Genomic DNA, 61,069 nt, shown 5'->3' on the forward strand with positions numbered 1-61,069 from the left:
GCCATTTCATGATGGTCTGTGTGCTGCCTCAGAGATCACCTGACCAGAAATACTGCAGCTCTAACTGTAACAGGAAGAAGTGTTGACTCAAAAGACAGAACTCAGTCTGTTAATTGGTTCATGTGACCTAACATGTATGGTTTTTTGTGTGCACCGTGAATCCTAGGATCCCAGGGGGATTTTATAAAATGGCAATTTTCTATTTATGATTACCCAATGGCACATACTACTAAAAAAGTATATTATTATGACAATGGTTTATTTACATGAAGCAGGGTTTTACATACAAGCTGTTTTATTCAATATATTTTTATAGAGACCTACATTGTTCGGGGGGGGGGGGAGTTTTCCATTAAAGGCAACAAGGAGCCTCATAATAACCAAATCACATGACTCCCTAGCACCACTAAATGTAAAACTCCATATTGTCGGTCAGGGACACTGCTGGTACCCACCTACGTCTGTCCACTGGCAGCAAAGACTGAAACTTGCTCATAATGTGGATAATTAACCAGAATGCAAAGAGGCCGCATTCAGAACCACTAGTAATGCCTGGTGATAGAGTCAAATCAACATGCTGACAGCTGATATAGACAATCTCTGGGCAGGAAAGGCAGTATCACCATCAGCATAGAAATGGGTTCTTAACCTGACTGCCCTTACAGTAATGGGATTTTCTACCAAGAGATGGTGAATGATTTATTGGTGGGGAGGAAAGGAGATTTCCCCATCAGCATAGGAAGGGTTTCTGTACTGTAAGGACAGTCAGGTTATGGGATCCCCAAAATCAAGAGAGGGTGAATGAGTTATTTATTGGTGGGGAGGAAAGGAGACTTCACCATCAGCATAGGAAGGGTTTCTTTACTGTAAGGACAGTCAGGTTATGGGATCCCCTATTAAGAGAGGGGTTCCTTAGTATAAGGGAGGTCAGGTTGAGGGGTGCTGGGCAGGTTGGAGAAGGAGAAGCTGAAGACATGGGGGACACAAAAATTATACTTGGATTTCAGCAACACAGAACAAAGACACAAACACATAGGACCCATTTTCATGCCTCAGTGTCTCCCCCCACAGTTCATAATCATAATAGAAAAGTCCAATGACACCGAGGGGACGGGAGGCATTTATTGCCATGGGGATGATGCATGTCTCTATTAGTGCACACGGGTAGGTAGCACAAACCATGCACAGACAAAAAAGTGCCAAGGAAAGTTCCGGCATGGACTCTGCACAACATGCAGCACTGGACTGGGATCCACAAGAAGGTAAATCCAATGAGGCAGATCCTGTTGAATTAGCAGGGGTCAACTGCATAGTAACATGATATTAAATCCAGTACCCCCCTCTCTATGGTGCACCTCCAGTTCAGCTGATATCTGGTTCCCCAGTACCATGTGACCCACATTCTGTAACTGACTGTGTGGTTTTCTTTTTTTTCATTCCGGTATCCAATGAGAAGCTCCGGCCAATCAGATTAAAAGCAAGCTGGCCAATTTCAGATTTTTTTTAAAAAAAGGGCAAAAAAGGGAGTATTAGCAATTTTTAGGGCAGAAGAGAGAATCCAGGGTCATGCAGGAACATCTATAGTCTGTCTGAAGGTGCTGGAAGCTTTTAATGAACCAGACATTTTGGGAGATGTAGTTTACAATGATAAGGGACCAGGGTGTGGGAGGGCCTGAAGTCATAGGCATAAAACCAAAGTCACACCTCAGGCCAAAGTAAGTACTGGTGGCCCGACAGGACTTCATGAGAATTTTGGACTGAGCGAGTCACTGGATCAGCACAGGATAGAGGTAAGTCGCACAGGAGCAGGTAAGTAACACGAAGGCTGGAGAAACTCTTGCAGTCCAGAATTGCTGCTGTGCCTGTGTCTCCCAGTGCGGGCCCCCTGGGGCCCTACTACCTATCTTCTGTCAGGCTGGAGGACATGCACGGATGATGCGCCTGAATGAACTGCAGGACAACGTCTTTGGAGAGTTTGTCCGAGTCGGGGTCTTGTTTCTGGGAGTCGTGAATCTGCACCCCTTCCCCCCACTCCCAGAATAGGCGCCCGAAGTAGCAGGTGCTGTAAAGGAAGGAAAAGTGGGGCAAAAAAAGCAGTTGGGTTGCCAGAATCTAAGGGGTTGTAACCTTATGCTCCAAATAATGATCATATTGTGGGATCACTGGGTCAGTGATAAGCTGCTGAAGGAATTCTGGGAGTCATAGTTCTGCAGCAACATCTAGTCAGTTGCACCTTTATAACAGCTAAGCAATACCTTTAAATGGATTGTTCACCTTTAAATTAACTTTTAGTATAAGGTGAAGAGTGATATTTTGAGCCCATTTGCAATGGGTTTTCGTTTTTTTATTTGCGGTTTTTGAGTTATTTAGGTTTTTATTCAGCAGCTCTCCAGTTAGCAATTTCAGCAAACTGGTTGCTAGGGTCTGAATTACCCTACCAAACCATGCATTGATTAGAATAAGAGACTGAATATGAATAGGCGAGTGACTGAATATAAACATGAGTAATAAAAAGTAACAATATCATTACATTTGTAGCCTTACAGGGCATTTGTTTTTAGATGAGGTCAGTGGTCATTTAAAAGCTGGAAAGAGTCAGAAGAAAAAGGCAAATAATTCAAAAACTATATAGAAATAAAAATGAAAGCCAATTGAAAAGATGCTTAGAATTAGCCATTCTATAACATACTAAAAGTTAGCTTAAAGGTAAACTACCCCTTAAACTGACACCTACCTGCCCAGTCAGTAACTAAATTTGCAAGCAGAGACCTAAACACTGAGGTATTAACCCTGCTGCCCCCTGTTCTGCCAAATGACCTTTAAAGAAATAGAATGAAATATTTACTCACTGAAATGGAGCAATGGACTCCACTGGGACTTCAAATTGCGAGCTCTTTGTCTTAGAGTTGTAGAAATATTTGCGTTTCTGACTTTTGCTGAAGGCCATAGTCCAGGGATCTGTGAGATGATAAATACCATGAGAGTCTGCTGTGTAACAAGCAGCACATATTGTTAATCACAATGGCAGCTCCTGGCACAGGAAATAAAACCCCTCTCACCATTTATAGTTTTAACAATATAGAGGCCACATGGCACAAAGTGACGGTCATCTCTGCCGGTGTAGGAAAGGCGCAGGTATCCCCCAGAACTCTTAACGTGCTTCATATCTAACCTGTGAGCACAAACACATGTGTAAGTAATACAGCAACTGTATGTTCTCTACAAACTGCACGTTACCCTCTTGTGTTACCCTCAGACTATCATCAAACTACATGAAATTTCAGAAACTCCCAGGTTGACAGGTGCATTCAGGTTTCTGATTAGGGACCTGGGTGCATAGCAGCTGAGCGCTGGTGTCTGGGTGCTTAGCAGCTGAGCACTGGCATATGGGTGCTTCTAGCAGCTGAGTGGTGGCATATGGGTGGTTTTAGCATCTGAGCACCGGTGTATGAGTGCTTCTAGCAGCTGAGTGATGGTGTATGGGTGCTTAGCAGCTGAGTGCCGGTGTATGGGTGCTTTTAGCAGCTGAGTGGTGGCATATGGGTGCTTTTAGCAGCTGAGCACCGGTGTATGAGTGCTTCTAGCAGCTGAGTGCTGGAGTATGGGTGCTTCTAGCAGCTGAGTGCTGGTGTATGGGTGCTTCTAGCAGCTGAGTGCTGGTGTATGGGTGCTTCTAGCAGCTGAGTGCTGGTGTATGAGTGCTTTTATCAGTTGGAAAACCCTGAGGTTAGAGAGAGAGCAAGTCATTTCTTTCACTTGCTTTATGTACAAACTGTAGGAACAGACTCACCGTAAAAAGATCTTTTCTATCTCTTCAAGCCGATACACTTCCTTCACTCTTAAAGAAAAGAAGACTGAGTCAGCACAAATCTACCCAGTGGGTAAATGGGCAATACTAAATTATGTTCACCTAATTCTGCAAAAATACCCTGCTATGTTTGCTCATAATTTGTATAAAAAGATACCATAAATCTATAGCATAGGTATTCCCCTGCACTACGTACAATTCAGCAGGATCAGCCCCTAAGTTTGCTCATAGCCTGTACAGATAGATCCCATAAAACTGTCAGCATAGGTATCCCCTGTAATAAGCACAATTCAGCAGAAACAGTCCCATAAGTTTGCTCATAGCCTGTTCAGAGAGATACCATAAAACTATAACAGCATAAGTATTCCCCTGTACTAAGCACAATTCAGCAGGAACAGCCCCTAAGATTGCTGATAGACTGAACAGAGGGATACTATATTAAAATGCCAGGATGGGAATTCTCTTGTAGTATGCTGCCACAGAGCTCATACTGAAATACAATACACTATTTTTGGGTCCCAAGGAGGAAGCTTCTGCTAGGGGCTAGGGGGGTTCCAGTCAGGAAGTACAGCAGTAGAATATGTAACTTTTCTGATGTTCTAGAAATTTTCCAACCCCCACCTCCTAACCAAAAGGTGGGAAATTCCTCCTACAAGCCTTAGCATGATTCTTTTGGATGAAGCCAATAAAATTCTTTCTGATTAAAAGTCAGATAAAGCTCCAAGCACCTACCTGATTGGATTCATGTCAGGCCGGCTTGGCTTGGAAACTGCCCTGACAAATTTCTCTGCCAGCTGGATTCTAGAGGGGAAAAGAAAAAATAGAATCACTGGGGAAATGTCTTGTATTGGAGTCTCATCTATTGCAGAGTCAGTTATTATTGCTCTTCAATACAGGGGTGCTCTGAGTGACACATGCCCAGAGCCCCTTCCAAGTGGGTTTCAAGGACCCTTGAAACCAAGGACCCTTCTAATTGGCCAAATACACTTGGTGCCAGCAAAGACTACCAGAGATATTTCTGCTTTAAAGGAATTGTTCAGTATAACAATAAAAACTAGGTAAATAGATAGGCTGTGCAAAATAAAAAAACATTTTCAATATAGTTAGCCAAAAATGTAATGTCTAAAGGCTGGAGTGACTGGATGTGTAACATAATAGCCAGAACACTACTTCCTGCTTTTTAGCTCTCTTGGTTTCACTGATTGGTTACCAGGCAGTACCAAATCAGTGACTTGAGGGGGGGGCTACATGGGTCATAATTGTTGCTTTTGAATCTGAGCTGAATGCTGAGGATCAATTCCAAACTCACTGAACAGTTATGTCACATGTGGCCCCCTTAAAGTCGCTGACTAAATAAGAGTTAGAGAGCCAAAAGCAGGAAGTTGTGTTCTGTTATGTTAGACATCCTCTCACTGATTGGTTACTGCCTGGTAACTAATCATTGGAAACCAAGAGAGCTGCAAAGCAGGACGTTGGGTTCTAGCTATTATGTTAGACATCCAGTCACTCCAGCCTTTATACATTACATTTTTGTCTAACTAACTATATTAGAAACAAATTTTATTTTGCACAGCCTATTTACCCAGTTTTTATTTTTACACTGAACTATTTCTTTAACGCTGGTTTAAAGATAGATGATAAAAACTAAGGCAAAGAAAGGAAAAGAGCAATAGTTAAAAGGAATAAAAACATACCCAGGGCAGAGTTACAGTATAATTAGGAAGAAAAAGAAAGTGACAAAGAGCAGCAGAAAGAGAAACAAATCACTGGTGAAGCTTGTAAACATGATAGACAGATGGAGCTGCCGAAATGATGGGCAGAACAAAAGAATAAGGGAAAGGGGCATTACCTCTGAGTGAAATGGTGCGTCCGTACATCCATCCCATTGAGAAATAGAACGTCAAGTACATGGATAGCACTAATCTTCCTCTGCGCTTTCCCCTGCAAACAAGCAAGCAGCTTTCATATCCTTTAACCCTTTTATATTTTTCCATATTCCTGAAATTGTACCCAGGGTAAACTGTAACAGAAAGGTGACTATTCTCTGGAGCCAGTCATTGTAACAAGAAGGGCACTGTCTGTTATATTCAAGTGACTACTGGGCAGTGAAGGGGTTACATAAGTGCAGTGCATTTATCTAGGCTACAGAGCTAGTTATGGAAAGGCAGACAATCACCAAGCCACATGTCCAGCCATTGATCCATTACCTCTCCTTTTAGTTCATGAACAATCTCCACAGAAAGCAGGGTGTCACGTGGCAGCTCCGTTTTCAGGTCAAGTTTAGTCCAGCGTTCGTTGGAACGACCCCCCCAAGTGTATATCTGAGATCGCTGTATTCATGGAGAGACATAAATAAGCCTTTAGCAGGGTTACACAACAAGGCTTATTCATTAGTCTGATGTCTGTGTCACTGAATAAAGAGAATAAGTCTTACCCCCAAGCCCAGGAGGAACTTTGGTTCGCTCCCACACACCATACATCTGTAGTCAAAGACATGGATCAGCTTTTCCAAGGTCTTTGCAGTGAGTGGCGTCGGCTTGTAACTAAAGACATCAATGTTCTGGCTCTGAAAATGAAAAAAAATGAAAGTGAACTCTCAACATCACAGAATTGGTAGGAGCCTTTAGGTCCATGCATCATAAAGCAACTCAATGACTGCTAATGTTTGTAAGCTGTAAAGCTGCAGGGGTCAGTTTCTATTCCTAACAGCAGCTCTAAAGGGGAACCCATGGGGCTGTTAAAAGAACAGTTCAGTATAACAATATAAACTGGGTAAATAGATAGGCTGTGCAAAATAAAAAATGTTTCTAATATAGTGTTAGCCAAAAATGTAATCTATAAAGACTGAAGTGAGCAGATGTCTAACATAATATCCAGAACTCGACTTCCTGCTTTTCAGCTCTTTAACTCTGAGTTAGTCAGTGACTGTAATGGGGCGCACATGGGACATAACTGTTCAGTGAGTTTGCAATTGATCCTTAGCACGCAGATCAGATTCAAAAGCAAATAACATGACCCATGACCCCTCAAGTCACAGATTGGCTGTTCCCTGGTAACCAATCAGTGGAAACCAAGAGAGCTGCAAAGCTTCTGGCTATTATGTTACATTACATTTTTGGCTAACTATATTAGAAACATTTTTTATTTTGCACAACTGATCTATTTACCCAGTTTTTATTTTTATACTGAACAATTCCTTTAATGCAGCACCAAACAATTGCTGGTTCTGCTTCACAATGGAGCAAAATACAAAAAGGGCGGTTTCAGGAATGTAGTACCTGCTGAATCAAGGGCACGGGACTGTTACTGTTCAGTACACTATGGCTACAGCTTGCCATGCAGATTGTGTAAGGAATCGAGCTGACTGACAGAAGAGCACAGTTCTGAATATACTGTGTGGACGCCAACACGATGACTGATGGTTCTCATTTGTACCTGAATCAGTTGGAAAAACTTGGTCTTGGCATCAGTATTAGTTGGTGCCACTCGCGCCTGGTCTGGAATCTGAAGGAGCAAATTACACAAATTACACAAATGCCTTCATGGCATAATACTGTGCCAATTCCATTTTTAACCCCCAGAACACATGGCAGGATAAATTCAGGGCCAATTCCATTTATAATACCCCAGAACACATGGCTTAATAAATACAGTGCTAGTTTAGTCTATAATAACTGTTACAAACAAATAGTAGAATAAGTGCAGGGTCCGTTCTATGTAGAACAACCCAGAATGTGAAGTAGTATAAATACAGTGTCAACTCGGTGTATAATACCTCTAGGAACACAAAGCAGAAATACAGTGCCAGCCCCATGTATAATGTCCTTTAATGTTGGCTTGGGGAAGTTTAGTCTTTATTAAAACCAATTATGACAAATAAGTGAAACAGATAAACAGTTGCAGCCTTTGCTATTGGTGATAGGTCCAAAGATGCAATAAACAACTGCATAAATTCTGCAAAAGGTTTTGCTTAGCTCTGAACAGAACTATCCAAGCACCGCTTCCTTGCTACCAGTCATGCCCGGACTTACCCCCCACAGCTTCAGGCACTCCTTGCGTATATCTGCCTGGCGCAGCTCACTCTGAGTCCTAAAAAGAAAATCAACCTTTGTTATTGGGGGGTACACATAATGAACAATGGGCAAGATGAATAAAAAGTGGCAATGCAGGAGATTACTATGGGAATGCAGGAGATTATTGTTCCCAATCTCCCCTAGGTCTGCATCCAATGCAACCCGCATAAACACTAAAACTGGACACTTTCCCTATGGGTCTGTAGTAGTGATGGGCGAACCTGCCCAGTTTCGATTTGTCAAAAAATTTGCGAAACAAGAAAAATTAGCTGAAATGCATTTTTTTGACGAGTGACAATTTTTTTTCCACCCATTGGAGTCTACGGGCGTCATTTTCACAGCATTTCCACTGCTAGTCAGTACCTGTGGGTACGAGTTCTTGAAACAATGAACTCTTGCAGTAAGGAATGCACACAAATACAGGCAAGTAGAGGCCTGTGTGCAGGAGCCCTGCAGTACAAAGCATGGTATGAAAGGACCAGTACTTACGAATCTTGGACAAAAGCGTGGATTTTGGCCAGGGCCTTGATCTGCACTTCACAGTGGCTGGAAAAAATAGAAATAGATCAGTGGATTTATACACCTGATGTCAGAGCTGAAGCTGCAGCAGAACAGAGACCATAACCGCATCCCCCCATAGCAGACATATTTCTTACCTCTCGTTAGAACGGACCATGTAGTCATAGAACTGCCTGTCCCCCTTAAGCACCACCAGGGGAACCACCAAACTGACATCCTGATCTGAATTGCGCAGATGATTGAGACGGCAATTTACAGTGAACATGTAATTACGTACGTCATCAATGCCCTCTTTCAGTCCACGACAAACCACATATCTAACAGAGACAGGGTTATCATAAATACCAATGCACATGCAGTATAAAGTACAGCCTCCGAAGTAAAGATAATGGGTGCATAGAGGGTTGGTCCTGTCCCAAACATCTTATTGGAGAAAACATTGTGACTAGATTAAAGAATTAAGATTCCAGTAAAGGACTGGCATCAGCTTATTGAGAATGGCAACATCCCATCCTACCCCCAAACTGAGAAAGAAGGGTGGTATCATGGCACCTTGTGTGAGGGATGAAAAAATGTAAAATCACCTCTCAGAGTTAGCTGGCCGGCTGGTCAGAGGCTTGAAAAGGCAAACTCGCTCAAAGCAGCAATACAACAAATAAATGAGGCCGATGCTGAATGGAGTGAACAGGTCAAACGTTTTGCAGATGAAATGTCCTCCTGCAAGAGACTCAATTATTATAACAAGCCTTGCTTATCTATAACACTGCCAGTCTGTGTTTCCAACTTCAGGATTCAGATGATCTGCCCCATTTTAAACATGTGGCAGTAACAGTAGGGGTGGAAAATATGTCAGAAATATACCAAGGTTGCTATGTGACTTATTGTAATATGATCTGTTGCCTTTCTTTTCTGTTCCTTTTAGAGCTACAGTGACCTGTATTTTTCTTTATTATCCAGCAATCATTTCTGAGTAGTGATATGGGTTTTAATAAGCACTGGCCAAGCTACCTGCAGTCAGCTAAACAAAGACAGTCCATGAAGGGGGCGGGGGAGATACATCATTTTAAATGATTTTCTGACTAAAGCAAAAAAACAAATGATAAGAGTCAGCTTATAGGGACTGGTGGGCAGATCTGTAAAAGAGCAGAATTACCAGTACACATGGCTGACACCCCGTGGATATTTATGCATTTAGGGGTGGGGGGTATGTTACAAATAAGTTACCTGTTCGGACAACAGAGAGTCCCACCAGGAACTGGCACAGAAGGAGTTGCTTGCTGAGAATCTCCTGAATGTTCTCCTGCCCTTCCACAGAGAAGCCCTGCAAACAGCAAGAGTCAAGCTTATGTACTGGGGCCTTTCCATCAGATCAAGCTCTGAACTAACTTAGTTTCTCAAACATGGCGGTGATATCATATAAACCTGCACAACCAGTACTAATGCAGGGAAAGCAGGAATAATTTATAGGTAGGGTTTATTCATGTACATGCTGTACTTTCTAAGGAAAACAATATGGCACCTCTCATCCATACACACACACAAATATACAGATAACAGATGGTCTGTGTGCTCCATAAGCTGTAAAATTCCAGTGCCTGCAATGTGGGTCTATCTCCTGTTCTGAGCAGAGTATAAATCTGGAAACTTACACCATCTGCCATCATAAAGTGGACCCCCTTGTGATCCGTGTTGTCAAGGATAAAATTTCGGAAGGCTGTGATGTTCTCGGGTCGAGTAACATCTCCGTCGCCATCCACTCCTCCTTCCCCTGGGAGAAGACAGCAAGCTTAATGAGATGCGGCAGACTGGCCAATCACCTCTCACATTGCAGGTTAGTAATTGTTTCCTTGGGCCTAAATGCAATATATATACACATCCTCCTACTACTATTTTGTGTATTTTGTTACATGTAGGTGCCTCGGTGGCAGGTGTTTTACATTGGAAGTCTTCCTGCCTAAGGACGCGCAGCATTATAGTGTCTGGGGACACATGAACAGATAAAAATCCAGACAAGGGTATGGGTCAGCTCCTTACACAGGTGTGGGTTCCTGTCTAACCATAGGAAATAGAACAACCTAGAATCAGGAATTGCAGAGACAAAGGGCTCTATATCTGGTTAAGTAGTAAGGGAGAAATGATTTGCGTATCCTTCCAGACCATAGGAAAGAAAGCTGCCCAGGAGCAGGAAGTACAAAGATTAAGAGGAGTTGTCATATTAAAAACTCTTAAGGCTTAGTAGCCCTTTAATTTTCTACAACATCATGTTTAATTACAGCTCTGTAGGGACCGTGGTTATGGTTTGTGGAGTTATGCTGTTATGCTAGTGCTGACCTGTAGGTGGCACCAATACTGTTCATAAACGTTACACAGGTATGACACTGACAAGCAAGGAATGAAGAACGTGTAAGGCGGGTATGGCTGGCACACTGGTGCAGGTACACTTTTCCTAGCTTCAACTTACCATAATAAGGTTCAAAGAGCTCACTAGGAGCAGCGTAAAAGTCCTCCAGCTTGAAGTCATTGGGTCCCTTTAGGGTCATGCCAAAGCCCTTAGCATGCCACTTCTTTCTCCACAGTACATACTCTGAAAAACCCCCGGGTCCAGCACAGACATCAGCAAAATACAACAGCTCTGATTCCTTCTCCTTCAACTTTGGCTTCTGAAAGAGAGTCAGTGGGACTGGGATAAGCACCCGCTAATATGCATGCAGTAACCATACACGTCTAGTACACATGAGACAATGCGTCCCTCCAATCCAAATTCTGATTGGTAACCCCAAGGCTTGTAGTAACGACATATAAGCACATATTATCATCACTTGTGTGTCTGGGCACCTACTGTAACCTACAGAACAGTCTCATTCTGCTTCCAATTTCCCTTTTATCACTGGATAGTATCACAAATGCACCTCAGTAGGTATGTACTAATGCACATAACATTGGGTAGCCTTGAATTTGGTGCAGGGTGCTCTGAGCCACCAATGAGCAAGGAGGGGGCCACATTGGGACTGTCACTGGGCAGATGTACTAGTAAGAGTTATTACGATGATTGCTGGCTCCTGATTAGACAGAAAGTTCAAGGTGTTCTAAACTAGCCAATTGACATAATGTGCCAAGGAGAGCAAACATTATCTCACCCCTTGCGAGTCTTTAGGGTTGGTAAACATGTACTCAAATACATGGTCAATGTTGGCCATTTTCATTGCTGCTCTGTAGAGAGAGAAAGAAACCGTGTCAATGAAGGTAGCACACAACATGCACATACAATTCCCCAAAAAGAGACACCGAGCAATTAAAAGATTTTGGAATGTAACATCGTGTAAGGAATTTTTTGCCATATTGAACAATCCCACAATATTCCAGCTTGCTTGGGGTTTTGTTTTACCTTGGCAGAGAAAGCACAAAAAGGTAGCTACTAAATGGAATAAAAGAATCCTACCACCTACCATGCCAGGGTATCCCACTGCAAGTGTTGGTATGTTAATGAACACCCAGGCTACAACCGCCCCTTTTTATAGAATGTATGGAGAAATTCAGACCCACCGATTAAGGAAGAAGACTCCTCGGATCATCTCATATGGGTTAGATCGGGTCCTGGCACGTCTCATCTCCTCCCCTTCCAGCTCATCAAATGCACTCTGCAAGCACAGTAATAGTCACATCTTATTCAGCATGGAACCCCATGTTCCCCCAGTACAATTCAACCATCTCAGCTACAAGGAATATGGCATTGTGGTCTATGGCAGCGCTCACCTTGCACTGCAGCAGGCTAGTCAGGAGATTTTCCCGACAGAACTCAGACTCATCGTCTATGATCAACTTTCTCTGCAGCACAACAAGATGAAGAATTAGCTGTGATGCACTATTATATTATAATTCTAAAGTTTCATTTTAATTACAGATACAATTAACAATAACTTCCCATCATTACAGTTACATAATTGCAATGCTGTGTAGACAGGCAGATCACGAGTAGTCAGACACAGACAGGAATAGAGAAGACAGAGAAGAGACAGAGAAGAGGGATAGGCAGGGCCCTAGGCATCAAAGTGATATTGTAATATACAGAGCTATATCACACTGCCCCCGGTGTACAAAACATGCCCTGCACTACCTTCCCCACAGTCATCCAGTCCGACAACTCGTCAGCATCTGGGATCTCGGTGGTGCATTCTGGGAACCAGTCCACTTCTTCATAAGCAGTAGCCTAAAATATAAAGAGAGCTCTGATACAGAGAACAAGTCATATATTAACTGCCTGTGATACCAGCCTGGTCCTGTGCCCTGTCTTATAGAACTTAACTTTTAGAACTTAGTACCTGCACCCTATGAAATAGAACCAGACTGGTAGCAATGAGGAACCACATGAGTAATGACACAAGCACCCTCTGTGCAGAGTTGCAGCCATGCGATTGTAAATCATAATCAGTGATACACATGCTCCAAATAACCCATCAATTATCTTTAAAATTTCAGTAAGAGTATAATTAATAACCTGTCATTTGGGATGTACCACTTACCTCTGGCTCAGTCCGCCAGTTTATATTCAATTCTTTCTCAAATCCTTTTAAGACCATGCCCAGACCCCTTCGGCCTTTTTGATTGGAAGATTCAATGATTTCTTTTCTGCCTTGGCCAAATTTCCCCAAACCTTCACCCTCACGGAAGCCCATCTTGGCCTGGGAGAAAAAAACAAGTCAGTCAGGTTAGTTAGAATGTATAAGAACATGACCTGTCCTGAATGCAAATAAAATGCTAAACGTTATTCCACAGGGTGCAGAATTTTTCTTGACCCACAAGCCCCCATCCTAATCAGAGACTTCAGTGCCCATTGCCGCCTTTGCAAGTGCCACCTGGAGAGATATACCATGAGCTTCTGCGAGACACTGTTGTACATGGCATAACGGGAGGAAGTGCCTTCTGCAAGAGGTTCAGACAGGGTCTCATTTCTGCCAGAGCCAAATACAGGCCTCTTCTCTTCGCTGTCACTGTCAGAGCCTGTGCTGCTTGTGGAAGACTCTGAAATAGAAGGAATAATCAGATATAGATTACGTTACATATGGCAAATTAAATCCCATGCAATCATCCAATATATCCAAGCTGCCAGGGAAACGGCACAGCACTAAAATATCACTAAGACTTTAGAGAAGTTTCTAAAACCAATGTGTGAAAACTAAACAACTACTGGGGTGTGGGGACATGTTTTTTCTAACTATTGTATTTCCTCTTTAATATTGATTTAATGTGTTGTGTTTACAAAAAAAGGGTTCTGTACTCATCTCAATAACCATGATTACCACAGTGTGCAAGTGTAAGGAGAAGCTCCTCTCACCCCGAGTACCATGGAGTGAGTGAGAACCTCCACTCACCCTGAGTACCATGGTTGCTGTAGGGTGTGAGTGCCATAGTAAGTGTTCCCCACAGTGAGTGTGTAATAAGGAGCTACACTCACCCCCCAAGTATTATGGTTGCTGTACTGTGTGTGCCATCATGAGTGTTTCCCACAGTTAGTGCATAAAGATATGCTCCACTCACCCTGAGTACCATGGTTGCTGTATTGTGTATCATCGTCAGAGGTGGAGCTCAGATTCAGACCTAACTCTTCAATCCGCTTTTTCTTACGGCTCTGAACGCTGTTGGGCTGCTGCTCGGAGTCAGATCTCCTCTTCATTTTCCCTGCGTAATGGCTAAAAAGGGGCAAAATAACCAAAAAAACTAATCACAAATACAGACACAATACACACCAGAGAGAAAGGACAGATGAGGCTGAAGATCAATCAGATCTTTGAGCAACACCAGGACACAATATGTAGGGAGTAACTATGGCAACAATGAACTAAACTAAAGCCTAACAAAGAAATTGTTGCACATTATGTTTTAGGTTTCTGTACCGGCCCAGGGACAACACAGCCCTTTAGCCAGGAACATCCGTGCCTCTGAAAATGCTTCCAGTAGCCTCATCTTCTTTTTTGTTGCTTTCCAGCACTTGCTCTGGGCTACTGTCACTTACCCGAGCTTAGGTCCCACTCAAAAGCAGCCCAGAGCCCACAGACGATGCCACTGACACACAAAATGAGGCCTAACAAGATCCAAGAAGGGGATCTGCTGGGGACAATTGTTCTCATATTCTTTTTAAAGCTTTAATTCTCCTTTAAGGGCTTCATTGTAAATAACCATATAACAGCTCAATGTAATATTATAAAGTAGTTATTGTGAGGGTGGGGATTTTTTGGAGGCCACAGGCAGGAACAGTTGGTCTGGAACCACAGAGAGTACAGGCAGCATGAGACAAACAAGTAGGGTGATGTGGACAGAGCACATAAAACATACATCTAACATACAATAATCACTTACACAGCACATGCAAAGTTACTGAAGAAGTCAAGAATGCCACGTTAGAGCATAAGCGGGTCCCCTCAGAACATCACCAGCATAATATTGGGCATGTAGAAAAAGCCTCCTCACAGCCTCAGACACCTGAAAAGGGAAGGATAGCTTGAGTTTCGCTCCGACTTCCCCCACTAGAGAAATCTTCCTATGAGACCCTATAATCACCCTGGAACTTTTTTAGCACATTCAGTTGGTATCTCACTGAATAAATGCTTGTCACACACTTGCCTTGCCAATATCAATGCTGGACACTGGAGTCATGGGAAGGCAAAGACCTAAAGTGGGGGAGGCATTCCCAAATAATATCTGGTCTTTCTGTGTTATAGATGGACCTCCAACAACTTCGCCACCCCAAAATCTACCTAATGAGAAACCAAAAGGGATGTGACCAATGGACAAAGTCTTGTACAGGGGTGTTTATATTATTATTAACACTTTAACAGGTGGGATGTTCCTCTGTAAGTTTTGTTTTAAATCCACCGCACTCATGCAATTAACTAACAATGCAATAGTGGTGCTAGTCATCCGTTGACCCGGCTTGGTCCCACAGCAACAGCAATCTATATTCATGGATCCGCACACACACAATTTTTCTGCAGTCAGGTAAGTGCCTTTCTTCATTTTATGACATCACCAGTATCAACGTTTCGGGGGGAGGGGGTACACCCACACCTGATGAAGGGAGGGTGGTGTACCCTCCCCCCCCAAAACGTTGATACTGGTGGTGTCATAAAAAAAAAGGGGCACTTCCCCGACTGCAGAAAATTTGTATGTGCGGATCAATGAATATAGATTGCTATTCCTCAGTAACACAATAATACCCCAGGCAGAATAATAATAGTGACAGTAATATTCTGACTGGCCATGGGGTGAGATACTGGTCAGTAATATAGAGTCAGTAATACAGAGTAACAAAGTGGGGCCCCAGGGCAGTACCTCGCTGTAAAATAATAGTGACTGAACTGGTGGGAGGATACTCAGCAGTAATATAGAGTAACAGAGTGGGGCCCCAGGGCAGTACCTGGCTGTAAAATAATAGTGACTGAACTGGTGGGGGGATACTCAGCAGTAATAAAGAGTAACAGAGTGAGGTCCAGGGCAGTACCTGGCTCTATGATAATAAGGACAGTAATACCATGGTGGGCATGGGAGGGTGAGTTACTCAACAGTAATTTATAGTAACAGATTGGGGCCACAGGATACTACCTGGCTTTATAATAATAGCGGCTGTAATACCCTGCAGGCCTGGGGGGGGGAGGATACTCAGCACTAATAAAGAGTAATAGAGTGAGCTCCAGGGCAGTACCTGGCTCTATGATAATAGTCACAGTAATACCATGGTGGGCATGGGTGAGTGAGTTACTCAACAGTAATATAGAGTAACAAAGCAAGGCCACAGGACATTACCTACCTAGCTGTATTATTATAAGTCACAGTAATAACCTGACTGGCCTGTGGGGTGAGATACTCATCAATAATATAAGTGGGGTCCCAGGGCAATAGCTGGCTGTATAATAATAGTGACAGTAATAGCGTGTTTGCCTGGGGTGGGGGTGAGATATTCATCACTAATATAGAGTAACAAATTGGGCCCAAGGCATTAGTTGACTGTATAATAATAATAATAGTGACAGTAATACCCTGGCAGGCCTGGGAGAGCTGAGATCCTCAGCAAAAACACAGAGCAACAGAGTTCGGGTGGGGGAGGCACCAGGGCACTGCCTGGCTGTATAATAAGACTAATAGTGAGTGACAGTGCTCGGATGCGGGCTAGATACTCGCTACAGCTATACAGCAGCACTCACAGTGGAATCACACGCAGTTACTGCCAATCGACCCCAGTTTCGTTTCTTGTCGCTCCTGATTAGCCCGGGGTCCTACTCTCGCCGCGCGCAGATGACGTCACGAAGCTGCCCGTTAGAGCGCCTGAATCATATTCACGTCCCTCTATCGACCTTAGATATGGACGGAATGGGCAAATCTCATGGGCATATGCCCATATATTATATTTATAGTGTGTATAACTGTAGGGAGAGCTTATAGTGCGTGTTCTATTACAGACTGACACTCTCAACACTGGCAGCAGTGCTGCATACCTCCCAACATTTTGGAAGTAAAAAGAGGGACAAAAAATTTTTTTCCGCAAGTAGCGCAGCAATTTTTTTGACCACACCCCTTTCTGTGGCCACACCCCCTAATTACAATGTTTGTTTTACAAAATTTGGCGGGTTATGAATGTTTAAAAATATTTCTCCTTATCTAAACTGTGTTTTTGTGTCTCAAAATTGTTATAAAGTATCTTATTTGCACCTGTTAGCTGTTCTGGGCTCTCTGCTAAAAGCCAATTAAGTGAGAAACTTTGTTTCTTTTTCTGGCTGTTCAGTGCAGAGAAAAGAGGGACTTTCCAGTACAAATGAGGGACTGCCGGTTGAGCTGTCAAAAGAGGGACTGTCCCTCCGAAAAAGGGACAGTTGGGAGGTATGGGCCACTGCTGTATGAGCTTTTTTGGTAAATGATTCAGTCAAGTATTGTGAGAAATATTGACTTTGTATCCCAGAGTCGCTGCTATAAGAGCTGCCAGTTGTGTGTTTAGTGGCAGTCACCATCCAGGAGTCCAGGACACACCTTTACATTAGGCCTGACAACCAGCAAAATAATGCTTGTCAATGTTATTAGGGGTAAAAATGTAAAGGAAAGAAATATATAGTGAATAATGTAGCCCCTCTTGTAAAATATAAGGCTATTGAAGTTACGGAGGAGTTCCATGAACATATAAAAACATGAGGCCGAGTGCTTTTATACAGGTCATGGAACTCCGATATTACTTCTAATCAGTGGCGGAACTACCGGGGGAGCAGGGGGTGCGAGCAGTCAGGGCCCACACCCCCTCAGTGCCCCCCGGCCCAAAATCACGTATGGAGGGGGCGTCCCGCACCAGGGCCCCCCCCCTCTAGTTACGTTACTGCTTCTAATCCTCATATTTTGCAACAGGAGGTACTTTATTTATTATAATACACAAGTTTCAGTGAGTCATGTGACAGAAATGACATCACTAAGCTCTGATTATAACCGGTTGCCACCTATTTGGTTTTGACCCGAACGGTTCGGTTTTTGTGAGGCCTGTTCGGGTTTGAACTTTCTGTTCGGTTTTCAGCCTTATGAAACCCAGACAATAATCTGGCCAATACATGAAAAACATTTAAATACTAAGATTCTCACCTAAACATGGCTTAGTTACTGTCAAGTGCAGTTAATTTCTTATTATTACAGATACAAAAAAAACCCCATATCAATCCTAAATTAGCATTGCTGTATTTCAGAGCTTTCTGGATAACTGATTTTTGGATAATAGATCTCATACCTGTGATTAAAGGATTGGGCTTACTCATCAAGCAGAATATAGCTAGACATAGGGTTGCCACCTGTGTGGTTTTGAACTGGGCATCAATATTTTAAAACATTGTGAAAACTTGATGGAAATCCAGCCAGTTGCATGTAAGTGATGCATTAGCCTCGCCCCAGTGTCACTCCACCAACATCATTGTGCCCACCTCTGATGTCATCATGCCTGTTCCTACATCACTTCCCCACCCCCAATGTTACCCCGTGTTCGGGTTTAGCCATCAGCAAAGGTGGCAACCCTATAACCAATGACATCAATAAACCATTTATAAGGATACAATTTACAGGATATTCATGGCTCTTGTGTATTATATATACCCAGCTTGGTCAGGTCTGGATTTGTGGGAAGGCAGCAAAAGCCCAGTCCTAGCGTGGCAAGCTTATAGGGGAGGCATGGCGTTGTTTTCCAAAGCATTGGGAACATGCAGGAGATTTGACAGTCAAATCTACAGTGCTCTGGTGGAAACTTGCAGCATACCTCCCAACTGTCCCATTTTTAGCGGGACAGTCCAGATTTTGACAGCTCAGCCCACAGTCTCCTGCACTGAACAGCCAAAAGTTGCATCTCAGCAGCCGAATGCTGGAAAAGTTTCGCTAGCGTTAATTCTGCCTAGTGAAACCTAATGCCCACCCCTTAAATGGTTGGGGAAAAAAACCGCCAGCGTTTATTACAACTTTTATGAGTTTTTGACATACAGCATATGATGTCACTAACAAGATTGAAGAGGATGTGGCTTCAACTTATCAGTTTGCCTGATCCAAGGTGGCAAAGTAAAGAGGTAATGTTCTGTAAAATTCCCGCTTTGGCGAATTTGAGGAGTAACGGTCGTTTACCTAATCGAAAATTGGCCTGGCGATAGGGCGCGAAACTATGCTAGCTACGGGCACTTTGCCTTTTAGTAAATCTGCCCCTAAAATGTAATGCATTTGCGCTGTAACTTTACAGATATGCGATTGTTACATGTAATGTTTGTGAGTAGCCATTTTTAAAGAATTTGTAATTTTTAGCATAATAAAAGTGTAGCAGTGTGTTAACATTGGTGTAAGTACCCAACCAAAGGGGGGAGTTAATCTGGCGTTTGCATGCAGTGAAATAAAACACCGTCATAAATTTTCCATGTATTTGATACCACTTTTTCTACCATTTTTTCACCGAATTTCATTTTACCCAGCATAATAAATAAGCCCCTTAACCTCCACTGGGTCATGAATTTTTAGCAATACCCATAATTACTTTTGGGTCCTAACATAGCTGTAAACATTATTGCACTATTTGGGTTTTATGCACCTCCTCTTATAATTTACCGTTATATTTTATAGGGTTCATTAATTTTCAAATAATTGCCCTGCAGTCTTTATTAATAAAAGTGTAACAGGTAGGTAAGGTCAGCGCTGAAGGAAATTATAGAATCTTATGCGCAATAGCAAGTAACCAGGATAACTACATTTACCCCCTATAGATTCAGAGGTTGATAACAGCTAACTAGATGGCCCCAGAACATAATTTTCCCAGCATTTCCAGCACAAAAGCTTCGTTATGGGAATATTAGACTTGTTATGTGACAGCAGTGTCGGACTGGGACACCAGGGGGCCCACCAAAAGACCTTAGATCAGGGGCCCACTCTCAGTACTATTATTCTTCCTCTCCTCACACAACCTCTGTTCTGCTAGTCTCTTTTCTTTACATACTATAATCTATTATTCCATCTATTTAGTCTCTTTGTTCTCATACAAATAAGGAATGGCCATGAAATAAGCCAAATGTTTTGAAGAAGGAGGGCCCCCTGACACCGGGGCCCACCGGGAATTTTCCTGGTATCCCTGTGGGCCAGTCCGACAGTGTGTGACTGAGTTTTTCAACTATAATTATTCATTACTCTGTATGAAAGTAGCTGCCATATGCATGTGATTATTTCCCTGCTGGAGAGCATTCTTCTGCCTTCCTATAAATACTATATGTATGTAGGCAGTTTTGTAAGAAATCCCCCTGCCATGTTTTGCTTGGTATAATGGACATTAGGGATCATGCTTTTCATTCCTGATTTTATGAGCCTCCATGTTTATTGACATACAGTGAAACTGTCTCCATCAGGAAGACCCTTGTTCATTTTTATTTTTGCTAAAAATGATAACTGTTCCCTGTTCACTGCCCCTGCCCCAGTTAAAGCTTTCAGAGGTTCCATTTCCATTGATGATGGTTCTTACCTGCCACCACATGGCTCATAGAGAAACTGTAGAGAAGCCAATCTTTCTTATCTATGGCCAACATTTGCAAGGTTGAACCAGGAAACTCTGTCATGAAATAGTCAAGCCGTAAATCATATAAGACATAAAGAGCCCAGAAGGGGAACAACTTCATCCACATGCTGTTACCCAGCACTAAGGACATACTCATAGTACTCCTTAAACTTGCTACAATGACCTTAATATATGCCAACTGGGTACAGACAAGACATGCCAACTAAGCATACAAGGAACAGACTCATGGGATGAGCAACAGAAAAAGAAATTGTAGGCTCACCCATCAAGGAGACTTTCACCCTTCAGCATGTTATTGGGCACCTTTAAGGGACTTGGTTCAGTTCAGTCATTATGATACTATACTTTTGCACTACTTTTCACATTAATCATTATTTACAATTACCAGTCACTATTTTTTTATGGAGTGTGGGGGTGCTGTCAGCTCCTTATGTTCCATATTACCTTTATGTTCCTAAGGTAAGTTCTTGTAGCACTTATACTTCTAGATGTTGCACATTCAATGGCCAGCTCTCCCAAAACTACCATTCACCAATCAGATTTCATAATCATGTAAATTCCCTACTCCCAGCACCCAAATTTACCCATCTTAAGTGCTAACAGACTAATTTCCATTGGTGACATTATAGATGTCACCAATGGAAAATGGACATGTACAATTACAGGGTGAGACCTGGGGTAAGTGCCTATTTGTAAAAGCTGTGAAGAGCCGCGCTCGGCCTAATGATCACGTCTTTATGCATGCATCAATCCTGATGTACCATCCAGAGATATCCACTCTCAAGTTCTCAAGTTGAGAAACGGCACCACTTGCCTGAAACATGTCGTGTAAAGCAGCATAAATAATAAATAATCACAAGCAGTTAATCTGTGTTTGAGTGCTCTCCTCTCTTTCATTGAAATAAGTGCCTATTTGTGACTTCTGCCTCTGTAACTTCCAGCATATCCTGAGAGGGGCCATATGAGAGATTGGTGTTCTGGGGTATACAAGTGGCCATGGGCATTTTTGATTTGGGGCAAGAAATTTGCCTAAGGGGGCATTTTAATGTAGAAATCCTTTCCTCCTCCACCTGGTCCGAATTTACTTTCCCTTTAAATGCATTTGCCCACTTTGTACCATAGGTTCTCTGCAGTGGCAGTTTGTATTGCTCAGTAGCCAAGTCTCCTGTTGAGTCAGTGTATTGGGTGGTATAATAGGGGTTAATATGTAGAGCTGCATGCAACACTGAACGGCAACATACAGTCCATGCAAGTGTAACTGTCATTTCTATAACACTCTAAAAAGGTTTGTTAGGCCCTGACACTACCTGTGTGATTGTTCCCTTAATTAGACATAGAGTCACCCTCACTGAGTTACCCTTTAACCCTATATCTGTTCCCTCCCGGTGCTTCACTTACATAAACCATTTTGAGAAAGAACGTAAGAAAGACAAGTCAGAGATTACATTTCAGTAAAGTTTTATTTTAAAAAATCTTGTTTTGCTCCAACATTTTAAGAGCTTGTAGGAATCACTATGGGAATTCTGTGCAGGAACAATCTGGAGAAGTTTTTGTCCTCCCTCCCATCCACGTCTCTCTTCTCCTCAGAAATCTCCTTCCAAGCATTGGCAGATGAACTGCTGGAAAAGCTGCTTTAATTCCTTCTCCTCTTCTGCGTTCATTGTTGCATTGTTATTTGGTCTCTGTGAGCCTTGGTGTTCATGAGCCTCAGAGTGGTGCAGCTTTTTCTTCTTCTTAGCGCTTCTAGGCTCCTCCTTCTTTTTGCTTCCACTCCTACTAAGTTCTGCTTCTTCCTCCATGTTATAATGGGTTTGAGCAGGATGTTGTGGCCCTTCCCTCTCTTTTTCAGCAGGGGCCTCATCTCTGTCCTTTTCTGCCTTCTTTCTGCTGGACCTGCAGAATTCCAGTAGATAGACAAAGACTTGTGGTAGCAAGACGCCCTACATGAAAAGAGAGAAAAAAAGAGTTATTTCACAAACTTGGTACCTAGAGAATATAACTTTATTCCCTTTATAATATTCATATTTTCTATTGAGAGAACAACTCACTAGCAGTTAAAGGAGAAGGAAAGGTTAAAACTAAGTAAGCCTTATCAGAAAGGTCCATCTAAATATACCAGTAAACCCCCAAAGTAGTGCTGCTCTGAGTCCCCTGTCAAAAGAAACACAGCATTTCTTTCCTTCTATTGTGTACACATGGGCTTCTGTATCAGACTTTCTGCCTTCATCTTAAACCTCATTGCCCTGGGCAAGAGCATGCTCAGTTTGCTCCTCTTCCCCCACCCCCTCCCTTCTCTGCTGTAATCTGAGCCCAGAGCAGGGAGAGAATCAGGCAGGAAGTGATGTCACACCATGTTAATACTGCAGCTCCTATCCTAAACAAACAGAGAGTTTCTAGAGCTTTTTACTCGGGTATGGTAAAACATTCTACAGAACAAATATAGCATTCTTGCTTGCACTATTGCAGCTAATCTATTGGCAATAAAATGCCTCCGTAGCTTTCCTTCTCCTTTAATGGGATAGAGTAGGAAAGTCTGATTCCAGAGTAACTCACTGATTCCCAGTCTGACTTAGATAATGAATTGTTTTATAATGAGCTCATTATTCTTATGACTTACCAAAATGATTCCTTTCACACTAGTGCCATTCTCAGTATCTCTGATGAGGGTCTCAATATAAGGTACAATTAGCTGGAACTCCTACAACAGAAGAACATCAGTTAGTCAGACAGTTGGACCCTCAATCACTAACATATCAGTACATTAGGGAGGCAGCAAGTGCCAACTGGCACTCACATATAACCTTCTCTGTATTGACAGTTAGGGCCTGAATTATAGGCCAATTGATTCCAGCTTACCTGAATGATGGCACTACTCAGCTCTGGCTCTCGGTTAGTGAGCTGACACTCTATAGGAGGAATTGGACAACGCAAGCCCTGAAATAGGAGAGGATCAGTTAGTCACACAGCGGAACAATAGATACAATATCAGTACATCCCATAATAACATGTTCCCTTCCTACTCCCTGTATAGAGCATTGGTAACACATAAATCAATACTGACTTACATCACATCTTATGTCTGTAGGAATCAGCAGAGGGACTGGTCTGATCTCTTCCTGTACAAACAGGGTATTGCCGCACTCTACATCCTCTACATAACCGGCCTTTTCAACAGACACTGGGCAAACTGGCAAACTGAGCTTGATGTAGTTGAATCCTTCAGTCACATAATCCGATGTCTTAATATGTTCTTTGATATCTCTTTCCTGTAAGAGAAAAGTACATGGATCAGATGTTTGGGACATGGTACTGTACATTGTATAGAAACCGCTCAGCAAACCCATAAGTCACTGGTACATTAACAGATAACGCTAATAACAGGAACCCAAAATGACTCCAAAACAGTTCCCATACATGACCCCATAAACATGAACAGAACTTACTCGTAAAAATCCAGTGAAAATCAATAGGGTGATGATTAGTGACCTCATGGTGGCATTCAGTCACTAATCTGACAATCCCAACTGTAAACAGCCCTTATACCAGCTTGTGTCAGGGGCACCACTGTGATGTCATCCCTAATGATCATGGCAACCATTGTGATGTCGCCACTAACAATCATGTGACATCAACTGCCACAGACCAAGTCAGCTTTCTGTCAGGATAAATATAGAATGACTGTTAGGGAGACTAAAACTTTAAATCATAAAATTGGATATCATAAATTCATATTGTCTTGTTGAAAATCATAATTTATGTATATTACTTACAATCACTAGTCTTGAATTGACTCAATCTAAGCTCCTTATAACCTTTGACACTGAAAGGGGCAATTACCTCTGTGCTCAACATGAAATTAATTACTATAGGGTTTGGGTTGTACAAAGTTACATATCTAACTCTAACTCAAGTTCAACCTCTCCAATTTATCCCCAGCAAATAGACTATACAGATCAAAAGATCATAATAACTTACTCATAAAAACTTTATGCGCCTTGTTTCTCCGTGAAAATGACGCCCATAGACTTTAATGGCAGTCTGCGACATTTCGCTGGTGGCGAATATTTTCCGAAACAAAACGGGTCAAATTCGCCCATCCCTACTCATTGTAGCAAGTTTCAGGTGTTCCTTAAGTAACTGGGTAACAAAAGGTGAATCAAGTTGTTCTTCAGCTAGTCTCTTTAGGTCTGCCATTATTTGTCCTCTGTACTAACCTCACTATTGTAGGATATGGGTAAGAATTTTTGGGTCCTTGATTCTCTTTTAGTCATGTGAGAGGCATGTAGGTTCTCTTTGGGATTGAGTTCCCGGCTTTTGAGCTGGATGATATGGAAAATAGAAAGACCTTACTTACCATTATTAGGCTATCATCCAAGGAATGGGAACATTTTACTTTTTTTATTTTTTTTAAACAAACCCTAGCAAGGGGATCGAGACAATCACAGAACATGGGGGTCTGTCTCCTCTATAGTTAGTACCCTCCATTCTTTGGCTAATTATTCCACTGGGATAAATTAATTCTCAAAAGCATAGCTCTCCACCTGCTGCTCTTTAGGGCAATGTCCAGGTTGGGCCACATTTTGTGAGCCTTTTCTAAGAGCTGTTGTGGTCACCTCCTTAGCAGTTTGGCCGCTGTTTCCCAGGGTTTCATGTCATTCTTTGATTGGACAACAGTTGCAAGTTTAGGATTGCAGCCCCTACTGAGAGGTGGGGGCCAGACAGTTACCTGTTACCAACCACTGAATACGAAAGGGCAAATGTAGGTACCTTCTACCACCCATACATTATCTATGATGCTCTGATCTGCTGCCTAGGATACAAGTGCCCTGTGCAGGTTCTATCATTTCCTTTCACACTGTCCTTACCTACCTGTTACTCTCATATTCATACAGTTATTGCATGACATATTGGATCAGACTCAAGGTGCCATTTAAGGTGAGGAGCAAAGTGCGGTTAATTCCCCCCCCAAGAGTCAGAAAATATAGTTACTTATACTGAAAAGGGAGCAATTGTAATAACCCATTTACACTCAAATTCTTCAGTCTGAACCTAGGTAGGATACACAAGACAGGTTTATAGAAGAGTAAAAACTTGGGCAAACACAGATAAAGCCCATTCTTTTATTTGATTTTGTGTACATTACCATATTTATTGTCATGGAACAGGTGCTTCTCAGTACCACAGTAATATATATATATATATATATATATATATATATATATATATATATATATATATATATATATATATATATTCACAATAAAGAGAGCATCCTGGCACAATTATTATAGCAAAGATAATCCTAGCATGAACTCAGTAGATTGGTTAGGAACCGAGCATATATACAATAAAGTGCCAATGATGTTCAAAATGATATGTGGTGAGTGTTAATGATGACCAGTACAGTGGCAATGAATCATAGCTTTATGTAAATGGTTACATATATTTCATAGTACAGTGATAACACACCTATGGGCTGGCTATAAGGTGCTTTAGGAGCACAGCAATCCTTCTCTACTAGTAACAAGCCTAACCAAATAGTATGAGATCTCTGATGCAAAAACACATAGGGACACATTGAGGATTGCTACATTAGGTCTGTTCTTTACTTATGCCAAATAGTGTGCTCAGCATACAAGCAATGGAAGCCACCATATTGTAACAGAGGTCAGCACTAGAAAATAAGCTTGAGTGAGGAGAGAGAAAGGAGTCAGAAAGAGATGAGAGACTTGGTAGGAGATTTAGTGGGATGAGAAAAAAAAAAGGCAAAAGTACCAAACGTAAGAAGTGCTGGAAAATGTAACAGGGAAGTGATCAGGAACTGAATCAAAAAGAACATGGACGGGAAGAAGAGAAGGTGAGAGCCAGGATCCATGGGAGGAATCCAGGACAATGCATTTATAAAAACAAGGCCAAGAGAACACACCACAGCTTAGGATGTACCAATCTAGACTTCGCAAGCAAGTTCACCATAATTCAATAATGCTCACGATCAGTAACACAAGGTCTAAAAATTTGTACCACGGTGGATGGGAAATAGAAAAATACCTCTTTATAAAAATCAATTGACAATAGTAAAATTCCCTCATTATAATAAAACGAAAATAATATCTGCCAAGAGACAGGAAGAAAACAAGGCACTTAAAGAATAAAGTCATAATTGGGCATCTGTATGGCGAGTTCCAGTATGAACGTAAATTCCCTCATTAGAGGCTCAGCTTGAGGTCTTTACTCTTATTGATGAACCTTTTCTTTCCGGCTTGTGGGTGGTACTTCAGATAAATCTTATTGGCTATCTCAAGGGTGTCTCCAGTAGGGCTTTCCTTGTACTCCTTGCCATTGTAAACAAAGTCTTCTTCTAGAACAAAGACAGCCTTGTTGAATTTATCTTGATTAAAATGCTCCCCCTTGTTGAGGCTTTGAACGAGAAACCAGACAAAGAGACCCCACCGCTCGGAGTAATAATCCTGCACCAGTCCACCATATTGTTTATTGGCATAGTCCAGGATGTTGCCTGTTGGGCCCCATAAGGTGATCTGGTTGCGTGCGTTCATGTCATACAAGGCAGCTTCCTCTGGAGTTGACGCCATTGATTTAGCTGCTTTTAGCCATGAGCCCAGCAGGAACCCAGGTTGGCTGGAAAGAAGACTATCAAGCTCAGGCAGAAGATCATAAACCAAGACCCCTCCTGCAGTCATCAGTTGCTGAAGATCCCTTTTCTGATAAGCTTCCTTGATTTCCAAGTAATACTCTGAGACTAATTGCTGCACAGCCTCCCTAGTGATATCCACTAAGTCGTACAGGAAAGTGCTGCTCTTTCCAAGAGAGGAGGATGCATTGTGCATGAACATCCATGCCTTATAAATATCCGCCTTGTTGTAGCAAATATCTGTGTTCATATTTAGAGATGGCCTACGGACCAGCGGGCTGTGGTTATGGTTGTGCAGAATCTGAGTGCAGTTGTAGACGCTCCTGAGGAGTAGTTGCCATGCCATCCTGGCATCTGTATTTTTCTGCCCATAGCGTCTGTCAGAATAGTTGGAAATCCAGTCGGTCAGGACGATGGGTTTGGAACTCCAACCAATTTCATTCATAAACTCATATATCATGTCATTCTGCTCAATGCCTTCAGGGGTTAACCCTGTGCCCACCATCGTAGAGTTAGGAAACTTGGCAGCATCAAAGGGTCCCCTATTAACGCCTTCAATGTTACCAAACAAACCATGGTTCCCTCCGAAGTTATTAAGCATGCACCAGATGAAGGGCTGGCCATAGAAAGACTCGGTTTTCAGGTAAACAGGTACAGTCTCTGCAAACAGGTCCAGGACAAGGATTCTGCCAATCGGTGCACCGTGCAACAAGGCCTTAGTCTGAGCAGGCTGCCAAAATGATGGGTTGTTTATAAACAGCCAACCTTGCATCAACCATATGGCTTCAGGATCCACTGCAAAGACAGGGACATTGCAAGTTATGGAATGCATACGTTTAGGCATGCTGGGAGGTTTACATAAAGGATTCTGTGCATTTATTGGAGAAACCTCTTGGACATCCTAGCCTCGCAATCCCTGGGTTCTTCTCTAATGTCCTACAGAGGAAGGCTGAAAGCCTCTACACACCCATTCACATATTATGTAATTAGCCACATGAAAATGATGTACTCAAATAAAATGAACTAAGTAAGGGCTGTCCAACTGGATTCCATGGTCTCCATAATCCCCTATGGGGATCATGATGACCAATTATTAGTTCTTGACCCACAGGTTATAAATCCCTGTCCCTGAAGCATTTTGAGTGCAATCCAGTCTCACTTATTGCATTTACCTTTCGTCATGGATTTAAATATAGCACCGCTGACTGCCGACAAGTAGCCTGGGTCAGATGATGTGGGGGACATCTCATTGAATGTGTCTGCACTGTAGATATGGTCAGTGCCAAAGGACTCGACCATCTGGCTCAGGAAGAGTTCCCCAATCCACTGAAACAGAGGATCTTCCGGGTCCAGGAGGTAACTGCAGGAATATGTGCAGTTAAAATTGCTCCATCCACCGAGTCTGCTCACAGTAACTTTGGGAAAGACCCTATGAGACAAAACAGGAGACCCCACAAATATTAGCAATCGTAATGTGCCTGATCCCATGAATTCTTTTACTCTGGATCCAAAAGAAAGGAATTATACTCAGTGTTCTATGGTTTTAAAGAAGAAGGAAAGGTTTGGTGCACTTGGGGTGCCAAATGTTAGGCACACCCAAGTGATTGTATTGCCTTACCTGAAACCCCAGGCCAGTGCTCCTATCAGCAGAAAACTGCACCGGCCCGGGGTTATACCACTGAGCACCAAGGAGCGATCCTCTTCCGGCTTCTTCTTTCTCCAAATTTCCCGGGGCAAACGTATGCAAAGTTGAATGAAATAGCAGACTTTTTAGTTAAAAGTTCGGATTTTCATTCAACTGCGCATGAGCAGTCGCGCGAAGATGGAAGAATAACATTCCGTGGTGCTCACTGGTATAACCCAAGGCCGGTGCAGTTTTCTGTGGATAGGAGCACCGGCCCAGGGTTTCCGGTAAGTCAATACAATCACTTTGGGTTGCCTAACATTTGGCACCCCCAAGTGCACCAAGCCTTTCCTTCTTCTTTAATCATATGTGGAAATGTGATTGCTATTGAAAGCAATTTAGTGGTTTGTATTCTCTGCACTGATGGAAGCAATTTAGTGGTTTATATTCTCTGCACTGATGGTTCTGACTCCTAAAACACTGTAGCAGAATCCAGCTGGTTAGGATAACTGGAAGAAAACCGACACCTTAACATTGTCTCAAGATCAGACTCAGAGAAAAAGAAAAGGAACAGACAAACACAATGACAGTTACACACTATAAACCCATGAGAATGAGGAATGGATGAATATTGGCAAGTTGCTTAGAATTATATTTTCTTTCACCGAGTTAATTTTTTTTTTTTGGAGCACATCCCCTTTTATAAGAAGGCACTGATTGGCAATTGTGCAAGTGCCCATATGCCTGTGCATGCCTCCCTAGGTGTACAAACATGTAGTAATGTTGGTAGCAGTACACTCGTTCCTTAAAGAGGTGGTTTGTCTTCAAGTTAACTTCTAGTATGTTATAGAACGGCCAATTCTAAGCAACTTTTCATTTGGCCTTCATTATTTATTTTCTATAGTTTTTAATATTTGCCTTCTTCGTCTGACTCTAAGGCTACAAATGTATTGTTATTGCTACTTTTCATTTCTCTTCTTTCTGTTTAGGTCCTCTTCTATTTATATTCCAGTCTCTATTCAAAATCAATGCATGGTTCTAGGGAAATCTGGACCCTAGCAAACCGATTGCTAAAACTGCAAACTATAGAGATGCTGAATAAAATAATTACTCTCTACATCATACTAAAAGTTAACTCAAAGGTGAACAACCGCTTTAATATGTGGCCTGAGTTCTGCATTCAGCTACTAGTTCCTCTTTGTACTGACTCTAGATCTGCCTTGGGAGTGAAATCAGGGCCTGTAAGTAAGGCCTGAGCAGGCTGCCAAAATGATGGGTTGTTTATAAACAGCCAACCTTGCATCAACCATATGGCTTCAGGATCAACTGCAAAGACAGGGACATTGCAAGTTATGGAATGCATACGTTTAGGCATGCTGGGAGGTTTACATAAAGGATTCTGTGCATTTATTGGAGAAACCTCTTGGACATCCTAGCCTCGCAATCCCTGGGTTCTTCTCTAATGTCCTACAGAGGAAGGCTGAAAGCCTCTACACACCCATTCACATATTATGTAATTAGCCACATGAAAATGATGTACTCAAATAAAATGAACTAAGTAAGGGCTGTCCAACTGGATTCCATGGTCTCCATAGTCCCCTATGGGGATCAGGATGACCAATTATTAGTTCTTGACCCACAGGTTATAGATCCCTGTCCCTGAAGCATTTTGAGTGCAATCCAGTCTCACTTATTGCATTTACCTTTCGTCATGGATTTAAATATAGCACCGCTGACTGCCGACAAGTAGCCTGGGTCAGATGATGTGGGGGACATCTCATTGAATGTGTCTGCACTGTAGATATGGTCAGTGCCAAAGGACTCCGACCATCTGGCTCAGGATGAGTTCCCCAATCCACTGAAACAGAGGATCTTCTGAAGGCACTGATTGGCAATTGTGCAAGTGCCCATATGCCTGTGCATGCCTCCCTAGGTGTACAAACATGTAGTATATGTTGGTAGCAGTACACTTGTTCCTTAAAGAGGTGGTTTGTCTTCAAGTTAACTTCTAGTATGTTATAGAACGGCCAATTCTAAGCAACTTTTCATTTGGCCTTCATTATTTATTTTCTATAGTTTTTAATTATTTGCCTTCTTCGTCTGACTCTAAGGCTACAAATGTATTGTTATTGCTACTTTTCATTTCTCTTCTTTCTGTTTAGGTCCTCTTCTATTCATATTCCAGTCTCTATTCAAAATCAATGCATGGTTCTAGGGAAATTTGGACCCTAGCAAACCGAGTTCTGCATTCAGCTACTAGTTCCTCTTTGTACTGACTCTAGATCTGCCTTGGGAGTGAAATCAGGACCTGTAAGTGTTGCACCACAATCAAACAATAATGTGACCAAAGATAAGAGACAAACTGACCAAAAAAAAAACATTAAAATGGCAGCCCGAGTAATTCAGTGTTTTGATGCTGGGGTTTTGTAAATAAAAATGACCTTACAGGACAAAGAATGCCATCGATAAAAGGAAACCGCCTCCCAAACTGCACCAGTGTGCACCCCTACTGCTCTGTTTGTAACCTGTTAAAGAAATAAAGAGGGGTCGGCGGGCTCAGTCATGTGCAGTCCAATCCTCTCCTGCAAGTGATCCCAGACGTGGAGCATGTGGAGTTAAAGGCAGATCCAATTCAACTGCACATAATTAGTGTACCCAATCACTTGCAGAAGAAGATTAAGAACCAAGAGATATCACCTTCCAACTCTGCTGTGCTGCCTTTCTGCTTATTTTATGAATCAAATGATGCTGGGAATTGCAATGCCCCTATAAATTATGGGATGATAATAATAATTGGCACAGAAATGTCAGTATGATTTTACTAAAATGATAAATAGATATATGTAGGAGGGGGTCTGGCTAAATGTCGGGCATTGATAGTGAGACTGTGTAAAAACATTTGAGAACCTCTGCCCTACAGACTGAACAACATAGCAAAAGAAACACACAACCTGTCTGGCAACTGTCTAAACTGACAGCAACGTTAGGTCATGTGATTATTACGGGTCCAAGGTTCAATACCCTGTAAGTAAGAAGAGCACAAGGTAAATCCCTTTGAGAACTCCGACCTACCAGTTCTCATGGTAGGTAGGAATTTATCTGCCTACTTTCAACAGATTTTGTTTCCTGCTAGGCAGATAAATTCTACAGAAAACAAGTTGCTACAAGTTTTTATCTATACATTTCTGAGCTTGACTAATAACACTTCTCTATTTTCTTATCAAGAAGGAGTAGGGAGGGGGCATTACCCCCGCATTCCTAAGTGTCACTTTATTTCAGTTTAAATAGGGTCCACACTACCCATCCCACTACAGATGTAAGTAACCTGTATATGCTACTTATGCACCATAAAATAAGCATATCAGAAGTCACCTGATGTTATTATATGAACACTTTGGAGACCTCTTATACTGTATTTAATGGCCTGGAGCCATATCTCTTATATAGGATAATTACTACCAGCTGGAAGAACAAGATATTGGTTATTCTGCACCTAAATGAGTATCTTTTACAAACAATATTTATGCTAATGAAGCCTCTGTTCTTTTGGTGCTCCTCTGTAAATTTACCTTAGTATACCCTGTGGGATGTGCCCGGCAAACGCTGGTAATACAGTCATCATTCCCAGGGATCTCATGCGCTCTACAATCATCAACTGGGATAAAGAATACAAGGATTAAGGACACATACATTTTAGTGTTTTCGCTTGTACAAAAGAAACGCAGGGCATTACCTGCAGTGTCAGCCGCTTCTCCATCCATGAAACAGACAAAGGACCCCCCCACGTGTGAATATTCCCCATCCGACCCCATGCCAAAAATGCTGGACCAGTGAAGAAATCAAAAATCTCAGATTCATTCAGACCCAATGATAAATATACCTGAAACAAAAGAAAAAATATATACATATTTATGTTAATAAAGTGTAGGATTCCTAACTGAGATAAACTTTAAAAGCAATGATTCATGTACTGTCGAATATGAACCATGAATATTATGTAAAATGGTGCTTAGCAATGTAATCAGTTCTTATTGGGGGTATCCTTCTAATTTACAGTACAGGGTAAATTATACTCAGCCTGCAGCCTTGTGGCTTTTTATGGTCACAGAACCCCTCAGTGACTTCTAATATCCTTATAATTTACAGTAGGGGGTACATTATACCTTATGATACATGAGTGATACTCAGAGTTCCCTGTATAACTCAGCCTGCAGCCTTGTGCCTTTATATGGTAACAGAACCCCTCAGTGACTTCCAATATCCTTATTTACAGTAGGGGGTACATTATCACTTATAATACATGAGTGATACTCAGAGTTCACTGTATAACTCAGCCTGCAACCTTGTGCCTTTATATGGTCACAGAACTACTCAATGAGTTCTAATATCCTTATCATTTACAGTACATTTACATTATCCCTTATAATACATGAGTGATGCTTAGAATTTCCAGCCTTGTGCCTTTATATGGTCACATCTGTTATCCGGAGACCAGTTATCCAGAAAGCTCAGAATTATGTGATGGCTCCCATAGAATAAATTATTTCCATACATGTATACCTACAGTAGGGGGTACTAGTTAGGCTCAAGTCACACAGACATAACTTGCAGATACTTTACACCAACTTTATTTCAATAAATATGTATTTGTTTTTCAAAAACGATGTGTACAGACAATTCATTTCCATCATAAGGTAACATTTGTGTATATGCATCCGTTAAATTTTTAGTTTACGTTTCATAGTCACTGCAAACAAAATTGTACCACACAGCTGTACAAGACGAAATAGTCATACAGTCAAATAAAAATTTAACCTAAAATTCAACATTTTAAAGCAACATAAATGTTAGAGACAATAATACTAATAAAGCATCTAAACTGCCTATTCCTTGTTCATTTAAATTGCTGCTATAGAGGATGAAAGATATTGGGAGCGTTGGGCCGATATCTGTACCTGATCCAGCGGTTCCAAGTTAGTAATATGCTAGTCATTTTTCCTGGGACATAATACAGATACTCTTTACTTACTTTATACCAAATGGCTTCTTGGCCAGTGAATGCGAGGGGCATGTTGATTCCACTGAGGGCCATCCAGTCAATTTCTTTTTCCCAGCGAGCCCAGTCCCACCACACAAATGAGTAGCTGGAGGTGCAGACATTCTGGTAGTAGCGGAACCTGGAAGTAACGAGATCAATACATCTGAGTTCAGATAAACTGAAAATGAGAGAATACAGATTCATTTCTAATGCAGAAACAGCCATTTTGTAAGTAAAAGAGTGGATCCGCACACCTACCTCCATGGTGTAGATAACAGACATGGACCAGAGGGACCATAAAGGGGTTATATTTAAATGGAATGTCCCTTTTAGCATAAATTTGTATCACTTATTGTGGCTACACGATGAGACGGGTTTATAAAATACAATATATGTTTAGGGCAAATAAAGGAAAATAGTATGTGTATCCTACGAACACCAGAACCCCGCAGTGTCTGTCCTTCTATATCCTCCATCCCCTACCTGTGAGGCAAAGTGCTGCTTCACCCTACACTTCTGTTTTCCATTATATTAACAATTTGTATTTAGTTTTTTTTAACTTTATGGCATTGCTCGGCCTTTCCCCCTTTCCAAATAACACAGATTCTCTGCTGCTGGCAGGTGGTTAACTCCCACAAAGACATTACTTTGCTGGCAGGAAAAGAGTTAAATATAAAAGCTCCCTGAACACAGCTGATGGCAAACACATTGCAATGAGACACGGCTTCTGCTTCACAGCAAATAGTCATATGTGAGCAGCAGGGGGGTCTCCTACTGTACAGAGAGTTATGAGAGTTCTGTTCCACAACTGGTCCCTAAAGTCAAAGTTACAAAGATAAGATCATAAGTAATAACAGAAGCTCCATGTATATGGCAAACAGACTCACACATTATACAGGGCAGGGGGTCAGGGGGCAGTTGGAATGACTTCCAGGTGGCAGACAGAAATTTGAGGCTTGAGGCTATGATTGTGCAAGAAAAGAGAAATCCTCTTGTTCCTTGCAAAGACCCAGTGACTCAAGTTGTGTATAAACAGTCAGGATTTTAGTTGTGTAAAGGATATTGGTGCAGTCGCTCACAAGAAGTTTAATATATACAGAAATAGGATCCATTATCAGGAAACCTGTTATCCAGAAAGCTCCAAATTACAGAGGCCATCTCCCAAAGACTCCATTTTATCCAGATAATACAATTTTTTAAAAATGATTTCCTGTCTGTAATAATAAAACAGTCCCTTGAACTTGATCCCAACTAAGGTATTATCATTTCTTATTGGAAGCAGAACCAGCCTATTTAATGTTTACATGACTTTCTAGTAGACTTAAGTTATAAAGATCCAAATTACGGAAAGATCCGTTATCTGGAAAACCCAGAGCATTCTGGTTAACAGGTCCCATACCTGTTTATATATTTATAAAGTGACGCGTCTGTATCCCATTACCCCCACACTGACACCAGATGGATAAAGAGAAACACAGACTTGGGGGCTTTTAGACTGAGGATTTAGTGGTGCCCCCATAGATTAGCACAGGGCATTTACATTGTATGACACTGCATGGGACACTCATGGTGCCACAACATGGCATAGCTCCGAGCTGTAAACTCAGCTGCAGGGGTCAGTACTAATCCCTGTCTGAGGGGTGGGTGTGGCCCACCAAGTTTCCAGCTTCTTCAGTAGCTCAGAATACCAGGGGCTTTCATTGTTTTGGGGTTAAGGTTCCCTTTTGTTGCCCAACTTTGGAGTCAAACCCTTATTTACTCATAACAAGGTTACTAATATATACTAATGACATCACAATGACATCATCATGTTATAGTTCCAGAGAATTACCATTAAACCCCTCTTAAAGGAAAACTATACCCCCAAAATGAATACTTAAGCAACAGACAGTTTATATCAAATTGAATGACATATTAAAGAATCTTACCAAACTGGAATATATATTTACATAAATATTGCCCTTTTATATCTCTTGCCTTGAACCACCATTTCGTGACTCTATCTGTGCTGCCTCAGAGATCATCTGACCAGAAATACTACAACACTAACTGTAACAGGAAGAAGTGAGGAAGCAAAAGGCAGAACTCTGTCTGTTAATTGGCTCATGTGACCTTACATGTGGTTTGTATGTGTGCACAGTGAATCTTACGATCTCAGGGGGCGGCCCTTATTTTTTAAAATGGCAATTTTCTATTTATGATTACCCAATGGCACATACTACTAAAAAAGTATATTATTATGATAATGGTTTATTTACATGAAGCAGGGTTTTACACATGAGCTGTTTTACTCAGTATCTTTTAATAGAGACCTACATTGTTTGGGGGTATAGTTTTCCTTTAATTGGTTCCACTTTCAGTGTTCTCTATAGGACCTACCCCACAGCTTGGGTTCTGCCCTGAAAACACAACAATGTAGGATTTTAATTGGTTGGTGACACATTAGATATTGGGGAGGGAACACTATGGCCCCCCTGCAACAGAGTTTACCGAGACACGACAAATACAGGTTTAATACATGATGCCCAGAGCAGCTAAATCACAATGCAGCAGTCACATGAGACGAAAAAGAGGAAATAAAACACTTTATGGTTCAGTTCACTTGACAGAAATTGTTCCTTGTAGAAACCCAAGTATTGTGCAACTCACTAGGCAAGAACCGGATGCATCACACGACCCATTCTGTTTGATGTGCTTAAAAGAGATTACCAGTTACCCCAACAGTGACTGTCTGTCCCTTTCTGTTCTCTAGGTCTGACTCTTGAATCAATTTAACAGGTAGTCTGGTAATCAGCTGGCTCCTGCTATTTTGTTTCAGGAATCAGAACTTGTATCACAGAGACTACAAACAGCCAGACAGACACTGCTTTCATTAGCAATTACATTTTAACCCAGTGAGAATCTTTTGTAGAGAATTCAGTACAGGTATGGATCAGTCATCCGCAAACCTGTTATCCAGAAAGCTCCCAATTACGGAAAGGCCATCTCCCATAGACTTTATTATAATCAATTAAACCAAGTTTCTAAAAAATTATTTCTTTTTTCTCTATAATAATAATAATAATGAAACAGTACCTTGTTCTTGATCCTGACTAAGATATAATGAATCCTTATTGGAAGCAAAACCAGCCTATAGAATTTATTTATTGTTTAAATGATATTCTAGTAGACTGAAGGTATGAAGATCCAAATTAAGGAAAGATCCATTGTCTGGAAAACCCCAGGTCTCGAGCATTCTGGAAAACATGTCCCATACCTGTATTTGCTGTATCAGACTGATAGAATCAGTGCAAGCTTCAGGCTACTGCTGTTGAGGGTAAGCAGGGTGACTATCTCTGCTATTCCAACAATTCAGTCTGGCTCAGGGCACTAAACCATGATTAAAGGAAAGGATTTTTATTATATTTTTAGCAGATAACAAGAAATAACTCATAGATATTGGGGTGAGGACAGAATTTAATGCATCACACTAAATCTATTGCTTCCTATAATAATGGACCTGCACTAGTGATTTACTGGCACAGCCTCTGATTCAACCTGAGCCCTTATGGGCTGTGCTTATTACTTTCTTTCCACTTCCCACTCTATTAGGTTGTAAGCTCTATGGGAGAGACACCTCCTTCCTCCCAAATCTCTTGGTACATAGTGATATAGAGATTTTCCAAAATATGCATACCCAAAGATATCAAACCCCCTAAGGTGCATATTCAGTCAGATTGCTGTGAATACCTATAGAAAAGACAGCAACCCAGTGTCAGCCAACTGCAGAGGGACCTCAGCATGAAAGTTTGGGGGGCTGTAGCCTCAAAAATACAAACGCCCATCCCTGGAATATCAGGTTCTAGGATTGGCACTGCTATATTTTCGATATAATATCTGTATCTTTGTATGAATATTTTATAATGTACTTTAATAACGGATTCATTTCATCATCAGAATAATAAAGAGATATTAAAGGGGTTGTTCACCCTTGAGTTAACTTTTAGTATGGTGTAGGGCAGGGATCCCCAACCTTTTGAACCTGTGAGCAACATTCAGAAGTAAAAGTAGTTGGAGAGCAACACAAGCATGAAAAATGTTCTTGGGGTGCCAAATAAGTGCTGTGATTGGCCATTTAGTAGCCCCTATGAGGATTGTCAACGTACATTGAGGCTCTGTTTGGCAGTGCACCTGGTTTTTATACAATCAAAATTTGCCTCCAAGCCTGGAATTCAAAAATAAGCTCCTGCTTTGAGGCCACTGGGAGCAACATCCAAGGGGTTAGAGAGCAACATGTTGCTCACGAGCTACTGGTTGGGGATCACTGGTGTAGGGAGTGATATTCTAAGACCATTTTCAATTGGTTTTAATTTTTTATTACTCATGTTTATTGAGTTATTTAGCTTTTTCTTCAGCAGCTCTCCAGTCTGCAATTTCAGCAATCTGGTTGATCGGGTCCAAATTATTCTAACAACCGTGTATTGATTTTAATAAGGGACTGGTATATGAATAGGAAAGGACCTTACTAGAAAGATGAGCAATAAAAAGTAGCAATAACATACATTTGCAGTCTAAAGGGTCAGGGCACACGCTCAGATTCGGGGAGATTGGTTGCCCGGCGACAAATCTCCTCTTCTTCGGGACGACTAATCTCCCCAAACTGCCTCCCGCTAGAATGTAAATTGCCGACGGGGTGGCACTCAGAGAGCTTCGTTTTCCAATGGAAACTTCGGGCGACTTTGGAAAACGAATCGCTCCGAGTGCCATCCTGCTGGCGATTTACATTCTAGCCGGCGGGAGGCAGTTCGGGGGGGGGGGGATTAGTCACCCCCAAGAAGAGGAGATTTGTCGTCGGGCGACTAATCTCCCCCAATCTGAGCGTGTACCCTGACCCTTAAGAGCATTTGTTTTTAGATGGGGTCAGTGACCCCCACTTGAAAGCTGGAAAGAGACAGAAGAAGGCAAATAATTGAAAAACTACAAAAAAATAAATAATAAAGACCAATTGAAAAAGTTTCCTTAGAATTAGCCATTGTAGAACATAATAAAAGTCAAGGTAAAGTTAAGGAGACGATCAGACACAACCGAATGTGCAGAATTACCTGTGTGGGGTGCGGACAGTGACAGGGGAGGGCACGGGAGGAAGGGTCACTGGGAGTTGCAGTTGGACCCCAGACCATGAGATGTGGCTCCCACAGTAGGATTTCAGATAACTGTAACAGCCCGAGGCTGCAGCCACCCCACTGCTTCCCTCTATCACGACTTTGCCTCCCGACCCCGAGCTCAGCTTGTAGGTGTCCAGCCCTTCCTCAGCCAATGAGCTATTGACAGTCACTGAGAATTCGCTGGCCCTGCCCCCGAGCAGCCGTGTGAGGAGCTCCCGGACCGCAGCAGTCTGTCCATCATCTCCCCGCTGAGGCTTCAGGTGGGACAGGGTGCGGAACACACGGCTCGACGCTACCGCTTCAGTGTAGCCGAGAAGAAGCAACAGCAGCAGCGCCGCTTTCATTGTGGAACACTTGGTTGTCACTGTCTCCTCATAACTCTCCATAAGATGCTAAACATAACATCACCGAGGATACAAAGTACAGACACCCCTCCAGCAGCGAGTTCCGCGTGTCACACTGAGGATTAGAGGAAGTGTCTGTGATTCTGTGTCAGCCAGGCAGCTGAGGTGGGAGTGTGATGCCATAAAGGGGCGGTCTGTTTGCGAGTCTAAGCAGCTATAGGCCCGCCCTAGTCCCGGCACCACCCCTTGACATTGTGCCGGAGAGTTGCTGGTACTCAGTTTAGAGAAGGAGCCGGAAGTTGGAAAACTCAATTGTGCGCTGCCTACGGTGGCCATTTCAGGACATTCTCAGGAAAAATCTCAGTCAGTTATGCGGTCTCCAATGGCAACAGCATGCAGCCTCTGCAGGACTTTACTCGCACATCACAAAAAGCTGTAGTCACTCCTCCTGACCAAATACAGCAGATTGTCCTGAGGATGTCCTAAAATGACAACCGTAAAGCAGTGGGGTGGTTACAGTAAACTGAAATCCTACTGTGGGAGCCACATCTCATGGTCTGGGGTCTAGCTGCAACTCCTAGTGACCCTTCCTCCCTCTCTTCCTTTTTATTCCTCATCTTTCTATGCAGGCCTCTCCTATTCATATTCTAGTCTTTTATTCAAATCAATGAATGGTTGCTATGGTAGTTTTGCCCCTAGCCACCAGACGGCAAGTTGGAGAGCTGCTGAATAAAAGGCTAAATAACAAAAAATTATTGCAAATGGTCTCAGAATATCAGACCATACTAAAAGTTAACTCTAGTGTGACCAACCCATTTATTATTATTATCTCATTATTATTAGTATTATGAAGAAATGATTCTGTTAGTATAGTACCTTATAAAATATAAATAAATACAAAGGTATACAAACATAGTATTGAAAATATTGCAGTGCCAATCCCACGACTTGATATTCCAGGGATGGCCATTTGTATTTTTGGGGCTACAGCTCCCCAAACTTTCCGGCTGAGGTCCCTCTGCAGTTGGCTGACACTGGGTTGCTGTCTATTCTATAGGTATTCACAGCAATCTGACTGCTGAATGTGCCCCAAGGGGTTTGTTATCTTTGGGTATATGTATAATTTGGAAAATCTCAATATCACTATGTAGTAGTACCATGTGTGTTAAGAGATATGGGAGGGAGGAGGTGTCTCTACCATAGAGCTTACAATCTAATGGGGTGGGAAATGGAACAGTTAAGGTTGAATCAGATTCTGCCAGTAAATCACTAGTGCAGGTCCATTATTACAGATCTTTGGTCCTTAAAACATATTTTTTCTTTAGGCCCCAAATCCTATTGCAGAATCCTATTAATAACCCATTGGTTTAAAGCCATTGAATCCCTATTACAGACGAATATTGGAAGCAATGGATTCAGTGTATTGCATTAAATTCTGCTCCCCCCCCCCAATAGCCGAGTTATTTCTTGTTATCTGCTAATCTTTTCCTTTAATCATGGTTTAGTGCCCTGAGCCACACTGAATTGTTGGAATAGCAGAAATAGTCACCCTGCTTACCCTCAAAAACAGTAGCCCAAGGCTTGCACTGATTGATTTGGTCAGTACTGAATTCTCCACAAAAGATTCTTTGAAATACTCAAGTCTAATTTACATATTCAGGTTCAAGGAAAACCCCCTGAAACTGCATCAATGAAAAATGTGTCCATTTATTAGAGGAGAACTTCATCCAAATTTTTTTGCCTAATGAAAGAAAATGGGATTCTAAGTAACTTCCCGATATTCATTCATTCCTCCTTCTTACTGGGTTTAAATGTGATTGTTAATGAAAGTAGTGTCTGGCTGTTTGTAGTCTGCACTGTAGGTTCTGACTCCTGAAACAAAGTAGCAGAAGCCAACTGATTAACAGACCCCCTGTTACATTGATGCAAGAGTCAGAACTAGAGAACAGAAAGGGACAGACAGCCACTGTTGGGGTAACTGGTAATCTCTTTTAAGCACAGCAAACAGAATGGGTCGTGTGATGCAGCCGGTTCTTGCCTAGTGAGTTGCACAATACTTGGGTTTCTACAAGGAACAATTTCTGTCAAATGAACTTAACCATAAAGTGTTTTACTGTATTTCCTCTTTTTCGTCTCCTGTGACTGCTGCATTGTGGTTTAGCTGCTCTGGGCATCATTAAAGCTGTATTTGTCGTGTGTCAGTAGTCTCTGCTGCTGGGGGGCCATAGTGTTCCCTCCCCAATACCTAATGTGTCATCAGCCAATTAATTTTCTACTTTGTTGTGTTTTCAGGGCAGAACCCAAGCTGAGGGGTAGATCCTGTAGAGAGCACTAAAATTGGAACCAGTTAAGAGGGGTTTAAGGGTAACACTCTGGAACTATACCATGATGATGTCACTGTGATGCTATTAGAATATATTAGTAACCTCGCTATGAATAAATAAGGCTTTAACCCAATGTTAAGCAACAAAAGAGAACCTTAAAACAATTAAATGCCCTGGTTTTCTGAGCCACTGAAGAAGCTGGAAACTTGGTGGGCCACACCCGCCCCTCAGACAGGGATTAGTACTGACCCCTGCAGCTGAGTTTACAGCTCTGAGCTATGCCATGTTGTGGCACCATGAGTGTCCCATGCAGTGTCATACAATAAATGTGCTCATCTATGGGGACACCACTAAATCCTCAGTCTAAAAGCCCCAAGTCTGTGTTTCTCTTTATCCATCTGGTGTCAGTGTGGGGGTAATGGGATACAGACATGTCATTTCAGAAATATATCTATCTATCTATCTATCTATCTATCTATCTATCTATCTATCTATCTATCTATATATTATAACCCTCTTGTGAGCGACTGCACCAATATCCTTTACACAACTAAAATCCTGACTGTTTATACACAACTTGTGTCCCTGGGTCTTTGCAAGGAACAAGAGGATTGCTCTTTTCTTGCACAATCATAGCCTCAAGCCTCACATTTCTGTCTGCCACCTGGGAGTCATTCCAACTGCCCCCTGACCCCCTGCCCTGTATAATGTGTGAGTCTGTTTGCTATATACATGGAGCTTCTGTTTTTACTTATGATCTTATCTTTGAAACCTTGCCTTTAGGGACCAGTCATGAAACAGAACTCACATAACTCTCTGTACAGTAAGAGACCATTATGGCACAGCAAAGTTTCAGTAGAGCCCACGTGGGCACAATCCTGGCACCCCCTGTTACATATGACTATTTGCTGTGAAGCAGAAGCCATGTCTCATTGCAGTGTGTTTTCCAACAGCTCCGCTGTTTTCAGGGAGCTTTTATATTTAACTCTTTTCCTTCCAGCAATATAGTGTCTATGTTGCCGGTAAGTGTTTTAGACTTTTTTTCAATTTCCGCCATTGCTACACAGCAGCTTGTTAATATGAACTATAGTAGTGTTCCTGAAGCAAACACACCAGTTTAACCAGTGCAGGGCAACACTACATGATATTTTCATTACTTTAAAACACTTTAATTTTTTGGTGTAACTGTTCCTTTTAACAGGCTTGCCAGGGTGATCTGCTCCCTCTTGATTGACACTGAAGTACCCCTTCTCTAAAACCCTTATACCAAATTGGATTTTCTGTATTAATGGGACATCTGGTGGCTGGGATAAGGAACAACAATAAATTATAATACAAACTACATTAACACTTTTCTGTTTGCCATTTCTGTTCTGTTCCTATTTAATCTTGAAATTAACAGCATATTTCTCTTTCTCTTGCAAAGTTGGAATGCCACCTATACCTGAACCGGAGCAAACTACTAGGGTTCTGCAAGTCCCAGGCGATAGGGTGGGTGGGATATGGCATTCTGGGGTCCAGCAGAGATGAAAAATGGTATATGAAGGTTTCTTTATATTGCAGTTGCTCACAATCATGTTTCCTTAATCATATTTCTCTTTCCCAGGATTGACCAGAACCTGCCAGTTCTCCTGGAGGATCCTGTGCTGAAAGAAGGCGCAATAAATAAAAATGTGGCACTGAGATATTTCCTACAACAGGGTGTTGTGGTGCTGGCAAAGAGATCAAAGAAAATGTCCGGGTGTGAAAGCAACCAGTATGGGACATGCTGAAATAGGAGGGGGCATTATATATTTAAGACAAAGTTTGATCACTACTAACAATTTGTTTCCAAAATAGTCATTTTTATTGTACTTTTAATAGAATTTTAGAAAAGTAGAGGGGAAATCAGTTGCACCAGAAAAGAACTGTTGCTGAGATATTATTACATTGTATTACTGCAAACATTTTTGTAGAGCAAGGTTTTTAAAAGTTTAGGGGTTCAGTAGATGTTGGCTATTTATTTGAGCACCTGTAACCCTTTCAACACCCCTTTGTCGGTGTTACACTCCACGTGTGGCACTTACCGGATGGCACGGGGCAAACAACCTGAGCCACTCCGCAGTGGTATGGGGAGAGACTATGTACCTGGTACTTACTAGCGCAGTGCCTCCACCTAGTGGGATCCTGGAATGCACCTACGGTGGCCCCACTAGGAATACAGTAATAACAAACACACACAGTATAGTTTATCTAAAATAAATGGTCACCTAATACATGCAGCACTCCTAACCGGTGGCAATACGGCCTCACTAGCTAACTTGCTAGCGCAAAGCTGTCTAGCTAACTAAAAAGGAAAAGTCCTTTAATAAACAGTCTTTTTATCTTCAGCACTCTTTAGGGTACTGTCCCTTTAAACAGGATACTCACAAATCCTTTGGATACTTTACTTTAGAGCTCTCTTCAGGCGAATCCAGCACACTCAGTCATACAGTGCGACTACCAGCCCCTGTGGATGCTCAGATAGGAACCTCCTGCTGGTTGTTCCTCCAGTCTGGATTCCTTTATAGCACACAGGCCGAATCCGAATCCTGCTGAAAAAGGCCGAATCCTGGATTTGGTGCATCCCTAGTTTTAACCACAAGCAGCTGAAGCTGATTCTTAATATACCTGCCCTGAAATGTAAACCCATCTGTAACCAGGTAATGGGCACTGTATTTTACTTGTAATGGGGGGATACTGTAAATTGGGAAAGCTCAGCAGATGAGATTTGTCATGGGGGTAGGATACAGCATATAGGGGTCCAGCAGAGATGAGAAATGAAAAGGCTTTTAAAGAATGTTGTTTATTATCATGATCAATGTTCAGTGTTCACTGTCCCACCCTCCCTTTCAGGGCCAGTCAGAATTCTCCTGTGCTCCTGGAAGACCCAATGCTGAATACAATCACTAGGAAGCACAATCGGACCCCCAATCAGGTAGCAATGCGGTACCTGCTCCAATGAGGAGTCGTCGTCCTTGCAAAGAGTTATACCCCGGCATCTGTTACCAGATAACAGCCAATAGTGTATTAGGGTTAAGTAGACCCCATGGTGGTTGTCCCATCTAAGTCCCAATTTCCTCTCCCCCTGCATTTAAATGGATTGCTGGTTGGGAGACAGAACCCCTGCTTCCTGTTAACCACTTGGAGATAATTGGTCTGGTCCTGAATGTATATTAAGGCCCATGACTAAGTGCCACGGAGGTCACGAAACGCGTACGGCCAATGGAGATACTGTTCCTCTTTTAATGAATTCAATCTACAATAAATATAACATTTTTAACTTTATTTTTGGCGGCCCTTGTGGAGTCTTGTGGCCTCTTTTTGTACTTTGCTATTAAAGGAGATATCTAGTATAAATGAAAAAACCCTAATTTTGTAGGCAACTATAAGTAATATATGGTGTTGCTTTTACATGGTGCTAAAAATTAATGTTATCTTTAAAAATAGCCCCGTTATTAGAGCTCCCTATAGATGTTCTCTGGTCCCTGTCCCTGTTTCAAATGAGGGGTGGGCGTGTCATAATGGTCCCTGCCAGAAGCACAGTAGGAGGGGGACAGCCAATCACAGCCCTGCAGTCACACAAGCACAGACAGAATTCAGTTCCCTATTAGGTCCTGCTAGCTGGTGATTGGTTCCTGTCCTACAGTGCAGTAAGCTGAGAGACACCAGCTCCCCTGCACAGCCTGGGAACTCGAAGCAGGTAGAGAAGGGAGGGATTTTGCAGAAATATTCAATAAATCGGCCTGAAACATTACTTTTTTAACCACAATTCTTCTATATCTTAATGAGTATAACACACTGGTACATTCTTATTTTTTACACAAAATGTCTCCTTTAACAATCTCTGCCATAAAGCAAAACAGTAGTGCTGTTTTTTTTTTCTCAAAAAGGAAGTAGGTACAACACATGAGTACATCAAATACAGTTCCCCTAACAAACTCCTAAAGTGTCTGTGATTCTCTTGAAAGTATATGAAATAACCCCCCCCAATTAATCAATAGAATACCAGTTACTAGAACTGACTTTGTATTAAACCGAAACTTTAAATAATCACAGCAAGCAGTGGTTTAATGAGAACAGTTACAATATTAAACTGATTTCTAAGTAATGGCAGCTTAAAACCACAGTTTTAATTTGAATTTTAGGGTTTTTACATTCTTTTGGATTCTGAAGACCTGAGAAGCCTCAATGGACTAAACAGAAACCATTGTTAAGTTGACACAACCATCTAATTTTGTAGCATCTGAAAGAGAAAACTATTCCAGGAATTTTAACTTGGCTCCCTTTAGCAAGAACGTTCCTTTGGTAATTTTAGAATATTCACATTTCATATCTTGTACTAATGGTTTAACTGTTCTTTACTCAGGTGGGACATGAATATATGAAAATAAATTAATAATATTTTTATTAAGAATAAGTGCTTTATGTTGCCCTGGGTTACTGTTGAAGTGCAAATTTGCCCACTGGGGCCACTTGTGGCGTACAGTGTATTGGGGTCCAGCAGGAAAGAGCAATGGTAAGGTAAGGGATAATCAGCAAGTAGTAACAGTATCAGAGGTTTTTCCATTCAAGTTTCACCCCACACCCCAAAATCTAGACATGGCACTGTTCAGTTGAGTTTGCGGCACCTGTGGCACTTGCTCCATATTAGTCTCAAGCCACACTCACTGCACTGCACATTGACACTGCTACAACTTGCAGTTGGACATATTGAACTTGATGCCTAAATTAACGCTCTGGTTTATCCTTCTGTTTCAGGATTGAACCAAGCACCCCTGTGCTCTTGGAAGACCCCTAACTGAATGTGATCACTAAAAAGCACAGCTGTACCACTGCTCAGGTAGCAATGCAGTACCATAGAGTGTTCAAAGAGAAGTCGTCCTCCTTGCAAAGAGCTTTACATCTGCCAGGATCCAGCAGAACTTCCAGGTATAAGAATCCAAAGAGATCATCTATTCAGGTCCTCTCTTATTCATATTCCAGTCTCTTGTTCAAATCAGTGCATGGTTGCTAGGGTAATTAAGGCCCTAGCAACCCGATTTCTAAAATTGCAATCTGGAGAGCTGCTGATTATATAGCTAAATAACTGAAGAAACCATAAATAATAAGAAATTAAAATCAATTGTAAATTATCTTAGAATATCATCCTCTACACCATACTAAAAGTTAATTTAAAGGTGAATTACCCCTTTAAATTTCTTTTAATGCTAAAACTGAGGACTGGCACAGGTGAGTTACACTTTCCAGTTCTTGAGGGATTGGCTTACTTGACAAAATACATGGAGGTTCAGCCAATCACCATGAGCCTTCCTATGAGCAATTATATTATGGGGTGTTGAGCTCTGCAAACTGTAGTGAGGGCTCCTATCTATTACAAGCAGCTGGTATACCCTAGGCTACCCTGGTATACCCTAAATATCCTCCATTTGTCTCCCATGGCTCCCTTCTTGCCTACATGAAGGCTGCAATAATCAGCGGTTGTCCAATACAAGGGATCAGACAAAACTCTGTGTGCCCGGGCTGGCCTAGGCCTACTCCCCTGATTGGTAGCCCCTGTTAAGGAAAAATGAGGGGTGGGGGGGAGTTTGGACATGGAGGGGCTGGTTGCCAGGAGGGGTCAGGGGTGATGCTGGAGCTGTGGCCACACCGCACTTAAACTTCAGCATCAAAGAGGGGCTAGTGCAATGAGTGCAATAGTGCTCTCTGTATTAGTGGAACCGAATTTCCATTTAAAAAAGTCAATTCCACTCTTAAAGTTACCAGAGGCGGCTTTTTGCTGCCACTTGTAACTGGCTGCTCTCTGTCACCTGAGGCAAGGTTCCTGCCTTGTCTTATGGCAGTAGCGGCCCCAATGGACCCCAATGCTCCAGTCTGACGCTGTCCAATATTAGTGCTGTTACACAACTGCATATAATTATAACATATAATTAACCATTCTGATATAGGTGTGTCTGCCTTTCTTTCATCCTCTGAAGCGAGAGAGGCACAGGGATAAGAGAATGGGTGAATATCTGATTGCTATTTTAACCCACTCACAAAAAAATGCACATTTATTTATTAAGATACATAGAAAAACTTTATTTAGTGGTCAGTTGCATCATCCACTTTGGTTTCTGAAGCTGCATCTTGTCTGAATGGAAACACCATTGTCATTGTTTCCCTTGCAACTGTGGTAGTGCGATTCTTCTCTAACTGCCATTTTCTTTGGCATTATTCCCTACGTCTCTGAGAGCCGAGCGCATTGCTCTCTTACATTTGGACTCAATTTCCTTACTGGTTGTTCCATGTTTCCTCTTCATTTGCTTATTCTCACCGTGATCAGCTGCTGATTGTTGCCCATAGATATTTATCTCTCCTACGAAGATCTGCACAGAAATTTTCCCATCTGAAATGCAGAAGCAAATGGAACACAGAGTTCTCTATGTACATATTTCACACACCTTTCACGGTCTATACTGATGTCACTCATTCTAGCAGAAGATTGTACGAAGAATGGTAGAAAGTGATGGGAGAAGCGAATTATAAGGAATTAGGGACAAGGAATGGATAGAAAGAAGAGAAGGAAAAAATGGCATAGTGAGAAAAGTGAGAATGAGGGAATGGAATAAAAAGACAATGGGGGGTAACATCTTGAAATGATCAGTAAAAAGGAAGATGAATGGAGTGATGAGAAAGAGTTGAAGGAAATATGATAGAAGTGGAAAAAGGAAAGAAATGGTGAGAAAGGGGTTAAGAATGGGTTGATGAGAGGAGAGTAAAGAACTAGGAGTATAAAAGAAGTATAAAAGAATGGACGTTATAGAAAGGAAGGAAATACTTGATAAGAGAAGGAAAAGAATAATGAGAAAAGAAGGAACTGAGAAAGTGAATAACTGGGAAAAGAGTACAAGAATGTTGTTGATAAAGGAAATAAATTCTAATAGAAAGAATATTATATGAGGATGAAGAAATGAAAGAAATGTATAGAGAAATGCAATTCTGAGAAGAAAGGAGATGAAGGAAAGAAATAATGGACACCTGATCAGTAAGCAGGGCTGGACTGGGAGGCAAAAGTAGCCCATGTATTCACACTCATGCAAAGCATGATATATATTTCCAACCCCAATGTGAACTAGAACTAGTGTTTATTAATAGATATTTTAAGAGGCCATTACCATATAATACCCATATACATCCTATGTGCTGAAACTGGACCTTGCAACAAATATCTCACCCTAGTTTCTATCACAACTATTTAATCAGATGCATTAGAGGCCCTATACTTACAGTACAATACGTTGGTCAGAATTCCTGGTCCAGTACTGGCATGTGCACTAACAAATACAGGCATTGGCTTAGCTGTGTCTGGCTGTTACGGACAGCTCATTTACATTTCTAAAGTGAGTGGCGCATTTTACATATAAAAGACAAACCTAATGTGCATTTTTAGGTCCATTAGCATTTGCCCGAACCCACAGATTGCCAGTCCGGGCCTGTCAGTAAGAACCCCAGTTTCAGTCCCCCACGACAGACCCAGACTGGCAATCTGTGGGTTCTGGCAAATGCCAGAGGGGCTGCTGTAAGATGTCATAGACAGTGACTATTTAGAGCGCTGGGGGGGGCTGTTTGGGCCTTTGTGTACATGAAATGCTGGGACCTATTTTGAGTCTAGACCTGCTCCACGCTCAGCCTGCCGTAGCCTTAGGGTTGCCACCCGGCCGGTATTTTACCGGCCTAGCCGATAAAACACCTGCCAAGGCCGGGGCCGGTATTACAAATTTATCGGCAATGTAGCTGCCGGTAAATTTGTAATACCCTTAAAAAGACCCCCTCGGCCAGCCCCCAATCCCTTGTAAAATTTATCTTGTCCTTCGGTTCTTGTCCTGGCCGCGCCGTGGCCCCGCCCCTTTGCGACATAACCCACCCCCTTTGACGTCACGCCACACACCCTTTTTGTACCCGCCCCCACCAGCCGGAATTTTTTTTGGGAAAAGGTGGCAACCCTACTTAGCCTCAGTGCATCAAACCCAAACCAACAGATCACAAAACCAGGAACAGATACTTCTTATGACAAATAGGGGGAGGACAGACCCATAAAGCTTTTTTCACATAAAACTTGCCTGAAGTGCCGTAAACAACATGTTTTGGGCCCCTAGAAAGCACAAGAGGGGCCCAAAACATGTAGAGCACTTCTTTAAAAAAAAATAAACTGGAATTCGCACAACCAGTTACAGTTTTTTTCATTGTTCCTCTGGAGCTGGCTGAAAAATGCTAATCAATGATTGGTTGCTGGTGGTTACTGCTCAGATACAGATTTGCCCATTGTTTTTAAAGGATCCCCGTGAAGGAAGAGGAGATGAAGTGCCACAATGTCCTACATGTCCTAAAGCTTAAACATGGTGGAGATATAGAGCCCTGTCCTCCAGAGAGAATGATTTGCAGCCTGGTGGTCTCTCTACATCTTTATCTTTCTCATGCTTTCTTCATGAGCAATAATTAAAGGAAGGAATGGAATTACATGAGTTATGGACTAGAAGTCCAGGGATTGCCTGAAATAATGTGACCACACCCACATGGCTAGTGATGAAATATTCCATCCACTTACTTTAGCACATAGCTAGTGTGACCATACAAGTGTGCTGATTAAGTTATTTCTCTGTGATAGGCACCGCGGAGAGTTAGTTGGCCATTCTGTGTAATGAGCAGAACCCATTGGATTGTGTTTCATGCTGTAGATATATGAACATATTGTCTGTAATAAATTAATAATAGCCACCTTGTGATCCAATTTTCTTGACAGGAGACTCCCTCACACGTCTTGCAGAGAACATTCCATCTGTAGCTGAGGGGCAGAATCGAGACAAAATGATTAGAGATAGAACATTGAATTCAGGTGCAGAACTTGGTTGTGTCTAACATGTGGGCTGAACCTGTGAACCTGGAATTCCTGATAAGGGGACATGAACAACTCAGACATAACGAGGAAACTCAGAGAAGTTTTCATTCTCCTCTTGTGCCTCATCTCCTCTCTTTTCCCTTTCTCCTCTTCCACCAGGGGATTTCCCAGTTCCAACTGACAGATCTCATGGTGTCACTCAGGTCCAGTCCCACCCAGGCTGAAATTCATGTCTGTGCCACCTGCTCAAAGTGATATGCAACATTTTCTGCAGCATCTGATATGATAAATGAATAAGTCAGGTGGCTTTTAAGACACTACGCCCTCTTCTCAGTTGTGAATCTTAAACAGCATCTTGGGATTAGACCTTCTGGGTGCAGTGAGGCTGCCAATGCAATACATGGATTCATATAGTACCGGGGAGATATAGTTTTCAATTATTATTCCTCACCATAGGAAAGAGAACAGCCCAGCAGCAGGAATTTCAGAGGATGCACCAATCAAATGTACCATGGAAGCTGATTCAATTTAAGACGATTTTACTTAGTCGATAAGGCTTACTGCCCCAAGTGCAAAGAACGTAGGGCCACATTCTTATAATGTGGTTATGCCCCAAAATGGCACAGTATTGGCATAAAATAACAGACCTTATCCAAGATAAAGTTACCTTTCCAAAAGTCCTCATACCTCAGGTTTGCCTACTGGGCATAATTGAAGAGCTTGTACCTACCAATGCCAAAACAGACCTAAGGAGGTCATTGCTATTTTATGCAAGGCACTGATTCTGGCATGGATGAGGAAGAAACCCCCTCTAAACAGAGGAGGCTTGCCCTCATCCAACAAAACCTCCCACTCGTCCACTTAACCTATCTAGCCAGTGACAAATACAATAAGATATGGGCTGACTGAATCGATGCCATTACCTAGTGTAGGTTACCCTATGGGAAGCTTTTAATATTTTATATCTGCTTACTGCTTAGAGGAACACTGTATGTCCACTGACATGGTGTATGATTGTACATCTGTATAGGTGATGCAAATAAATTGTACTGTACCCCCCCATCCATGGAGCTTTTTATTTTTACACCTGCCAAGTTCATTAGAAGTCCATGGCCACATGATTTTATTGTTATGTGGCAGTTGAGTGGAAAGCAAATAGACAGTATGCCCACAATATTATGTCCACTTTGCAACAAATTTGCAATAGACCTGAAATGTCCTGCTGACCTGCTCCCTGACTGCTCCCATCTAGTGTCGTCACAGAATACTGACTGATAAATGGAAAGTCACTAGAGTAAAGCTGGCCATAGATGCAAAGATCCGATCGTACGAATCATCGTACGAACGGACTTTCCCATCTCCCGACCCGCCACTAACCATTCAGATCAAAGTCTTACCAGTCAGATTAGTTAAAGAACAGATCAGCAATGTTCTGCCCCTGACAGCAATCGTACGATATCTATGTCCAACCAAAGCTAGTGACAGTCTCCCACTGAAAATCGTACGATCGGCAATACACGCAGAGATATTATCGGCAGCCGACAGAAATTTTCTAACCTGTCCGATCGACCAAACGACCGATCTCCGCCAGACGAAAAATGTCAGGACTCTCTACACACGGTTCGAAAATCTCGAAGATCAGATCTTTGCGTCTATGGCCAGCTTTAAAGGGGTAATTTATATTTAGTATGTTATGGAATGTCCAATTCTAAGAAACACAGCTTTTAAATGGGGTTAACTAACCCCTGCAGTCAAAAAACAATCGCTCTGTGAGGCTACAATTTGGTTACTTTTTATTATGTATTATGTATCTTTCTTCTTGTATATAAATTCTAGTTAAAGGACAGGGCAGCTCAAATAGTAAACCTGCCTTGTTTAGAAGGCAATCACTATTTATGCATAATTCAACTACATGAGGCTGCTGTTCTGTCCAATAATATACTCCTGGATGACCAGTCACCACCCCGGACCGGAGCAGTTGTATGCCGACACTCTGGTTATGCTCTGGAATAAAGTGGCCAATTCCGACAGGGAGGTAAAACTTATTGCTACAAGCTTGTGAGTAGTCAGGGCCTGGAATATGTTGGTGATGGTGATACCGGGAGGAAAACAACATTACTAATATAGTGATTAGGGAGGGTCAAGGGGGCAAATACATTGAATTCTCCCACAAATAATAATAAATTACCATTGTCATTCAAGTCATTGATGCTGGGATTTCCATTCAAACAACACTCATCTGGCTCAGCAGAAACTGCAGAACACAAAATAAGAATTTCAAATATTGTACTGTAAATCACTGGGGCTTTAGAGTCTTACAGGACCCCAACAACCTACCTGAATCAAGGCTGCCAGTGACTGTCTTCATGTCCTGGGTGTTGCTGCACAGAGTGTGTGGCATTGAGTAATCTGAAGAGATTTAATGGAGTGTTAGAAGTGGATTTCATGGATCAAGGCAAATCCTAAAAGGTTGTATTCAGCCTGGCATATTCTTATCCTGTTCTGTTACCATTATACCTCCAAAAAAGCTATCACCAAACTGTTCCTGCTGAATTGTGCTTAGTATAGGGAAATACTTATGCTGCCATAGTTACAGTATATGGTACCTCTCTGTACAGGTCTGTATTTCATTTTATTGTGAGACGCAATGGACTCAAGGTGATGAACTTTCTTTCATTGTCTATAGGGGCCCTTCACCATGTTTCTACCTCACTACATTTGTCTCCTGATTTAATCTCTCCTGGTGCTAATATACATGGGGTAGACCCAAAAGTAATTAATTACCTGTTTGCACAGAATCCTTGGCTTCATCAATATCTTGGCTTTCAGAACAGTCCATGACCATTTCTGGGAGGTACAGGGAACAACAGAGTGGAAAGTTATCACACAATCAGACAGTACGGGCAAACATATCAGCAGAAATGCTCAATAACCTTCTGTTCTGCCACCAATTCTAGTAAATTGTTTTTAGCCCAAAAATTTGCATATGACAATTTATGCAAATGTCAGAAGGCGCAGTTGGTATCAAGCATTTCTCCACCAGCATTATACTTGTGCCTTGGGCCTTAGTTTGGAGAATATGTTGTAAGTGGGGATAGTGGCAATACAATGAGTCACCTAGGGAACAATGGAGACATCACGGGAAGATGGGGAAAATAAAGCAAGGTTAAAGATGGAGATCAAGATGGAGATGGCAGGACAATATGGAGGAGCCAGGCAAGATGGAGACAACAGATAAAGATAGAAACAGTAAGACAAGGTGGGATGGCAGGGCAAGGAGGAGGGAAGACAAAATGGAGATGGCAGGGGAAGATGAAGACAGTAGGGCAATATGGAGATGGCAGGACAAGATGGAGAAAGTATGGCAAGATGGAAAAAGTAGGACACAATGGAAATGGCAGGATAAGATGGAGACAGTATGGCAAAAGTATCACAGTAATATTGTTTCCCAAATTCTGGCCCCTTAGTTGTTTAACCTTCTTCATGACAGTATCGGATTCCCTCAAACTGGATTACCAGTTTACTTGTGGTGCTGCACTAAAATGGAGACATGTTGGATAATTGGTGCTTGAAAGCTGGTACCTATGTGTTAGCACCATCTATGGTGTGGAAATTGTTATTTTTAACTACCAACGCCCATGATTGGCATTCATAGTTGAACAACAGCTTTAAAGGGGTGGTTCACCTTAGAGTTAACTTTTACTATGTTATAGAATTTCAAAGACACTTTTTAATTGGCCTTCATTTTTCTTTTTTATAGTTTTTGAATTATTTGACTTCTTCTTTGGACTCTTTCCAGCTTTCAAATGGGGGTCACTGAAACCATCAAAAACAAATGCTCTGTAAGGCTACAAATGTATTGTTATTGCTTGTTATTACTCATCTTTATATTCAGATACTGTCCTATTCATATTCCAGACTCTTATTCAGATAAATGCATGGTAGCTAGGGTAATTTGGAACCTAGCAACCAGATTGCTGAAATTGCAAACTGGAGAGCTGCCAAATAAGAAGCTAAACAACTAAAAAAATAATGAAAAATTAAAAAAAATTGCAAATTGTCTCAGAATATCACATACATCATACTAAAGGTTAATTTAAAGGTGAACAACCCCTGTATGGCAACAGGTTAGATAATACTGGTTTAAATAATTAATGGGGCCCAAGGTGGTCTATGCAGCTATGGGCTCCAGGTCTACACTTAGGGTAGGACTCCACAAATGATTTTGTCGCGATCCGACAGTCGTGTCGCATCGCATCAACGCTGCGACACCATGCGACAATTCTATCTCTTACCTTATTTTTGTTGCACGCGTTTTGTCGCAGAGCGTCGGATCACGACAAAATCATTTGTGGAGTCCTACCCTTAGGGTACTTACCTGATTCCTGGCTACCGGATACACTCATCATTTCTTGGGAGTGTGATGGGTTTTCCAGTTCCACTGATAATTCTGGCGAGACAAAAAATCTGGCATTAGCCCTCATTTACTACCAGGTGCTAAATTGCACAAATGTTGTTCATCAGCAATTAGTTTTGAATGGTGCACTACAAGTTAAAAATATAAAATATAAAATTAAGGATTTGGTTGCTATGATAATTCTGGTTCATATAATTAATGGGGCCCAAGAATGTCTATGCAGCTATGGACTCCACTTGGTCTATGGTCTACACTTAGGGTACTTACCTGATTCCTGGCTACCGGATACACTCATCATTTCTTGGGAGTGCGATTGGTTCTCTGGTGAGACAAAATATTGGGCATTACTACCAGGTACTAAACTGTAGTGTTGAATATCAACTAATCAGCAAGTAGTTTTGAATGGTGCACTACACGTTAAAATATCAAATTAACGTCTGGTTACTATGGGTATCTGCAATGGTGCAATTTAGCAGCTCTGTAAATAAACCCCATTGTGTGCCATGGTATTTGCCTAGTGACCCACCACATGTCTTACACACCCACATGATCCCTTGTTGTCTCCCTCGCACACCCAGGCATTAATGTGGCCATACATGATAAGATATTAAGCCGAAATGCAAAGGCAGGGCGATATCGGGTTAATCCGATCGTTCGGCCCTAGGGCCAAACAATCATATTACAACGAAGGAAATGGGCGCCTACGGGACGAGGACCACATCAACTAGCCAAAGCAGTCCTTGATCGCCAAGAAAAATCAAACCTACAAACCGATCTTGGCCTGATATAGATCGAGGAGACCTGTCGGAAGATAAGATGCCAAATTGGTCTAAAGGGCCAATATCGGCAGCTTTAATCTGCCCGTGTATGGCCACCCTTAGTTGCACACGCCCTTTCACACAAATATACCCAATGAAAACTCACCTGCCATTGCACTGCTGTATGTCACCCTCTCCTTCAGTGAGTCGGTTTGATCAGGTCCCCCTAAACTCCAGCAGGAAGATAAGTGTTTTGGAGTGTCAACGTGTCCGATTGTCAGCTCCTCTACCATAAAGTGGAATTGGTGAGAAAAACTGAACATGTGGAATAGTTGGAACAGAGGGATGGGGGAGCAACGGGGCCTTATTTATTGGCAGGCATGTTTAGCTTATTAAGGGATAATCTGATACTTACTGTTATTTTATAACAAATAAACTGACAGCCCCTTCCCGTGCCCAGTTCCCACTCATGGGGGGTGGAGTTGTTTAGGTTATGGGAGATAAACTAAATAGTGTCCCAGAGATTTAAATACAGTGCCATTTAAAATGCCCCAGGGCACAATAGATATAGAGACAGCTATATACCCTGTGCTGTACAAGCTGATTTAGACTAATGGCACTTGGGGCAGTGTATTTTAGAGGAGAAATGCCTAAAACTCACATGGCACTTGCTATTCTACAATGAAGCTGCCTAACAGAGCCAATTCAGTCAGTTCTGTCCTACACACATATTAAAGGGATACTGTCATGGGAAAACATGTTTTTTACAAAACGCATCAGTTAATAGTGCTACTCCAGCAGTCTTCTGCACTGACATCCAATTCTCAAAAGAGCAAACTGATTTTTTTATATTCAGTTTTGAAATCTGACATGGGGCTAGACATATTGTCAGTTTCCCAGCTGTCCCAGTCATGTGACTTGTGCCTGCACTTTAGGATGGAACTACTTTCTGGCAGGCCCAGCGACAAATCGTCTCTTTTTCGGGCAATTAATCTCCCCTAAATGCCTTCCTACTGGCTAGAGTGTACATCGCTGGCGGGATGGCACTCGGAACACTTAATTTTCCGAAGTCACCTGAAGTTTCCTAGTGTGGCAACTTCGGGCGATTTTGGAAAACGAATTGTTCTGAGTGCCGGCGATTTACATTCTAGCTGGCGGGAAGGCATTTAGGGGAGATTAGTCGCCTCAAGAAGAGGCAATTTGTCTCTGGGCAACATCTTCCAAAGTAGCCACATCTGCCAACAGCCATTCTCAGGGCCTTTGGGAAAGTAAGGAAATGTCATATTTCATAATGATATATAAAATGGTTTAATGTGACAGAATATTTTTTCCCCTTGTACCAATTTGCATATGTAAATTAGGGTTCTGATTTGGCACATGATTCAAACAAATCCTTTGTGAAAGATTCAGGATTTGGCCAAATCTCCAAAAGGTCAGTGCGGGAATCAGTAGGATGAGAAACTAGACATACTAATGTTACTGCCCAGTTAGTTTTATATTCCAAGTATATTGCCAAGACCTTCAAAACCCAGGATGAAAGGAATCAGTAATTGGACAGTTGCAGAGGTTTTCCCCCTCTAGTAAGTGAGTATTTAGTAACCCCCTTGGGCACAGGTCCCAATGTTTCAGCGTCTTTTGTGCCCAATTTCCCAGTTTATGTTGTAAAAAGTGATTAACGTTTATCAGAGCACATGTCACATGACTTGGGGCAGCTGGGAAATTGACAATATGTCTAGCCCCATGTCAGATTTCAAAATTGAATATAAAAAAATCTGTTTGCTCTGTTGAGAAATGGATTTCAGTGCAGAATTCTGCTGGATCAGCACTATTAACTGATTCATTTTGAAAAAAATTTTTTCCCCATGACAGTATCCCTTTAATGTCTGTGTCTCTGGAGTTTCAATCTGGCAGTGATTCAGGTGCAGATTCTGTTACAATTTGCTACATTAGTTGATACATTTCTCAGCAGCATTGTATCAATTATAACAGCTGCCTATTTATTTGGATCCATTCTGCCCCTCAGTGCAACAGTGCAGTTCCTGCAGCCCCTTGGCACTTATATGAGGCTTTACCTTTCTGCCCAGCATAGCGGCAGTTCTATCTGAATGTTTTCTATCACTTTCAAATTTTGCCTAACATATATACCATTTCTTGATGTCATTATGCCCAGAGGGAATTGCAATTAGTTTATAGCCCCCATGTTTGTACCTACCCATCAGATTCTTCGTCACATCCTCAGCCAGATGCTCAGAGAAGTCTAGGGTTGCTGAGCGACAGCCCAAAGTTTGGGGGCCAGAGATTTTATTAAGCTTTGAAAATGGCAACAGGTGACGCTTCCTAATGGCTATAGCCTAATATTGCAATTAGAAGAAAAGACCCGGCACAGACAAGTGGAAGGTACCCAAAAATTTGCACCTCTCTCTTTCTTCCAATATAATTCAGTGTAACATTTGTGCATGTTATATGTACCTCATTGGGCAGGTGGGAATTCAAGGCCTGTTGCATACCATGTGTCTGAGGGCTGAATTCCACAGAATGATTATGAACTATTTGTAGCGCAGGACCGAAATGAAGGTGACAAGTCGGAGGCGCAAAATATAATGGGAGTGATAGAAACATCGCAGGTACAGACTACACACAACATGACTGTCGGATGAAGATGCAGCGTTCACATCAGATAGTCATGTTTCTATCACTCATTATATTTGGCGCCTCTGACTTGTCGCTTTTGTTTCGTCGCCGCATCACTAATCGTTCATAATCGTTCCAGCCCTAATGCAGTCAGTGCTGTAATTAAAGGGGAACCACAGGTGTCTGTGCTCTGGATCAGAGGAGCAATTCCTAAACAGCAGAGCACAGTGCCACCAAATGTGGCTCTTTTCTTGCTACAGTGTACATGGTGTTCTGTTTTTTGAATGAGTCCCACTGATTGCTGCACTGTTTATGTATTACTTTTCACTCACTTACACACTTATATAATATAGCTGTAGACCACAGGCACCCAAACCTTGGCATTCAACTATACAAACCCCCCCAAACACAGAACAAGGTACAAGCCCATTTACAAAATAATTGGGACACTGAGTAAAGAGTAAGAGAATGGGATGATTTGCAAATCAGTAAAACCCGATATTTAATTGCAAGTTGTACAGAGACAACATACCAAATACTTTAAATGGAGAAATACTATTGTTTTATGAGAAATATCTGATCATTTGGTATTAGGCACATTCCCTTTAAAACTGATGCTTTAACTTTATACTATGCTGTATATGGGAAACACTATGGCACCTACCTCCCATATGTATAAATACAAATATACTGAGAAAGAATGTTCTGTGCGCATAATAACTATACCCTTATAATACACAAAAACCATGAAGATCTTGTAAATTATATTCTAATTATATTCTAATTATATTATAAAGGTGAGTTCTGATGTCATCAATTATAAACAGTGAGTAGTGATGTCATCAGTTATAAACGGTGAGTAGTAATGTCATTTCTGTTACATGACTCACTAAATGTGTATTATAATAAATAAAGTACCCCTTGTTGTAAAATATGGGGATATTAGAAGTTACCTCGGAGTTCCATGACCTGTAAAAAACACGACCTTCAGCCTCGTGTTTTTATATGGTCATGAAACTCCTCGGTAACTTATGATATCCTTATATTTTACAATAGGGGGTACTTTATTCACTATATATTGTACTGTCTAAGGGAACAAAAAAGCACCTCTCACCCATATATTTAAATACAAATATAAAGAGAATGAATGCTCTGGGTACAATGAGTTAATCCCTCATACTGTACTGTTATACCCTAATATTGTACTGTTCTAAGGAAAACAATATGGCAGCTCCCATCCATATACATATAGGGCCCTCAGTGGGAACTGCAGGAGCCTGTATATGGGAGCCACTGGATCTCTGTTGTACAGAGTGTTATACACATCCCCCGTGAGCATAGAGCCCTGCTGAGCCAATTACACACACACACACTTCCATGGTGCACTCCAAATTAAGTAATTTTCACATGCTTTATTGTCAACGTTTCGGTCCTACCTTGGACCTTTCTCAAGACATAATAATGTCTTAATAATTATGTCTTAAGAAAGGTCCAAGGTAAGCAGGAAGTCCTGGAGTGCGTCTATTGTTGGAATCTCTCTCTCTCTCTCTCTCTCTCTCTCTATAGACAGACACACTGTATAACATTTTATAGACCTCTGTGCCACTCTGATTCTGCTCTGTCAGTCTTTCAACTCATACCTTTTCCTCCTGCCAAGTATTTTGGGGGACAATGTCCGTCTCTCTTTCCTGCAGAGGCAACACAGAGAGCGCGCGCTGCAAATTTAAACAAAGGCCTTGTTCTTTAGCTCCACCCATTTCCCCACTCTCTACATTTACAGTAAGTTCTAGCAGGCCTGCCCTCTGGATGGGATTGGCTGCAAATGTGTCCTGCCTACCCTCCCCTACTGACTGTCATGCCTGCACTCAGATTGGAACTTTCTGCTTGTCCAATAAGCAGGGCTGGGGAGACACGGAAACAGCAGTCTGTAGATGAGAGGGATCCAAACAATAGAATTCTACCTGTATCTGACGATTCAGCACTAACAGTGGACATTATTTGGAAGCCCGATCAGAATTTTCAGGTCGGCCCAATAGATGAGCCAACTGACATCCAAGTCTTCTGCTGATATCAGTCGGCTTGTCAACCACTACACACGCACTGAATATCGTACGAAAATTAGTTTTGTGCGTTATTATCGGTGCGTCTATGGCCACCTTAAAGGGGACCTCCGGCTTCCAAACCAAACTTTGATAAAGAGGCCCACATAACATAGAAACCCCTAATATACCCATCACAGTTACCCGTTTCTTCAAAAAGTATAAATAAATGCCATTTTCTATGCTTAAATCCAGCTGTTTAACAGTTCTACTCTTTCCGCATCAATTGAAATCCTGGCAGGGAAGGAGGGACTAAACAATGATGTTCCAAATTGTAACAACTTCTGCATGTGCTTACAGACAGCATGCAGGAACTACATAACCCACAATGCATTGCACTGGGATGTTCCTTCCTTATTGAAATCACGTGTGCAGGGAATTGTGGGGTTTGGAGGATGCAGATTGAGGACAGCTGGCTGTTGATACAAAGTAACAGTAGTCAGACAGCTCATCAAAGTAGTCAGAGAGATCAGCAGGAGAGCAGGGGGCTAGGCTTAGGGAACTGTCAGAAACCATTAAAAATCATGAAAAGTCTGCATATTTTTTAAGTTGCTTGAAATTATTTTTAGTTTTCAAAAATCTTAAGTTATATTTTTGTGTTCCCCTTTAAGAGCTGAATTTGGCAGACGATATCTAATGGAATTTGAATAGCGCGTCTATATTATTGTGCTTTCTACACTAGAAAAGATGAAT

At 41.8% G+C, this 61,069-nt stretch overlaps 3 protein-coding genes across 4 annotated transcripts; all 3 read right to left on the reverse strand.

Moving 5' to 3' along the window:
• Positions 1-257: 257 nt before the first annotated feature.
• On the reverse strand, positions 258-16,745 carry cmtr1.L (cap methyltransferase 1 L homeolog). 2 transcript variants are annotated; one of them, XM_018262716.2, is made up of 25 exons: positions 16,596-16,745; positions 14,755-14,877; positions 13,936-14,087; positions 13,268-13,419; positions 12,921-13,079; positions 12,515-12,607; positions 12,154-12,225; positions 11,944-12,038; positions 11,538-11,610; positions 10,862-11,060; positions 10,050-10,168; positions 9,625-9,721; positions 8,985-9,117; positions 8,538-8,717; positions 8,371-8,427; positions 7,840-7,897; positions 7,244-7,312; positions 6,243-6,374; positions 6,016-6,138; positions 5,658-5,749; positions 4,541-4,609; positions 3,791-3,838; positions 3,060-3,172; positions 2,850-2,958; positions 258-2,062 (listed from the first exon to the last, which is right to left on the reverse strand). In XM_018262716.2, the coding sequence occupies exons 3-25, from the start codon at positions 14,069-14,071 to the stop codon at positions 1,897-1,899; spliced, it is 2,544 nt and encodes an 847-aa protein (XP_018118205.1). In that variant the 5' UTR covers positions 14,072-14,087; positions 14,755-14,877; positions 16,596-16,745; the 3' UTR covers positions 258-1,896. The 2 variants fall into 2 exon arrangements, with proteins under 2 accessions (XP_018118205.1, XP_018118206.1); XM_018262717.2 differs by lacking the exons at positions 13,936-14,087; positions 14,755-14,877; positions 16,596-16,745 and adding an exon at positions 13,770-13,821.
• Positions 16,746-21,765: 5,020 nt separating this feature from the next.
• On the reverse strand, positions 21,766-25,717 carry LOC108716526. The gene is made up of 4 exons (XM_041562599.1): positions 23,518-25,717; positions 23,309-23,386; positions 23,070-23,150; positions 21,766-22,392 (listed from the first exon to the last, which is right to left on the reverse strand). The coding sequence occupies exons 1-4, from the start codon at positions 23,794-23,796 to the stop codon at positions 22,036-22,038; spliced, it is 795 nt and encodes a 264-aa protein (XP_041418533.1). The 5' UTR covers positions 23,797-25,717; the 3' UTR covers positions 21,766-22,035.
• Positions 25,718-25,858: 141 nt separating this feature from the next.
• naglu.L (N-acetylglucosaminidase, alpha L homeolog) lies at positions 25,859-39,498 on the reverse strand. Its single transcript, XM_018262718.2, has 6 exons — positions 38,845-39,498; positions 33,755-33,902; positions 32,459-32,605; positions 32,295-32,380; positions 28,274-28,530; positions 25,859-27,896 (listed from the first exon to the last, which is right to left on the reverse strand). The coding sequence occupies exons 1-6, from the start codon at positions 39,291-39,293 to the stop codon at positions 26,659-26,661; spliced, it is 2,325 nt and encodes a 774-aa protein (XP_018118207.1). The 5' UTR covers positions 39,294-39,498; the 3' UTR covers positions 25,859-26,658.
• Positions 39,499-61,069: the final 21,571 nt, after the last annotated feature.

The sequence above is a fragment of the Xenopus laevis genome, chromosome 5L (assembly GCF_017654675.1).
Source record: "Xenopus laevis strain J_2021 chromosome 5L, Xenopus_laevis_v10.1, whole genome shotgun sequence".
NCBI lineage: Eukaryota > Metazoa > Chordata > Amphibia > Anura > Pipidae > Xenopus > Xenopus laevis.

Bases quoted from the DNA above. Each gene is read 5' to 3' on its own strand.
- cmtr1.L (XM_018262716.2), bottom strand. From the start codon at position 14,071: ATGAAGAGGAGATCTGACTCCGAGCAGCAGCCCAACAGCGTTCAGAGC. The intron at 7,898-8,370 runs GTAAGTACTGGT...TTTTCTTTTTAG, and splicing joins CACGCTTTTGTCCAAGATTC to GACTCAGAGTGAGCTGCGCC. The intron at 3,839-4,540 runs GTAGGTGCTTGG...CTTTTCTTTAAG, and splicing joins CCTGACATGAATCCAATCAG to AGTGAAGGAAGTGTATCGGC.
- LOC108716526 (XM_041562599.1), bottom strand. From the start codon at position 23,796: ATGGGTTTGCTGAGCGGTTTCTATACAATGTACAGTACCATGTCCCAA. The intron at 23,387-23,517 runs GTAAGTCAGTAT...CTCCTATTTCAG, and splicing joins CTACAGACATAAGATGTGAT to GGCTTGCGTTGTCCAATTCC. The intron at 22,393-23,069 runs GTAAGTCATAAG...CTTTTCATGTAG, and splicing joins GTGTGAAAGGAATCATTTTG to GGCGTCTTGCTACCACAAGT.
- naglu.L (XM_018262718.2), bottom strand. From the start codon at position 39,293: ATGGAGAGTTATGAGGAGACAGTGACAACCAAGTGTTCCACAATGAAA. The intron at 32,381-32,458 runs GTAATGCCCTGC...TCTTTATCCCAG, and splicing joins AGAAGCGGCTGACACTGCAG to TTGATGATTGTAGAGCGCAT. The intron at 27,897-28,273 runs GTAAATGCAATA...CTGTCTTTGCAG, and splicing joins ATTTAAATCCATGACGAAAG to TGGATCCTGAAGCCATATGG.